Genomic DNA, 70135 nt, shown 5'->3' on the forward strand with positions numbered 1-70135 from the left:
AAATCAATTATGGTGATTGACTCGTACTTGTATTGATTAGCGCGTTATGGGCTACAGGAGTTGATCTACAGTAGAAACATCCCAAAAGCGCGAGTTTTCTCGTAGAAATAGGATCATTTCAAGCGTAATAGGCTGTAGGCCAGTAGGCTTACCGCAGCGGCAGCGAAAGTACTCCGGCACAAGCTCATCGTACTGGTCACGGCACGGTGAGTAGAAGTACGCCACAATCTGGGCGTTGGAGAGAGTTGACCGGGGACGAGGCGTAGCTAGCATGAGGTGTAGAGCTTGTAGGAGAAGTAGAAAATTGGAAAGTGAGGAGGCAGTGTGTCAGATAGATGTTTGAATATATGATTGGTTCGGGGAGGCTAACCGAAGGTAAGCTTTTCCGCATACTAAGCTAAGTAAGAAGTGTACCTTCTCGTAAATTATGCATGAAAATAGTACCTTGGTGGCATAAATTATGATCTACTACTTTTCACGACTCATAAATAATGTGATAATATTTATGACCATTACTGTAAGTGCCATTTATTTTTCGGCGGCCCTGCTGGATAGCACAGACTGTCGATGAGGTCACTCGTAAATAATTAGCAGGAAGTTGTTTTGCTTTATATTATGCTCCTATTTATTGTTTGCAATTTGTATCGCCATTAGGCAAGCTCGTCAATATTATCATGTTTTTGTCAATGTGGCGCTGTCGCTACTACGGAAGCAGTCAGACTACTTCTTCATACAGTTTTTAGCACCAAAAAATACTAGCACCAATCTCCAGGGACAGCACACCAATCGAATTGCTTTGACTTGTGAGTTTGAATGAAAGCTAAAATGAGCTATCCAAATAACAGTATAACTTACTACAGGCTCGCCGAGAGGCTGATTTTTCGCGGTTTACGCATCTCATCCTGGATTCTTGCAAATTTAGCACTGCTATTTGAACCACAGTATTATTTTAATGCACTTGAAAAAATGCATAGCTCGGGTTCTAACACAAGTGTGAAGTCATATAATAATATGCAATCGCACCTACTACCATGCCACGCCGGGGGCTTAGGTACTACGGAGACATAGCCATATTACAAGGATAGTGAGAAGTCTATATTTGGCAAAGTTTGTCCAATTTCAATAGCCTAAAGAGCCATTCTATACAGCCTAAGGTCTGTACTAGGTGCCTTGCTTTTTTATCCCCTACTTTTCAAAACTAAATAGGACCGTAGAAAATCTCTGGAGGGGGGGGGGGGCTTTTCACGGTGGAGAACACAGCGATAGTGACTCGGACTTTTTATCTGGAAACAGTGAGGCAATTTAAGAAAACTGACCGTTAAACTCATGTGTACATTTGCCGAGTTTATCGATTACATGCTCTATAGAGATTGATGGGTGCCCAAACCCACAGTATGTGAAACCAAAATCACTCCTCACGCGCTTTATGATGTACCATAAAGATTGTCTAAAATGATACACGTATGCTGACTCCTGTCAGATGTCCGACCAATTTTGTCTTTGAATCATTTTCCTGTTGCGTTGAGAAATTCCATACTTGTCTGGTCCGAAAAAGAATTAACAGTTATTTAAATCGGCGATAACTTCGGTCGTACAGCTCCAATGGAAGCGTGTTTGAGTTAGTTTGAAAGCTCTACTTACGTAGCATCAGCACGGTTTTTTCTGAACAAATTTCCCGCCAATTTTGCCAATATCTGACCATTTGAACTATCACTTTATGGAGGGGTGGAGTTTGTTTTCGCTTTGACGTCAAAAATAATCAGAATTAAACTTTAAACTATACTAGAAAAAGAGTAAATGAAGCTTAATTTAGTTGTATATTACTAAAAGCAATTCAATCCATTTTCGTGTCAATTACTCTCAATCCGCGTGTATATAATTCCTCGTACGAGCTCATTTTAACCAGTCGTACCCATCTCAGAGTGGACATTGACCAATCAAACATGCGAGGTTTTTCTTAAAAAAACCTCATTGTTAATTCTTTTCTGGACCGGAGAAGTATATCCTAGCGGTAGTGTAAACAAAAGTGAAATGTCCCGTTATTAGATGTTTACTTATTTTATTTAAATTATAGCATTTATTATAGACCAATGTAAATTTCGTGTAAAGCAAAAAATAATTACGTCCCATAGATCACTGCGAATAACGGCTGCAACGGAGAGAGCACAATGGTTTTGTGTGACTTAGTGCAGCTAATTAATTACCACGAGCCAAAAGAAAAGGCTAATATGATGAACAAAGAAAATGAACATGATCGCATCGAGTATTAGATATCAAATAGTGTTTTATCTACACCTTCTGCTACAATTGCTAGCTCAGCATTGTTACACTAATAAAGAGCGACTGCGAAACGAATACCATATATGCCGCTGAGGCTGCCACAACATTCAAAGCTCACCGATCTTCGGTCGATCGCTGGAAAAAGCGACGCACTGTGCTAGAGGAGGCAAAGACTCGAAAACCGAATTTGTGCTACGCTGACACAGCGTCGCAGAAAAAGAAAACATCCGTTTTCCAGTACTTGAGAAAAGGGGCAATTATTTCTTAGCGTATATCGGACCTATTGCTAATTTAGTTTCAGATTATATAATTTGGGAAAAGGAGATGCAGCGCACCAACAGTCGTTGCGTGACAATCAAATGCATGATCGCAAAGGTAATTCCACCGTTTGCTCGTGCAAGGCGCTTTGGAGCACTTCGGCAATGGGTAGCACGTCTTTTTAAGCGTGACAGCCTCACAATTCGCCGCATCACCCACCGCTTGACTAACCGGAGAGATGATCTCCAGGTAAAAAGTGGGAAAGTTGACTGTCAAATAAGGGGGAAGACGCAGATGTAGCTAAAGCGACCTTCGCAAATGGCTTCCGCTGAACGGTTTTCTTGTGCGCTTCGGCGACGGGAATTAGATACAATCCGTACATTCTTTTCACCGGTAACACAGGTGGAAAGGTATGGGTAGAAGTGAGCGCGAAGACGTTCGGCTCATGCCGTCTAACGCAGTATGGTGACATGGACGATGAGGTAATTGAGTTTATTTATAATAATTTTCTGGGTGTTATTATTTTAATTTTGTTTTTGTTTAAAGGTATGGGTACCACGAGTATATGGATCCCAAGTGCTAATGTTGGACAGCCTTAAGGTCCATAAAATGCAAGAAATTCTGGAGGACTTGGAGAAGCAATGCCACTCACCGGTACTATAGATTCCACCTGGTATGACTAGTCTGCGCCAGCCCATGGACGTCAGTGTAATGCGCTCATTCAAGTTAATTAGCGAGTACGTACTGCTTTGTGATTGTTTTTAGCGCGCTACTAGTGCTAAGACATTATATGCATCGTAGAGAGCGTTATGTCGACTTCTTTGTAGCTCGGCCATTTCCCAAACTTCCACAAGAACGTCTCAGCATACTGTCACTAATTTTTGAGAAGGGCATGGGACCTCGTCGAGCCTGAGACCATCGTTAACAGATTCCGACGTTCGACCCTGTTTTCCTATGGTCTGCAGGATGCGCAAGAAAACTTTAGTAGTTTTACCTTGGATCCCCCTGGCGGATCAGTTACTTCAACCAAAACATAAAATTCGAACAACAAATAAAACAAACTAACAAACAACTTTTGTTACAAGTCGAAAAATTAGCTTTAAAAAAGAGAGGAGGATGGTCAACAATATTAAAATGACGTGTCGCATTCTACGCATTTGCCCCACTCCAGCCGTAGCTTACGGTTTGCTATGGTTTGACTTCGGCATTCGCATAAGCACTTCTCTTATCAGTAATAAATTGTGTTAAAAAGCTGTAAACAGCAAAAGGGGTATTGCCGGCCTTGAAACCAATTAATATTAGTACGTGAACGAATTTTTGTGGGGTCCTAACGATCCACAGATGACGTCAACATCGAGAAGCGACGTGTATCTGATTAGGCAAAAGTGCGCTAAGATGCACGGTAAGACCCACTATTTCTATTTTTGCTGTAACGTCGGCTGCTTTAGCACTATAAAGGGTCGCACCAACGCTTACTTCACTTTAAGTTTCGACCAAATCGTCAATTGGCCGTATGTCAAGATGACGAGGTGTCGTATGTGCTAAGAATAGCGCGAGAGCTGACACAACTCGACTCTTCGTGAACAAAACACAGCTCGTTTGAAGATGTTGTTCTAATTTTAGTGTTCTTCCGCCAAAATACACATATCGACGAAAGATATGGCCTATACAAGGCCCATTCCAGATCATCTACCTTAAACGTCGTAAAGGCTTTAACATATTTCGCTCATAGTTGTCCGCGCTTACATTCGATTTTTGTAAAGCTAGCGCATCTATATCACTAGGTCATATCTTCCGTCGATATATGTACGAGGAAATACGATAAACACCGTCTGTTTAGAGATACTGCATTTATTCCAATAGCACCCGTGCATAGAACGGTCCATCTATGCCGCACCCAACGCCTCGCTGGCTGTTTTCAATTGGTTAATTTATACCAATAGTTGCTAAACCAGATTATCGACCTCATTCGACGATGCGTGCGCATTTCATCGCTGCGTTGGTGCAGCGTGTCGATCGGATGAACTATGGTCCTCGCAAGTGCGACCTGCAGAAGATAAAGTCCCGCATTCCTTTCACAAACGACAGATACGTGCTGGGCGCCTTCACATGGGCGCGCGTGATGGAATTGAAGGCGCCAGCACTGGTGTTCGTTGGTTCGTGTTATTCGGTGTCAGGGGTTCGTGGGTATTCACGTATTCCGGACGACCCTAGCACCTTTTCAACATCCTGGTAACGACCCGATTCTTGCAACTTGTGGAGGAAGGTGCGAGGGAAATGCTTAAAGAATGCCGATACTGCCCGTCGGACCAGCACAACGAGCAGCTACCGACCTATTACTACAAGGTCGTTTTTCCACCCAACGAAGACTACGTTTGCAGGTATGAATATTGGCTTTAATCGGGAAACCGCGAGTCTCCCATATCCGTACCTGCCTCCGTGCGCGACGACTGCCTTAAAGATTTGGGTGAGTTTCCCCCAGCTTCGAAGACGATTACTTCATTCAACTAGGGGAACAAGGAGGATTCTTTGAATTAGATGCTGAGTAACGTGAAAATTCAGTGCTTATTCAACGACTCGGCGATGTGGTTCCAAAAACCTGTTGTTTCACTCGGTACGTCTCGTCTTTTAAGCAGACACAGCCAAATGGGGTGGAATTTTTGGCGACTTCGTGGTTTGAGTGGACCGCGTGGTGTCGTTTTCAATATGTAACCTAGCTGGATTCAGGAAACAATAAGGAATATGTTGGAGCGTGAGGCCTCTGCTTGGAGCGTACTGTACGATGAAGGACCGTGATAATTGGGCAAACGTTGAGTGTGAAAGAAGCGAATTTTCAAAAACAACTGAAGTTACCAGCAAAATTGGATAAATATCGTACTGGCGCTACTGCGAAGAAAGGAAAGAAGTGAAAGGAGAAGCTAGCTACCGAGCGGGGTGCGAAACACCAGAAGTGATTGTGGTGCATTTTGCTCCTGATCTGAATACTTATTACTGAAGATATTGTTTTCGCGGTGGGGCAAACGGAGCTGGTCGTGGTCTGGTTGTGTCATAGGCTCTCCCCATAGAGAAGCTCCGTTTTCGCTTATTGTAAGCTTTCAAAATGAAATTTCAACACAAAACTTAGTTTGTGTTTTTAAGCCCCGTGGTAATTAATTAGTTGCACTAAGTCACACAAAACCATTGCGCTCTCTTCGTGGCAGCCGCTATTCGCAGTGATCTATGGGACGTAATTATTTTTTGCTTTACACTAAATTTGCATTGGTCTATAATAAATGCTATAATTTAAATAAAATAATAAGTAAACATCTAATCACGGGACATTCCACTTTTGTTTACACTACCACTAGTTTGGGCTGGCAAAGGTGTAGGCAAACGCATAAATCCCTCGCTCTACCTTCTTCACGCTCTTGACCCCACAATACAATATAATGCCCTCCTGGCTTCAATCACATTTTCTTTAATAGCTCCTCCAACTTCGCTGCAGTGAGTCATTTCAGCGCAGTACCCTCCTATGAGCTCTCCTCCAATTGTTTTCACCGCTTGGCTCCTTGCTGCAAGCGAGGTCTCCTCAGGCTGACGCTTGAAAATACAGGCTGTATTTTCAGACTGGTCATATACTTGTCAATATTTCGTAAATGATCGATGTCCTTCCAGCGTCGGGCAGCGCCGTAGCGTTTGTGTGGCTTTCTCATCGAGCCTTCGTAAGCTTGCCAGACATTCTGCTTGTCGTATTATCGCCCACATTATCTCAAGGGTAATTATTGTCTATGAGGTTGGTGCTAGAAAGCCCCACTTGGTCAAAAAATCACTTCGACGATGGCATTTCCCCTTCTTAACGAAGTAGGACGGGGTCGTACTTGTCGTTGAAGCTGGGCGTCGGCTTTCACCGATGTTTAATAAGGAATAGCACGAGAGCTGACACAGCTCGACTCTTCGTGAACACCACACAGCTCGTTTGAAGATGTTGTTCTAATTTTAGTGTTCTTCCGCCAAAATACACATATCGACGAAAGATATGGCCTATACAAGGCCTATTCCAGATCATCTACCTTAAACGTCGTAAAGGCCTTAACGTATTTTGCTCATAGTTATCCGTGATTACATTCGATTTTTTGTAAAGTTAGCGCATCTATATCACTAGGTCATACCTTCCGCCGATATATGTACGAGGAAATACGATAAACACCGTCTGTTTAGAGATACTGCATTTATTCCAATAGCACCCGTGCATAGAACGGTCCATCTATGCCGCACCCAACGCCTCGCTGACTGTTTTAAATTGGTTAATTTATACCAATAGTTGCTAAACCAGATTATCGACCTCATTCGACGATGCGTGCGCATTTCATCGCTGCGTTGGTGCAGCGTGTCGATCGGATGAACTATGGTCCTCGCAAGTGCGACCTGCAGAAGATAAAGTCCCGCATTCCTTTCACAAACGACAGATACGTTCTGGGCGCCTTCACATGGGCGCGCGTGATGGAATTGAAGGCGCCAGCACTGGTGTTCGTTGGTTCGTGTTATTCGGTGGCAGGGGTTCGTGGGTATTCACGTATTCCGGACGACCCTAGCACCTTTTCAACATCCTGGTAACGACCCGATTCTTGCAACTTGTGGAGGAAGGTGCGAGGGAAATGCTTAAAGAATGCCGATACTGCCCGTCGGACCAGCACAACGAGCAGCTACCGACCTATTACTACAAGGTCGTTTTTCCACCCAACGAAGACTACGTTTGCAGGTATGAATATTGGCTTTAATCGGGAAACCGCGAGTCTCCCATATCCGTACCTGCCTCCGTGCGCGACGACTGCCTTAAAGATTTGGGTGAGTTTCCCCCCGCTTCAAAGACGATTACTTCATTCAACTAGGGGAACAAGGAGGATTCTTTGAATTAGATGCTGAGTAACGTGAAAATTCAGTGCTTATTCAACGACTCGGCGATGTGGTTCCAAAAACCTGTTGTTTCACTCGGTACGTCTCGTCTTTTAAGCAGACACAGCCAAATGGGTGGATTTTCGGTGACTTCGTGGTTTGAGTGGACCGCGTGGTGTCGTTTTCAATATGTAACCTAGCTGGATTCAGGAAACAATAAGGAATATGTTGGAGCGTGAGGCCTCTGCTTGGAGCGTACTGTACGATGAAGGACCGTGATAATTGGGCAAACGTTGAGTGTGAAAGAAGCGAATTTTCAAAAACAACTGAAGTTACCAGCAAAATTGGATAAATATCGTACTGGCGCTACTGCGAAGAAAGGAAAGAAGTGAAAGGAGAAGCTAGCTACCGAGCGGGGTGCGAAACACCAGAAGTGATTGTGGTGCATTTTGCTCCTGATCTGAATACTTATTACTGAAGATATTGTTTTCGCGGTGGGGCAAACGGAGCTGGTCGTGGTCTGGTTGTGTCATAGGCTCTCCCCATAGAGAAGCTCCGTTTTCGCTTATTGTAAGCTTTCAAAATGAAATTTCAACACAAAACTTAGTTTGTGTTTTTAAGCCCCGTGGTAATTAATTAGTTGCACTAAGTCACACAAAACCATTGCGCTCTCTTCGTGGCAGCCGCTATTCGCAGTGATCTATGGGACGTAATTATTTTTTGCTTTACACTAAATTTGCATTGGTCTATAATAAATGCTATAATTTAAATAAAATAATAAGTAAACATCTAATCACGGGACATTCCACTTTTGTTTACACTACCACTAGTTTGGGCTGGCAAAGGTGTAGGCAAACGCATAAATCCCTCGCTCTACCTTCTTCACGCTCTTGACCCCACAATACAATATAATGCCCTCCTGGCTTCAATCACATTTTCTTTAATAGCTCCTCCAACTTCGCTGCAGTGAGTCATTTCAGCGCAGTACCCTCCTATGAGCTCTCCTCCAATTGTTTTCACCGCTTGGCTCCTTGCTGCAAGCGAGGTCTCCTCAGGCTGACGCTTGAAAATACAGGCTGTATTTTCAGACTGGTCATATACTTGTCAATATTTCGTAAATGATCGATGTCCTTCCAGCGTCGGGCAGCGCCGTAGCGTTTGTGTGGCTTTTTCATCGAGCCTTCGTAAGCTTGCCAGACATTCTGCTTGTCGTATTATCGCCCACATTATCTCAAGGGTAATTACTGTCTATGAGGTTGGTGCTAGAAAGCCCCACTTGGTCAAAAAATCACTTCGACGATGGCATTTCCCCTTCTTAACGAAGTAGGACGGGGTCGTACTTGTCGTTGAAGCTGGGCGTCGGCTTTCACCGATGTTTAATAAAGAATAGCACGAGAGCTGACACAACTCGACTCTTCGTGAACACCACACAGCTCGTTTGAAGATGTTGTTCTAATTTTAGTGTTCTTCCGCCAAAATACACATATCGACGAAAGATATGGCCTATACAAGGCCTATTCCAGATCATCTACCTTAAACGTCGTAAAGGCCTTAACGTATTTTGCTCATAGTTATCCGTGATTACATTCGATTTTTTGTAAAGTTAGCGCATCTATATCACTAGGTCATACCTTCCGCCGATATATGTACGAGGAAATACGATAAACACCGTCTGTTTAGAGATACTGCATTTATTCCAATAGCACCCGTGCATAGAACGGTCCATCTATGCCGCACCCAACGCCTCGCTGGCTGTTTTCAATTGGTTAATTTATACCAATAGTTGCTAAACCAGATTATCGACCTCATTCGACGATGCGTGCGCATTTCATCGCTGCGTTGGTGCAGCGTGTCGATCGGATGAACTATGGTCCTCGCAAGTGCGACCTGCAGAAGATAAAGTCCCGCATTCCTTTCACAAACGACAGATACGTGCTGGGCGCCTTCACATGGGCGCGCGTGATGGAATTGAAGGCGCCAGCACTGGTGTTCGTTGGTTCGTGTTATTCGGTGGCAGGGGTTCGTGGGTATTCACGTATTCCGGACGACCCTAGCACCTTTTCAACATCCTGGTAACGACCCGATTCTTGCAACTTGTGGAGGAAGGTGCGAGGGAAATGCTTAAAGAATGCCGATACTGCCCGTCGGACCAGCACAACGAGCAGCTACCGACCTACTACTACAAGGTCATTTTTCCACCCAACGAAGCCTACGTTTGCACGTATGAATATTGGCTTTAATCGGGAAACCGCGAGTCTCCCATATCCGTACCTGCCTCCGTGCGCGACGACTGCCTTAAAGATTTGGGTGAGTTTCCCCCCGCTTCAAAGACGATTACTTCATTCAACTAGGGGAACAAGGAGGATTCTTTGAATTAGATGCTGAGTAACGTGAAAATTCAGTGCTTATTCAACGACTCGGCGATGTGGTTCCAAAAACCTGTTGTTTCACTCGGTACGTCTCGTCTTTTAAGCAGACACAGCCAAATGGGTGGAATTTTTGGCGACTTCGTGGTTTGAGTGGACCGCGTGGTGTCGTTTTCAATATGTAACCTAGCTGGATTCAGGAAACAATAAGGAATATGTTGGAGCGTGAGGCCTCTGCTTGGAGCGTACTGTACGATGAAGGACCGTGATAATTGGGCAAACGTTGAGTGTGAAAGAAGCGAATTTTCAAAAACAACTGAAGTTACCAGCAAAATTGGATAAATATCGTACTGGCGCTACTGCGAAGAAAGGAAAGAAGTGAAAGGAGAAGCTAGCTACCGAGCGGGGTGCGAAACACCAGAAGTGATTGTGGTGCATTTTGCTCCTGATCTGAATACTTATTACTGAAGATATTGTTTTCGCGGTGGGGCAAACGGAGCTGGTCGTGGTCTGGTTGTGTCATAGGCTCTACCCATAGGAGAGCTTCGGTTTTGCTTATTGTAAGTTCTCAAAATGAAACTTCAACACAAAACTTAGTTTGGGATGCTGTGCTCCGTGACGGTTAATTAGCTGCACTAAGCCACATATAACCTGCGAGGTATTGCCTTCCGTGGCAAATACCAAGAATACTCGTTCAAATATCCATTGAGTGCACTCTCCGTCGTGCTTTGCATGAATTTGACGTGGCGTTTGATGTGGATCTCCCACAGGCCTTCCTTAGTGTTCGTGTTAGTATCAGTCATTGGATTCACGTCTGGTCTGTGTGGCTCACATACTTGTGCGTGCAGTTCAAGTCTCGAAAAGAAGGTAGGCAAACATTCAGATGCGCACGCGGCGCCTAGTCCTCCTTTCGATGACGTATGTAGCGTACACGTCCGAGTGGATTGTTGTCCTTTGCAAAAAACAAAAAACAATGATACAGTGATATATGTGTCATAACGTGCGGAACATAGGATCGTACTCGAGCTTGATGAACGTGCGAATAACAGGAAATAGCTTTGTCTGGGTTCTATCCGCGTCAACAATTCGGCCAAACCACTATTTAGTAGGTGCACTCCATCAAAGAGCCAATAATCCGGGAATATTCGCTCACATTGTGTTTGCTCTTCTTTTTAGGCTTGTTTCATCAATTTCGACAATATTGTCTCACACCGCCACTCTACGCATACATAAACCATATACATTAAGAGCGAACAGATTTGAACAGAACATGAGCAGTACCTGAAATTGATCGCTGAGCAGCTGATTCAAGCAGAGACAACGAATGTAGCCGTATCAGTCCTCCACTGTAGTCTCCGGCACGTCCGCTATCTCCGCCGCGTTGACGTCCGACGCTTGCGTCCAGCGTGCATACAGTAGCCGAGCGGCTTGGGCAAGCGACAGCTTCATCCCAGAAAACCAGGTATTAGCTAAAAACTCAGACGTACCTTCCTACCATCATCATGACGTTTCTTGCGGCAGCACCGCCAGTGTTTCGTCTTTTCGGTTGCTCTTATACGCATGAGCGGTTGACAGCTTGGGCAACTCACAGAGTCCTCATGAATCCGTGCTTGTTACACCCACACTACCGCTGCCACCCTCGTCGCTCGTCGTCTCAACGATTGCGGTGAGAACGTTGTGGAGGGCGTAGTGGTGGCCGGTTGCGCTAGGCATGGTAGGGAGGCTGACAGAGTCTGGTGTGGCACAAATACTTTGCAAAGTGAGTGAGTGAGTGTGCAAGCGGGACGAAAATCTGGTAGGGAGGGAACGGGGGCAGTTCCGCGCTCACATTCAAAAATTTAGTAATTTGTTTTTGCACAATCCGTGCAAATGTTGTCGAAAACGAGGGCATAACATTGTTATTTGCAAATTCGGGTTATGGGCAAATCTTGTGTGACGCAACACTGGTCAAAACACGAACCAAAAAAATATTGTGAGAAATTACAATAAGAAAAAACAGAGCGGGATCCGTGTCATAATCACAATAACGAGTGGCTGATAGGTATCGGTCGGTGCCAGCTGGATTTCTGAAGTGCTGATAGTATATTTTTGGTGTTTTGCTAGCCAAGACTAATGCAAGCAGTACCCACTGATTCGTATCTAGTTTCCATTCTGCTCGAGGTAAAGATAACGTGAGAGAGAGCCTGCAAAACTTTTTTTATATATGCTACTTCGAAGTATAGCTAAATGCAAGGGAAAATGCAAGGGAAAATGCTAGAGGTGACTCGATTCGAATAGTACTTCAAAACGTGACTCAATACGGTACATTAGCATAATGAAGCTCGTTCGTCACTTAATTTAAACCCATACAAACCAAGGTGTTCGCTGTGAAAAATCCTAACTTAAGTCATTCTTTAAAAAATATTTTTAATAAAATTGTACTTCGAAGTAATTTTTACAACTACCACCTAAAATGCCTTGAAAAGAAGGTCCACAAAGTCCTTAAGTTTGGCCTTAGGTTCGCATGCTGGTATGTCATTTCTAAAAACTTAAATGACTTTTATGGCTACATCGTCTTCTTGGTTCTCTTCGGATGCTCTACGTCTTCTAGAGGCCCGCAACCGACGTGAAGTGACCGCCTTTAGTGAATTGATTGCGTCTCACCAGCAGCTTTTATTCCGCTCGTCGCTAGGCGCGAGCTCCTCGTCTCTAAGTGCGTCTCAGCGTCTCACAAACCCTCAGGAACAAGATGATGCCACTGCACAGAGATATTTGGCGGCTATTCAGAAGCTGGAACACGAACTGGCGGACAGAAACGCGCAGCTAGCGAACTACGCAGGTCAGCAGCTAGCACTGGTGAGCGAGAGCAAGACGCTACTCCAAGAGCGCGAGCAATGGGAGCAACAGCTTCTTCTGCTTACCAAACGTCTGGACGAGGAGACGGTATTAAGTCACGAGAAAGATAAGGCGTTAAAGGAGCTTGAAGATGCTTTAGTATTATCCAGAGAGGAGCTAGCGAGACAGAGAGCGCTACTGGAAGGCAGTGAAGCGGAGGGGAGCCGACTCAGGAAGAGAAACGCTGAATTAGAGAGGCAAGTGCAGGAGAAGAACGCGCTGTTGCATGAATGGATTCAATCGAACAGTGGAGAGAAGAGTGGCGAGCCATCTCCTGCTCTTGTGGCAATGGCTACACAGGAGGCAGCAGAAAGTTTGACTCATTTATTATTAAATGAGGAGGAAGGACTCAGTGGAGAAGGTGTAGCCAAACTCGTGACTCATGTAACGCACTCGATCCGCGCACACGCCACTGAAGTAAATTCGGTGTGTTTTAACACGTCGGGCAAGATTTTGTTTAGTGGCAGTAGTGACGGCACAGTGAGGGCGTGGGAAGCCGAGGCCGCGTCCTTGTCGCCTCCCAGAGCTCTCGGAGAGTACAGAGGAGTGGGTACAGCTCATCCGTTGCTGTGTGTGCGAGCATCAGAGGACGGAGCGCTTATCTTGGGTACAGGATGTGACCGCAAGTGCTTTGTATGGAGAGTAGGCACTGGGCGCGTCATGCAGACTCTTACAGGACACAAAGGCAAAGTGTTGGCAGCTGAATTCTCGCCTGTTACGCCACATGAAGTGATCACAGGCTCGTCAGACCGCAGTCTCCGTGTGTGGGATGTCTTGCGCGGTGTGCGTCTTCAAACTGTGAGTTGTGTATCGAGCTGCAATGACATCGCGGCACCTTCTGGAGCAGACTCGGGCTTCGTACAGTTCGCGAGTGCGCATCAAGACGGTGCAGTGCGCTTCTGGGATACCAGAACTAGACGCTGTGTACAGGAACTACGTGGCCTTCACACCGAGCAGACGACTTCTGTGAGTTTTGGAGGTAGTGAGTTACTTACAAACTCACGGGATCATACTCTTAAAGTTATCGATCCTCGAACGTATGGAGTTCTTCGCGAATTGCACCATAAAGACTTTCAATGTGGCTTTGACTGGGGCCAAGCGTCTCTCAGTCCCGACGGGAGATACGCTCTTGCAGGCGGGGCGTCGGGTGTTCTCTTTATCTGGAGTGCACGTACTGGGAAGCTCGAGAGGCAGCTGAAGCCTGGACCTACAGGCCACCACGGGGCTGTAGCGTGCTGTGTGTGGCGCCCTGACGGCCAGGGCGTCGCGTCATGTGACAAGAACGGCGTGGTGGTGCTCTGGGAGTAAAAAACAACAAGAGTCCCGCTTTGTATTGAGCATTTTATTGACAACTCTCTAGTCCTTGAGGTCGAAGGATGTGCCACAACCGCAACCAGCGACTGCGTTGGGGTTGTTGACTACCGCGAAGGCGCTGCGGATCAGTTCCTGTTCGTAGTCCACGGTGCTGCCTCGGATAAGCTCGAGAGATTCTTTGTCCACGACCACTTTGCCCCCGTGTTGCTCGAAGACGACGTCTTCCTCTGCGTCGGGCGTCGCGTCCTTTTCGAACTCGATCACGTACTGGAAACCAGAGCAGCCGCCGCCTTCCACTGCCACGCGTAGCATCAAATTCTTCGCCTTCTGTCGCTCGGCCGCTTCAAGTAATTTCTAAATAAAAATAAATATACGTAATCAAATAAGAAAAATGTTGTGGTGATGGGGTTTTGAAGAATTGGGGCGTACCTGAGCTGCGATCGGCGTGATGATAAGATCTGGGAGGCCTGTGTCGCGTGTCACTTGGACGTTGGAGATCCACCGAGGCTGCGGAGTCTGGAGAACGCGCTGCAGAGGCCGCGAAAGCACTGACCGCATGTTCATCATCATTGTCGGCTTTGAGAATGAAGGTTACGGTGCTGCGTAACCCATCAAAAGTAGTTTAAACAAGGTTTATTTGAGTTTAAATTGTGTGTACAGAATGTCAAAATGGGACAAGATGGCAACCGTTAAAGAAAGCGTCGTTCAGTGTACTTGTCCACTTCTTGATCACGATGCATGTCGTGCCATTACAAGTGAAGCAGCAGCAAGAAAGAGAAGGAACGCACGTCGTTGCGGTAAGGCCACAGGTTGATGACAGGCGCGTTCAAAGTCGAGATGATGTCGAGCACTTGTACGAACTCAACCATTTCCATAATTCGAGTTGAACAAGACGGTGGTGTCTCAGCTTCTACCTGTGTATGATTATGCACAGATTTTCTAAATTCGTTTCTAGTTCGACTCTTTCGAGTGAGTTTGCTGTTCTTCGGTTGTCTACTCTTCGTGCCCGTCAAGTCGTTCTCTCTCGACGTGTTGATTTTGCTGGCTTGTCAGTACGAATTCTGGTTTATCACTGCACTAAACACTGTCAACTGGGCTGGGTCGGGCATGATCTTTGGAGACATCCGAGCGATCTCGTGTGACGAGTTCACAGAGCGTTGTGCTTATTGACGCCAACTACCGCACGTTTCCGACTGCAGTCAAGTCCATTGCCATCAGTGGGCCCTTCTTGATACTCCTGGTTGTCTGCTGCTCGTACAACCTCGTGGCAGATGCGAGTTATCCAGTTACGAGATAGGTAAACTGACCCTCCCATCGCGTCAAGCTGTCGTGTTCACGGCGTCTACTTTGTCCGTCTTCGTTGTCAAGAAAGCTTACACGAAAAACCATCGCATGCGTACCCGTCGTCACGATCGAGAAAGCGATCCCGACACTGCTCAAGGCTTACACACCGTGCGTTGGTTTGCACGCTCGACTGAGACTAAGACATTGTGGTTTCGAGAAAAGGTTTGGACACACTCACTTTGGTGCGTCGACGATCAGAACCCTCATGGTGTTGGCTCCAAGATCCAGACCAGTCGATGCTGTGTCAAACATCCAGAATTGAAGCTTGCTCCTCACGATCCGCTCATTGTAGACGCGAGGAACGTGGTGTTACCTGGCAACCTCTTAAAGTGGGTAGAGAATCCTTGTGCTCAATCAGCACTTTACATTGCCGGTGTCGTGGGGCTCAGTGCAACAGCGATCGTGTGGATAATGATCCCGTGTCACCAATAGAAAGCTCCAGGGAGGACCTCAAATTGGCCATTTCTATTGTTGCCGGTGTGTGTTCACTGGCATTTTTATTTGTTGCTGTATCGCTCGCTCAAAGGGACTTAATACGCTTAGTAGTCTGGAATTTCGATGTACTATTCTCAACTTCCAGGGAACTGCACTAGCGCTGTGTCTTGTGGATTTATTGAGTTGGAGCACATCGGCCACTCTCGCTGTTATCTCTTGGTGGCTTTGGTTTCATTGCCTACTAGTCTTCGACGCATTAACGCTAAGTCTTACACGTAAGCTGAAACATTTCGGTCTACCTGTAATTATTGTGATACTCTCTGTTGCTGCTGGTTGTGCGCTGGAGTTGATAAAGGAAAATGATAACGGATTCTTTTCTTCTTGTGTGTCAATCTGAGTAGAGCTCATTTTGACATACACACCTCTAGTCTAGCGATACAACGGACGTTCACGATAGTAGGCTGGTTCCTCGTCTGTAAGTGGAACTTGTGACTGGAAGCCCGGACCAATTGCTGTTCATTTATTGACAAGTCGAATTCTTCAGTCTATTCCCGACATTCTCCGACCCACCACCTTCACTGTAGATCGAATGACCAAAAAAAATGGTGGGATCGACGCGTGATGCACACACTAGATAAAAATGACGACCTATAGAGCCCTAACTAGGAAACTACAGTTCTTCGGATAGACTTCTCATCCTCAACGATCATTCACCTCAGCGAAACAGTCGACATTTTTTTAGGAGTTGCCCATTCCTGTCGCTAAAATAGCTAAGCTTAAGCCCAGTCTGACATCATCCCCCCCCGTGTGCGTGAATGCAGTCTGTGTCGTCGAGTTAATTCTTTGGGATGACTGTAGTCCGCATAGTCCCGATACCGCGACGACACACGACGCCGGACGAGAAGCTCCTTCGGCCAAGGATACAACTGGAGACTCGAGAGCACGCAGCTTATCTATACAAATTCGAGGCTACCCGACCACTCCCCGTTGTTGATCTCAGAGACACTCTATCATATCAATGGCTGGGACCACAGCGAAATCTAAAATTTCTACGTTGGATGAAGACGAATTTTGACTATATGCACTTCGGCCAAGTACTGGGAATCTTACTGGTAATAGGCGTGGTGGCTACGCCACGTGAAGTCGGAAAAATTCTAGGACCAGTTTCTGCGGCGCTATCGATGACGTCCTTAGTCAGCTCTATGGCGACTGCAAGCCTCCATGTATTGAGGCTTCTCTCTCGACATTACGAGTTCTGGTTCTTCACGGGTGCTAACTTCGTGGCTTGGACAACGCTCGCTTTCTTCTTAGGAGATTTGTTACGAGTCATGTGTTTAGTTCCACTCTGGCTCAACTCTCAACTTGCCATCTCGATGGATTCCAACTTCCGCACGTTCGTGATAGCTATACGCACAAACATTTTATTGTTGACGGTTCTTATAGTCATCGCTGTTCTCGTCTTCCTACAAGTCGTAGATGTCGACGAAGCTCGATTTGACACCACGGTCCCTTTAACTGGAGCTCTGGACGATGTCACGTTGCCGTTACTGGGACTGTTTGAGAACGCTTTAGCTACGTTGATCCCGTTCATCATGCGAGTGTTATACACGAAACGGAAACTCTTTGCAGCTCACAGTGCCGGCTCTAAGCTCATCCGGTGTCAGCTGTATCGGACGCAACTCGTGCTGCGTCCTGTACGGTACTCCCGAACTGCCAGTCTTGGCATCGAAACCAGCAGTAGAGGTCACGTTCTGCACAAGCAGCTCGGAATCTCGTCCCCAGTCATGTCCATCGCAAGTGCCAACGACACAGCTCAGCATCATCAACAGATCACACTTGTGGCATTGCGACTTAGCGCCATTGATACACGGAACACTGTGCTAAAATCGTGGCCAAGGAAGCCTCCTGGACGCTTCTCCGTCTTCAAACTCATCGCGATCTACGCTACTGGATCGTACGGTCTAGCTCTCACTGTTGCAACGCTAATTCTACCTCCAGGCGGAGAGCAATCAATGAAGGAATACGCCGTCCCTGTCGTCGGATTCATGCTCAGCTTGGCATTCTGTACCGTGTTCGCATGCGCAAGTCAGCGCGATATGCTGCGTGCCTTGTTATTCCACAACTTTGGTTTTCTATTCGCAATGATGCACTGCTCTATGGCGTGTCTGTGTGCCTCGGATATGATGAGTTGGGATTATCGCTGTTGGGCTGTGGCGAGTGCTTTCCTGTGGTTCGTGTGGGTCCAGCTGCTGGATGCTGTGACTCCTCCTATACGACGACAACTCTTTTTCTCGAAGCTACAAGTGGTGCCAGTGTTGTGGTTGTTGTGGGCTCTGATGTTCGCAGTGGCATATGCCAGTATCTTTATCCCCGCAGAGAGCAGTGGATTGCATGGAAGGAATCTATTGCACTTCCACGTAGGCCACAAAGACACGGTGATCAACACCAAGATCATCCTTATTAATCGTGTATTCATCATGTTCTTCTGGATGCAACGTCATGCGTGGAATGCCTTCAAAGGAGCGTTCATACGCTGCAGACTGTTGATGCACCCGCCAATTATTTCAGAAGATACGGATGAAGACGCTCTAGATCCGGACGAAGAAGAGCTGAGTATTATGCGTGGATCTTTGGAATATTTCTGTCCATTCGACACTTTCCCCGGACTAAGACGCAGGACCCGAAGTCTACGGATGCAATCCAGTAGTGTGAGTAGTATTCGAAGGAACTCGTTGACTGGACGACATCGTATTCGACGTCTCAGTTCTGCTACTTTGTTGACTGGCGTGACGGTGTCTACAGATGAACAACGGCGGAAAACCAGACGAGGTGCGTTCGGACAGCGGTCAAGCGCCTCAAGTGTTCACCATGCAGTCATTCCTGTACGAGAGAAGAGGGTGTGGGCGGAGTCTGTCCCTGGTGTGATCAGCGACGAATAATAATAGTAAAAAGTAATGGTAGTATTCCATGGACGTCGGTACTACTTGTGGATTGCTACTTTTTCTTGTGAATCCGGGCGATGAAAAGTCCGCTTGTGTTTTGTGACGGCGTGAAGCGTAAAGTACCCGGAAGTTTTCCTTCCTACGTAAGATAAGTCAATTTCCTGTAAGTAATATATTCAGAAGGTCATTCCTTACCTTGCAAGGAACGTCGTGGTCGACAGTAGTCTGATCCAGTGTAGCTAGCGGTTGATCTTCAAGAAACTTCGATACAATGTCTTCGTTCTGCTTTACAGATAGCGAGCACGTGCTGTAGATCATCGTGCCTCCTGGTCGTAGCAAGCTGAAGCCATTCCGGATCAGTCCATGCTGTAATTTAAGAATCCGTTCGATCTCACTTGAATTTAAGTGGTCTCGCACGTATTCTTCCCACTTTGCACCGGTTATCAGTCGCTGAAGATGACGAATTGACCCGTCGTGGGTGCACTCGGCATCTACCAGCACTTTGTCGTACAGTGCCGAGTCCACAACCAGCAGCTTCTGGCGCTTAGCGTCTCGAGCTCTAGCGCTTTTGTTCTTGCGTTTGCGCATACGATCTTTAGGAGCTCTAGACGCGATCTCCTGGGTGTCTAGTAGCAGTCCCATGCCGTCTATATGCACGCACTCTGTCTTGGGACCGATGTTAAACGTTCTGCCGTCTGCATGGAACAGTCGACATCTCCACTTGTTGTCCTCGTTTTGAGACTCGAAGAGCTTGTATTTGTGCACCAATTGTCTGCAGGCCCCCAGTCTTGATCGAGAGAAATCGACTCCTGTGACGCTTCCACGGAGCTGCAGGAGGTCAGCGATCATAGTCAGCTTGGCGCCAGGAGCACAACACAAGTCCAAGACGTGCTCTCCTGGATTGATATTTAGCAGAGTTACAGCGTAGCCCGACGAGATGTCGATACCGTAGATTTGTCCTTCTTTGTAGAGATCGACTCTAGCTAATGGCGCTGAAACAGGAAGCGAGTAGAAGCCTGGAAGCCACGAAACAGCTTTGGGGTGGACGTCTGATGACTCTTCAGATACGTTTTCTGCTGCTTCTCGCAATAAATTGGCGGCGATTGCCTGCAGACGAGGATCTTCAGTGTCCTTTTCGCTGATGCTGTTGAGTTGCTTGAGTCTAAAGGGATAGATGGCGTCGAAATTACATTAGTGTCATCTAAACAAGGAATGATACACAACTTTAGATCCCTGTAGCTACGTACCGGAAGAAGCGAAGCGACTCTCCATTGGCTGATGGGTTGAGAAGGTCGCGCGGATTTACGTGATGATCCGACAGGAAGCGCAAGAAGCCCGACGACTCCCATACACCCTGGTCATCCCACGCTGTGGTCGAGTCCTCCACCATTGTGATTTGTTTTGACCATTTACTCAAACGATATAGTCACTCAATCGAGGGACACACATTTATCGTGAACCACAGACTTACAACAGCAAGTGCCAAGATGATGTCGGCTCTGTTGCGTTATGCTGCCCGCCGCCCGGCCACGCAGGCGTTCCGCCCGGCTGCCCAACAGCAGCGCTCGCTGTGGATCTCGGTGCCCGAGGGCCAGGACGCGAGTCGCGTGGTCGGCCGCATGCAGACGATTCTGGCCGAGGACGGCACGCTCAAGACGCTGTCGCTCAAGCGGTTCCACGAGAAAAAGTGGCAGAAGCGCAAACGCAAAAACGAGGAGCAAAATATCCGCCGCGCTAACCGCCGCGTCGGCTCCATGATCGACTTCATCCTGCGCCGCAAGAAATCGTACGTGTCTCGCTCTACATGTGTCAATAGACCCTAACAGTACTAACCTGCTCTTAAACTGTGTGGCTTCGCAGGGGCCACTAAGCAACTCGACACCTAGAAACGAGAAACTCTTGGTGAATATAGCAAAGATGATTGATAACTGTTTCTGACGGTTGTGAAGCAAGTGCAACTGGTTGCTTCGTTAAGGTGGAAGAGCATTATAAAGTCGCGGCCGAGGTGGCGAAGGTCGATGTCTGCAGTCGCCTGATCTAGGTGAGCCACGTCTTGATGTCGGCAATCTGCTTCTGCACGGCGCTTTTGCTGGTGCCGCCCGTGACGTTCTTGCGCTCGACGCTGACGTCAAAGTTCCAGACTTCCAGCACGTCCTCCTCGAACTTGGCGTGCAGCGTGGACAACTCCTCGAACGTGAGTGCGCTCAGAGCCTTGCTCTTGTCCTCGGCCAGACGCACGGCCGCGCCGGCCACGTGGTGGGTCTCACGGAAAGGCACGCCCTTGCGCACCAAGTACTCGGCCAGGTCCGTGGCCAGCATCTCGGTGACCAGGAAGCTGCGCATCTTGTCGCCATGCGGAGTCATAGTGGCCAGCACGCCAGTGGCGATCTGGAGGCAGTCCTGGATGGTGTCCACGACGTCGAACAGCGCCGTCTTGTCCTCCTGCAGATCCTTGTTGTACGAGCGCGGCAGGCCCTTGAGCGTCACCAGGAAGCCGTTGAGACGGCCAATGACAGTGCCGCTCTTGCCACGCAGCAGCTCAAGTGCGTCCGGGTTCTTCTTCTGCGGCATGAGCGAGCTGCCGGTGCTGTAGGCGTCGGCCATGGTCACGAACTTGAGCGTGTTGTAGATAATGAGGTCCTCCGACAGCTGCGACAGGTGCACCATGAACATGGAGGCCCAGAAAAGGAACTCGGCGATGAAGTCGCGGTCGCACACGCCGTCCAGGCTGTTGGGCGTCACGTTAGCAAAGCCCAGAGACTTGGCCAGAGCCTCACGGTCGAGGCCGAACGAGTTACCGGCCAGTGCGCCGTTGCCCAGCGGCATGTAGTCCACGCGCTTGGTGAGGTCGGCCAGACGGTCGGCATCACGCAGCAGTGCGGCCCCGTGGCTCAGTACCCAGTGCGAGAAGCGCAGCGGCTGGGCCGGCTGCAGGTGCGTGAAGCCAGGCATGAGCAGGTCGATGTTGTTCTCGGCCAACTGGTTGGCCGTGCCGATAAGCTCTTTCAGGCCGTCCTGGATGCCCACGATGGTGCGCTTCAGGTACAGACGCACATCCGTGGCCACTTGGTCATTGCGGCTGCGGCCAGTGTGCAGCTTGCCGCCCACTGCGCCAATGAGCTCTGTAAGACGACGCTCGTTGGCCGTGTGGATATCCTCGTCACCATCCTTGGGCTGGAAGGTGCCGGCCGCCCACTCCTCACCGACCTTGTCCAGGCCATCCACGATCTCGTCCGCTTCGGCCGTCGTGAGCACACCGCTCTTCTCCAGAGCGCGAGCGTAGGCCTGGCTGCCGTCCAAGTCCACGCGCCACATGCGCTTGTCCACGGACAGCGACTCGTTGAACTTGTTCATGACAGGGTCCACGTTGCCGCGGAAACGGCCGCCCCATAGCTTCTTGGCCTCCTTCGGTGCTTCGGTCATGGCAGTAGATCGGGTGGGTGTGGTGTCACTTCAGGTCCTATCAGGATCTAATGCACTCCAGCGGCACGATCCGTCCACGCTAAACATTAAGATTAGAGCTTACTGGTGGAAATGCTCTCAAGATGTGTTTCTAAATAAAACTGCTTCATCCTAATCCATTTCTAAAGAATAAAGCGATCCCAATTAGAGATGGCGGACGAAGTTGTCGACGTGCCTGAGGCGAGTCTGCGCAACCTGGTGGCGCAGAAGTCGCTGCAGTGGATCTTTGTAGGCGGCAAGGGCGGCGTGGGTAAGACCACCACGTCCTGCTGCCTGTCTATTCAGTTGGCGGCGCAACGAGAGAAGGTTCTCATCGTGTCCACGGACCCTGCGCACAACCTCAGGTGGGTCTTCCTTGCGCTCTCCCTCTTCCTATATACGATAATAACCGGCTCCTCCACATTCGTAGTGATGCATTCGGCCAGAAGTTCACGCGCGAGCCGACACCAGTCAACGGCTTCTCCAATCTTGCAGTTATGGAGATCGACCCCAACGTCGACGTACGTGGTCGCTCTGCGCTCATCCTACCTGCGCTCTGTATACTAATCGCCCAACCTTCTGGAATTGTCTTCAGCTTGAAGAAATGAACGGCGATGGCGTGCAGGACAACTCTGGTATGGCTTCGTTCATGAAGGACTTGACCAATTCCATCCCCGGTATCGATGAAGCGATGAGTTTCGCTGAGCTCATGAAGCAGGTGCAGAACATGGATTACTCTGTCATTGTATTCGACACGGCCCCCACAGGCCACACGCTGCGTCTGCTGAGTTTCCCCACGGCGCTAGACAAGGCGTTTGACAAGATTCTGTCGCTTAAGAACCAGTTCTCGGGGATGTTCTCGCAAGTGTCGGCACTCTTGGGCGGCGCGCTGCCCTCGCAGGAAATGCTGCTGGGCAAACTGGAACAGACGCGTGAGGTCATTCAGAAGGTGAACGCGCAGTTCAAGGACCCAGAACGCACCACGTTCGTGTGCGTGTGCATCCCTGAGTTCCTGTCGCTGTATGAGACCGAGCGACTCGTACAGGAGCTCACCAAGTACGAGATCGACGTGCACAACGTCGTAGTGAACCAGGTACTGTACCCAGAGGAGGGATCAACGTGCAAGAGCTGCAACGCTCGCCAGAAGATGCAGCAGAAGTACATTGACCAGATCTACGACCTGTACGAGGACTTCCATGTGGTGGAGATGCCGCTGCTGACCGAGGAGGTGCGTGGCGTGCCGGCGCTCAAGACTTTCTCCGAAAACCTGCTGGCACCGTATGAGCATGTCTACACTAGCATTTAGCCGAGAGCTGTGAAGTTCAACACGTCTAGAGCTGCCTCTTAGTCACTGTCACTATAATCTGCCACTAAGCTTGCTACAGGCTTGACAGGAGTCTTGGGCTTGGCTCTCTTCTTTTTAGCCACTACCGTTGCTTTCTTCTTGATGGTCACAGCCAGTTTAAGTGGCGTCTCTACTGTGTCTTTTCCTTTGGAGGAGGCAAGTCCAGTTGACGTCTTTTGTTCTTCAGTGGCGTCACTTACTGGTCTTTTGAGCATATTCTGCTTCTGCTGTCTCTCCTCGAACACTCGATGTGCCTCCTGTCTGTCCTCCTCTAGCTGTTTCGCCTGCTCCTCTTTGCTGAGCTTACCCACGTCTGCGTGTTGTTGCAATAGTTTGTCAGTGTCCACCTTGGCGTGGCGCTGGTTGATGGCTTTGATCTCATCCAGCGCGTCCAGAATGTCCATCTCGCGTTTAGAGTCAAGTGTGCGGTTCTCTAGTGCCTTCATGGCGTCTCCTTTCTCCTCCTCGACGCGCTGGGCGACGGCTGCCGCCTCCTCGTCCTCGTTCTCGCGCCAGGGCTCAAAATTGCGCTGACAACCGTGTTCGGCGACGTAATCGCCACGTTTGGGGTCCGTCTTGAAGGTGATTTCAGACGAGCACGTGATGCACTTGATGTAGAAGCGATAGATGCGGATACCGTGGTAATTCTCCTCCAGTACTTCTTCTTTGCGCGAGTTAAACTTCTTGCCGCGGTACATGTACTCGCCACAAGTGGCGCACTGGATAGAGAAGGGTAGCATCATGCGCACCTCCACCTGCTCATTCTTAGGCTTCTTGCGACGTGGGATCAGCGACGGATCGAAGTCCGGCGGGAAGTATTTGTTCAGCACCTTGCGCTCGCCCATGATGAAAGTTGTGGAGTTGAATAAAATGATGCAGAAGATGGCTTGATGTACCCATATTGGATTACGAAAGTAATCATCTTCCAGAAAGTATCGAGATGGCCCCTTGAACCTAGCTACGAGCATTATTATTCTAGGATAAGTTACTTGAATATTTTTTGAGACATTCACCAAGCAATTTGGTTTTACCAAGCAAAACCCTAAAAGCCAACCTCAGAATGTTCTCGTTCTGTGTGAGGTTTTGTTATGAGCGCTCCTTGCCAAATTGGAGCAAGCAGAGAGGCGTCGTGGTCGAATTCGCAGTCGTACGCGCTGTGACCGTACGCGGGAGCCTCGGGGCCGCGAGCGCTCACGCTCACGGAGTCGGGAACTGCAGTGGAGACATCACTCGTTGTCCCCACCGTCAGCGAGGCTTCGTATTCCTTCACAACATCCGCGGAATATTCCATCAAGCGGCAACGCGGCTCCGACGTAATCTCCGCTGACGAATAACCCAGCTAGTAACCCAGTAGTGTCTCTCTAGAACGCGAGGCTAGAAAACACTCGTCGATGGGTCTGTCGCGCGAGGCGTACGCATGTCGTGATCAACGGAACGCTCGACAAGCCAGCATCGACCTCCCAATGCATCGAGCAGTGGAGTGGTCCATCGCGTTAAAAGGGCAGACCACGGGCGTAAAGGGTCGCTCCGGGTGGACCGCCTGGAGGGGCGAAGGTTTCGTCGGTTTTGCAGCTTGACGAGTCGGCTCGGAGCGACGAGCGATGGAGCAGTGTCGCTTGATGCGCGTAGAGGCGAACAATGCGACGAACGACGCGCTGGAGGCTCAAGAGATGTATCGAGACGATCGCGATAATGTGAGTGTCTCGCGGAACGAACTCGTCGTGAGCTAAGGGATCTTGTAGAGAGATTGAGGCGTCTGGAAGCCGCAGCGCTCGGCGCTCCACAGCCGAAGGAGACGGAGCGCGCGCAGCGGGGCCTTAAACCGAGTCGTCGACAGCGGGGTCAGTTGGGAAGGCCGGACTACGTGCCCTCGGGTGGATGTCAGGGATGTTCGCCGAGTGAGATCGATTGAAACATCCGGCGTTCTACGCCGGATGGAGGTGCACAGTCATAGGTATGTCCAGCGTACAGTCATCTACATGAGCTTACTTTATTCAAAAAGGGCCTTTAAATCTTGGTGCCAGCTTGTTGGTCCCCAAGTTTGTTACTACCGATGTCTGAATTCCAGTGGTCAACAATAAAACCCGGTTACCTTGTCGGGAGGTAGTCGAATTAGAACGCCTGTACGGCCCTGGGCGAGGCAGACCGAAAACAAAGTCCATGCTGACAGATCGCCATGCCTCTGTGGCGATAGGCAGAGGGCGCAATTGAGATTGTGGCGAAGGCGAAGGTTTGACACGTTGGAAAGTCACGCACTAGCGACCCTATTAACACACCCATTTGTATATCCGGGGCCAGTAGAAATCTTGTGCAAGCGCAGCGAATGCCTTCTCGTGATCGAGATGACCACCGGCGGAAATATTGTGATACTCGTGTACCAAGCGAGCACGAAGATCCGGAACGACGACACGCGGCGGGTTGAAAGCGTCCATAGAGTACGTAAGCAGCGCGCCGTCAAGATCCATCCGCTTGGTACGATCGCGTGTCGGTCACGTAAGTTTCTTCAGGGCTTCTGCACTCGGTGCTCGGAGGTACGCCATGATGTTCACGTAAAACGGATCTCCATTGTACGAGCCAATGATTTGGTCGCGGAGGGACGTAAATGGGCTCGAGATCGTCGCGCTAATCTTCATCTCGACACAAGAAGCACAATCTTTATCGTCTTCGTCTTCAGGAATCGCCTGATGACCAATCTCTCGTCTTGGATCGTAGTCAGGACGGCGGGGCAACGCATCAGCAAGGATGTAAATTTCAATTATATTCTTTCCGGGCTAGTAGTGGATGACAAAGTTGTATCTGGCGAAGAACGACAGCCAGCGGGCCATCCGCTGCGATAGATGCGGGCTCTTCATAGCTGTCCTTAGCGGCGCATGGTCCGTGTAGACGGCGACGTTTTCTCTCCGAGTAAATACACTATGAGCTTAATCAGAGCGTACAGCATCGCAAGATGTTCCTTTTCATGAATGGCATAATTCTTCTTCTCGGCCGGCTTCATCTGACGTGACTGGTAGCACACGACGCGTTCGCGGCCCTCGTCATCGAGCTGCACGACGGCGCAGGCGATAGCAAAGTCGCTCGCATCACACACAATGTGAAAGATCTTTGTATCGTCCGATACCATCAGGATCGGCGCCACCACCAAGCTCTTCTTGACATAATCAAAAGCCGCTTGGTGCTCCGGGCGCCATGATCAGGCCACGTCCTTCTTCAGCAGCGAGGCCAGCGGCTGTATCAGCTCGGCGTAATTTTTGTACACTGGTGAGAGTAACTCGCCAGACCCAGCAATTAACGCAGCTCCGTGGGGTTCTTGGGAGTGGTGGTCCAAGAACAAAACAACAAGATATTTTTCCGGGTCAGTACCGACGCCGTCCATGCTTACGTATTTCCCGAGGACTTGGATCTCTGGTGCGCAGAGGACGTACTTCGTCAGGTTCCCATACAACTTTTCCTCGCGCATGACCTGAAACACTTGCTTTAAGTGCCGGAGATGGACTTCGACACCGCTGAAAAACCTTTAGAGCGTCTGTGGACGAAGTAGTCATCGACGTTGCTCGGGGCAAAGTCTCGTAGGGGTCGCAAGACGTGAGAAGCCATCCGTTTGAACGTAGCGAGTCAATCGAGTATTAGGAGACGGCTTACGCAGAAACGCCACGTCCTTCACTTCGTGGAGTGCCTTTCAGCGCTTGCCGAATTTTCCATCAACAATGCCGTACACGAGTCAACAGGATTGACGCCGTTCTTCGTGAACAACGCGCGCCATCCGCGCGTCCCCCACTCTTCTTGTACTCGGCGCATCTTCGGTCGCCATACACTCTACTTTTGGGTGAGGGGGGAATGGCTGAAGCGCCAAGTGACCCGGCGCTGGTGTGACGTCACGTTGAGCGCCACTCACAAGAAGTCCCCGACTGAGCGAGCCAACAGCGTGGCTAAACGCTGCCGCACTGTCAGCATGAGTGTTTCGATTTTATTAAGCTGTCTAGGAAACCAGCTCATTAGCTGATGTCTTACTGTTCAGTAGGACACCTGACGACCTAGTCTGTTTGCTGGATGCTCTTTCATGGATGCCGGGCAGCTTAATTTTGAAACCGGAAGTCGAACTTTATACTTCGTACACCCTTCACTCTATTTAGTCTGACCCAAACTAATTATGCTAAAAAGGCCAGGGCACAATTTTTCGGGATTTTAATTGCCCGCTTTGTGAAAACTACCGATTAAATTTCAATAAAAAGCGTGTACTAGAGGGAGCGGGATCTATATAAAAACCGGTCATTTTGATGGTATTGGTGAAATGTGATAAAATTCCCCACATTTGTGACGTCACTAAAGCGCGAATGCATGACTAATTTCGCTAATTAGAGTGAAGGGTAGTACATGTCCGCGCTGATTTGGCCTTTGATATTTGTCTTCGTTCTGAAAAAAAATTTAGTGAAATTGTGACGGGCCATCGCCACACAGTGTCACCGCAGTAACGGTTGGCGTGGTCTCACGACCACGCCGTTAGCTTTAAATGTCAGAGCTCTATTTGCTTGCTTCCTCCTACAGTGCATGCTAAGTAACGGGTTGGCTTAGCCCCGTTACACCCGGTACCACTTCGTAATCCGTCCAACGCCCACGACGAATGACACGTCGATGAACGACGCGTCCTAGATGTCCAACACGTCTCTGGAACATGCCAGCTTCACCCACCTGTCTTCAATCGAATGAGAGGCGTTGCACCGCCTCACTGCTGCGACCGGTGAGGCTGTCATCCAAACGTTGCTCAGTGCTGGCACAGTAGCCCAACAACGCCTGGCCGCCCAGGAGCTCATGGCGCGTGCGTATAGACTTTCACGTCGTCCACGAGCAAGACTGGCATCGTCAAACTCGATGTCTCCCCATATCCTTGTTGGGCATGACACGGACGAGCCACCGTGTCTTCGTGAAGTTGAGGTCACACGAACCCCCGCGCGAAGCCGCATTGATCACAAAGCTGTCTGGCCTCTCGTGGAAACACTACCTCCACGACCTGAAGCGCGGCGAGATCGAACAAGTGTGTTTGCTTGTGGCTACTGACGCCGCGTCCATCGCGGATGGCCACGTCGATCCTGACGCCTCGGCGTCTGATTCTCGGACGCGGCCCAAGGGAGCTGAATCGAAAACAGCCCGAGAAGCCCGCCATGCTACTCAATCGTTGCCGGCCCTCGAATCATCCGACAATCCTGTTGCTCCTCTCGTCCGCGAATTCGTCGACGTTTTTCCCGACAGAATCCCGGCTGTCCTTCCGCCGGATCGTGATGTCCGACACGAGATTGATCTCGTGCCTGCCGCCAGATTTTCTGCGTTACCAGGCAATGGCCGCTTCCCCGCGACCAAGTCGATGCAATAGGCGCCTTCTCAAAGTCGCCGACAAGCCGACCACATTCGCGAAAGCTTGTCGCCTCACTCCAGTCCTACCTTCTGCGTCAAGAAAGCGACTGGGGGATGGCGGATCGTCCACGCGTTCAACAAGCTTAACAAAGCTACCATTCCGGCGCAAACGCCGATCCCTCGTTAGGATATGGTACAGTACTTGATTCGATGTCGGGCAGTACCACATACAGTGCGATTGATCTGATGGACGGCTTCTATCAGATCTTAACGCGCGAAGACGACGTGCCGATGACCGCTGTCAGCACGCCCAGTGGAATGTTGTGGGAGTGGCTCGTCATGCCGCAAGGAATCAAGAGCTCCCTAGCCACCTTCAGCCGCATGTTATCCAACTTGTTACGCCCGTAACGCGACTTCGCGCCTAGCTACTTTGATGGCATCTTCATTCACAGTCATGCCGAAGCCGGAATGACGGATACCGAAGGACCTCCGTACGGTGCTCGAAGTGATGCGTGAGAACAAGTTGTTTGCCCACTTGTAGAAATGCATCTTCTGTGCTCCCGAGATCCCAGGCCTCGGGAGCTACGTCAGCAAGGACGGTGTCCGCGCTGATCCCGAAAAAGTGGTGGCTATCTGTGCTTGCCATCAGCCCTCTGTGCTTGGCCATCCTTTCAGGATCCAAAACAGCTTCGGCAGTGGCTCGGCCTCGCGACGTACCTCCATCACTACTTGAAGAGCTTTGCAACAACAGTTCGCCCACTGTCACAGCTAATCAAGGCTGACGCCACGTGGATGTGGCGTTCAGAGAACCAGGTGGACTTTGTCGCGGTGAAGACAAGCTTACCCACCGCGCCCGTCCTGATGTTACCCGACCACTCCAAGCAATTCCACGTCGTGTGCAACGCCAGCGGCTTCGCAATCGGCTGCGCGTTGATGCAATTAGATGAAGAGGGACGCGAGCGAGTGGTGAGCTACCAGTCATGCCAATTAAATCCGTCAGAGCGCAATTAACCTGTGCACGACAAAGAGCTCCTGGCCATGCGCTACGCACTGGTCAAGCTCCGAATCTCCCTCTTGGGAGAGCAGACCTTCGTCGTCTACACCGACCACGCGTCGTTGCGAGCCGCAACGAAGGACCGGCATTTGTCCTAGCGCATGGAGCGCTGGCTCTCTCTCTTCTCCGAATACAGCTTCGTCGCTCACTACAAGCCAGGTAAGACCAACATCCTCGCCGACTCGCTCTCGCGTCGGCCATACTACGCGCAATTCGGTCGCTACGCGGTTGGTGATGAGGACGAGGACGAAGGCGCCGTTTGCACGGCTGAAAATATCGCTGCGACTTTCGTCGCAGCGACCAGTTCACTACGTGACTCGATCTCGACCGCGTATGCTTCGGACGCGACATGCTCCGAATTGATCACGTTCATGGTGCGGCGTACTCTCTCTCCACGCAACCGTGCTCGAGTGGGTCGATTCAGCTTACACGACAAGTTGCTGACTTATAGCGTCGACCAAGAGGACTCACCGCGCATCGTCGTCCCTCTGGACGATGATCTACGCGCCCAATTGATTGATGAATTTTATGATTCCCCCAGCGGAGGTCATCTCGGACGCGTAAAGGCCTTCGCGTCGCTTTCTCGCGATTACTATTGGCCGCACATGTACAAGTGGGTGCGGAAGTGGGTCCGCTCATGCGAGGCGTTCCAACGCGTGAGACCTTGACCGTCAAAGCAGGCCCCGCTTCGACCTCTCCCTGTAGCTATGGAGCCATGGTCCTCCGTTAGCATAGAAGTCGTCTTCGGTCTTCCCCGCGACACTCAAGCTCGCAGTGGTATCGCCGTCTTCGTTGATCGCTTCAGCAAGACGGTCCATCTTGCTCCCACTGCTGCCTCAGTCATCGCGCAACAGTACGCTTCGATATGTCTCGACCTCGTATATCGCCATCACGGCTTGCCGACGTCGATCGACTCCGATCGAGATTCCCATTTTACTTCAGCTTTTTGGTAGGAGATCTTCCTGCTTGTTGGGACGCGGTTGAAGATGTCCACCGCGTCACACCCGGAAACGGATGGCCAGACCGAGCGAGCGAACAGAGGTCGAAGACGTTTTGCGGATCTTCGCCACGTCATACACGTCCTGAAGTTCGTTTCTGCCTATGATCGAGCTCGCGATCAATAACGCGGTTTCGGGTCTCACTCTATTCTACGTAAACGACGGGCGTCATCCCCGCGTTCCCGCGCATGGACCGCCCCATTTCAGACGAGTCCAACGACACCGCCGTCACCACAGCTTCAATTTCCGCTGAAGACAGACGTGAGCCTGCTCACGACGCCGCCCCAGCGATCTTGACTGCTGTGACTACCCGGCGCGGAACTGCAGCTACTGTACCCGGGATATTGACACGGGGGGGGGTTCCATCATCTATCGCGGCTTGGACGTATAGGACGCTAATTAACCCGCGTCAGCGTCGCCGCGCGGTCGAATACCATGCCACGCCCGGCTCGGCTGCATCATCCGATCTACCGCCCGCGAGCTTCGAGCCAAGCCCGGAGCCACGGCCGCGTGACGTTGCGGCCGCCCATGACTTCGTCCAACGGCGGGAGTATGTGATTCGCTACGTACGTGATGCAATCGTCACGGCTGTGGACCGTCAGAAGGAGAACGCTGATCAGCGTGGCCGATAGAAATTTGAGAAGTTCGCTGTGGGAGATCGTGCATTGCTATCTACCTCCGGCATTGCACCCACTTCTGTGACAAACTTGGGCGCCAACAAGTTGGCGCCGCGATGTATTGGACCCTTCAAGGTCTTGAAGGCACGAGGCGACGCGTAAACACTTCAAAATTCCTACAGCACTACGCCTCCACCCTACCCTCTATGTCGGCAGACTTCGACGCCACCTCCCGTCGACTATCCCCAGCGACGCCCCGCGTCCGGTCTCCGATGACCATCCCGCGGCGAGTCCGGACGACGCGCGCGGTGGCGCAGCTCCTATTTCTCTCGCTCCAGATACTACACGCGCTGCATCAGCCGGTCGAGGCGCTGCGCGATCGCTGCGTCTTTCAAGCGCCCGTGATCCACCCTTCCAGCGTGACGGTTCCGCTCCTTTTGTCGATAGCGCGGGTCACGTTCTCACATCGGTGATCAAATCCCGGAGCACAAAGATCCTCGTGCTGTGGCCACATCTACGCAAACAGGGCGCCATCCATCCGCTCCATCGTTACCTCGTTCGCTGGCTCGGCCGCATGCCGGATAGCTGGGAGCCTCGCGTCACCCTTCTTACCGACGTTCCGGACTGCGTGGAGGCGTACGAGGCAGCCCTCGTACAGACGGCAGATCGTCACGGGGGTGAGACCGTCCGTCGCGCCTAGCCTCGTCGATGGCCCTCAGATAGCGCCCAATCACGCCTTGGTAATCGCTACAGCGTCAGCGATACGGCGGCATTCCGCTTCGTCGGGCCGCGAGACGCCGCGCTCGCGACAGCACTGACACCATCTTCCCAGTGTGCTGTACAACACTGGTGCCCTCGATCACCGGCCAGCCTGCAGACTTGACCGTCCGGCGCCCCAACGGACAGCAGGGTGTGTGCTTCTTCGCGCGCGACCACCATACGCTCAAACGCGTCACCGCCTTCCTTGTTCCAGCGGTGCACATACGATGTCCAGGCTCTGTCCAGGGACTGGAGAGTCACAGTGGCCGTCGCCGTGACGGGTTTACCTCGCGTCGCTCGGAGCCTTTCGAAGAGCGCCTTCATCTCGGGTCACTGAGCGCGTTCACGGAGGCGCTGCAGTCGTGCAGCGCCCACCTTTCCAGCGACTCCGCATAGGTGGTCGAGTCGTCTTCCTGCTCACTCATGCCGTACGAGTTACTGCGACGCCCAAAACGCAGAATGCTGCGTGCTTTGTGAGTGATGGTATGACGGGTCATCGTCACACATTGTCACCGCGGTGGTCAATCAGCTTATAGAGTACATTTACAGGCTGGCGTGATCTCACGACCACGCCGTAACTTTCAATATCATAGTTCAATTTGCTTGCTTCCTCATACAGTGAATGCTGCGTAGCGGATTGGCGTAGCCCCGTTACAGAAATACTATTATTACTGTTAGTATTGCAAAATTTTAAATTTTAGAAATATAATACGAAGTACTACTGTAGTACTACGTAATATTTAACGTTGCTGTTAGGACAGACAAGCAATAAATGGATGGCCCAAAGTGCAACCGAGAGAGACGACTACTGCTTCATGGACATTGAGAAAGGGTTTACTTTTGCAGCATGTTCAGCCACGGCAAGTGAGTCCAAGCGAAAGCAACGAGAATCGCTATTGGGTCAACTTGCTGAGAGTATAGGTGGCGTAGACGAGTGACCAGCTGGAGATAATACGACCATGTGTGTAATTTTACGAAGCTTGCGCTAGCTTATTATCACTGCTGCGGATGCCAGCCCTGGTACCTTTGTCTTCAATGATGAGCGGCTTCTCGCATTGGGCTTCTTAGCAACATTCACGCAACACATATCACAGAACGTACGCTAAATATTTTGTATCAGTCTGAGGACTATCGACTCAAGTAACAGTTGCGCAATTAAACGTAGTGCACCGCCAATGTAATAAAATTGGTGAGGCTGTCCAGCCAATTTTTTTTACGGGGGCTATATGAAATTAGCGAATCAAATTTTACCATGGTTCAAGTTCAGAACATGCATCTTCCAGATACTATTGAGCTGACTCCTTGAACCTATCTACAAGCATTGTTGCTCCAGGATCCGGTGGTGCACATACTCGAATATTTGGTTTCTTAATCGGCTACATGTACTTGGGAGTCCCAAGTTGGGACTGGGATCGCGATTCGTGGCAAAAAACTTGAACGACTTCACTACATTGTATTATAGATGAGGTCGTTCAGGTTTCAAATGGGTCAATAAGTACAAGTACTGTGGTCGCATCCAATACATGTACGAGTCGGGTAGAACACGGCAACGTTGGACACTGATATGTCAATACTGTCACTTTCTTTTCTTACTGAAAAGTTAAAACTTCGATGCTGCGTTGCAAAGCGAGATGCATCCACAACCTCGCTGACATACAGTGTAGCCTTGGGCTGTGATAGTATCACTGATACTGCTCACTATCCGATACTTTAATAAAGCTACATGTACATGCACAGTAGCGCTGCGTAAGCTGAAAGCGCAATCGAGACGTTTACTGTACCATAACCAGATCTCGATCACGTAGGTGGCCTTTCGAAATCACGCAGGATCTCGCAATCACGCAAAGGCGACCTGCATCTCCGGAACGTTTATCTTTCGCAGTCTGCCCGCATGCCAGCTGTATTATAGCGAGACAGCAAAAGCTGGCCGGGAGGATCAGCGCAACACAGGGGTTAAGCCAGTAAGTTTTCTTACATGTAGAAAATAATGTCGCGGAAGCTCGACGCCAAGCAGAGCAGCGGGTTGTGTCCATGCAACAAGCATCCCCGGGATGCCCGCTCGATGATCCCGAGGGTGTAGCTTCAGACGCAGGTAGAAACGTATGATGGTTCGTCGCAGCAGCAAGTTATTAATAGGCTCGTCACTACGGTACAGTACATGTCCAAGATTGAGCTTCTACACGTCACATCCTATCGACAGTTCGCTGTGTGCATCTGCTCTCGAATTTGGCGATCCATTCTGAAAGCGGGGTTGGCGGACATCGTATGCATTGCGTACTATGCATCCCAGCCGCTGTGCCGTCGATCGCACTGTTGAGTGATGCAAAATACGGTATGATCCGCCGCGTTTCTCTTAGTGCAAAAGGTTTTCCCCTCCCGTCATTGCCCCTCCCCTCCGGTGTTCATTCTGTTGGTCCAGCTTGCAAGACTTGCTTTAAGTAGGCACTAGGCTATGTTAGTCCCGGCGTTGCATCTGTTCCAGGAGAGATGACCTGTCGAAACCACTCACACCGACACAAAAGGTGCTTCCACCACCACACACCTCAGTGACTGCTAGAAACGATAATGCATTTGATCAGGTTCTGTTTAACCTGCTATTTACGTTTCAGAGTGTTAATGTAGGCTGCACTTGCAATATTGCTTCATTACTGTAAATAGCGATGCGACTATTTATTTAATACTACGTAGTTTTAAAGTGATTTGTTTTCTTCCAATCAGAGAGCTTAAATTGCATCCCGGTTGTCTAGCCTCCCTTGGCCCCAGCTTTTCTACCATTTTCGAACTGGTGACCACCAGCACAACCCTCTCCTCGCGACCCCCCAACCGATGGCTCTTACTCGCGCCTCCGTCGCCGCTGGGCGCATGCAGGCCGCCTCGCGGTGTCCGTTCATGCATGCGCTTCCCACGGCCCGCGCCGCTCTGCTGCCTAACATCTCGCAGCTGGCCAAAATGTGCCCGCACATGTCTTCGGTCATGGGCGCGGCGGCTGCTGGCGGCTCCAAGGGCTCGCAGGCCCACGCGACGTCCACCACGTCGGATGCCACTCTTAAGCGCATCTCTGAACTCAAGAAGAAGGCACTGCAGCAGAAGGCCACGCAGCTTGGTGGCCCCAAGCCGTACTCGTCGGCTATCGCACGATTCCCCACAGCCCCTACCCGTCAGACACGTGTCGGCGGCATGTCAGCCTCGCAGTACGAGAATGGCTTCGCACAGACTATCGACACTATCAAACGTGAGGGACGGTACCGTCTATTCGCCGACCTGGAGCGCAAGCGCGGCAAGTTCCCACGGGCCACACACCACGAAGACTCCGGTAACACCAAGGAGGTTGTGGCCTGGTGCTCAAATGACTATTTGAGTATGGGCCAGCATCCTAAGGTGATCTCAGCCATGGAAGAGTATCTAATGAAGTCCGGGGCTGGCTCGGGCGGTACTCGTAACATCTCGGGTACCAACCACAACCACGTTCTACTGGAAAAAGACCTGGCCGACCTGCACCAACAGGAGTCTGCACTTCTCTTTACCTCCTGCTACGTGGCCAACGACAGTGTGATCAGTACACTCACCAAAATCTTCCCAGACATTGTCATGTTTTCCGACAGTCTGAACCACGCCTCCATGATCCAGGGCATCCGTCACAGTGGCGCGAAGAAGTTCATCTACAAGCACAACGATATGAAGGATCTAGAGGAGAAGCTCAAACTCGCCGACCCTAACGCCCCCAAACTTATTCTCTTTGAGAGTGTCAACTCTATGGAGGGAACTGTGGCGCCTCTCCACGAGATCTGCGACCTGGCTGACAAGTACGGGGCCATGACCTTTAACGACGAGGTGCACGCCGTGGGCCTGTACGGCCACCGCGGCGCTGGCGTCGCTGAGCGCGACCACTGCCTCGACCGCATAACCATGGTTACGGGTACCCTCGCGAAGGGTTACGGTATCATGGGAGGTTACGTTGCGGGCAATGCCGCATTGGTGGACGCCATGCGCTCCTGCGCCTCGGGCTTCATCTTTAGCTCGTCGATGCCTCCCATGCTCGCTGCCGGGGCTCGTGCCTCGGTTAACCACTTGAAGGAGAGTCAGGTGGAGCGCGCGACGATGCACGCTCGCTCCCAGGAGCTCAAGAACAAGCTGGTGGACGCAGGTTTCCCTCTCTTACCGAGTGTGAGCCACATCATCCCGGTAATGGTTGGAGACGCTGTGAAGGTGAAGGAGGCCTCGCGTATCCTCATGGAGAAGCACCGTATCTATGTGCAGCCTATTAACTTCCCCACGGTGCCTCGTGGCGAGGAGCGTCTCCGTCTGACGCCCCTACCGACCCACTCGGATGCTATGGTGGAGGACCTCATGACTGCTCTGGAGGATGTATGGACTACCCTCGACCTACCACGTCACTTTGTGCCGAAGGGCGAGTACCTGCCCAAGGTGGAGTGGGCCAACTCGCCTCTGGAGATCGCGGGGGAGTTCGTGGTCGAGTCGGCCCAGGAGGCTGCCTGCGCTGCCTAAGTGCACCGTGCGGTAAGCCTCACACTCCCAATGGTGTAAGAAGCCGATGGCCGCTGCCGCGTATCAAAACTCACACAAAAGTCTATGCGTAACCACACTAGGATGACAAAAGGAAGAGCTTAAGTCTCGGTTTTAATGTATCCGCCCCTGCATCTCTAATATAGAGAGCGGTAATGGGAAGTTCCATCCTGTAACTTTGTCTTTTTAAAACTGCATCGATCTTATCAGTCGTCAGCTCGATTGAGACTTTTATATAGCCAAGATCAAGAGTGGCGACACAAATGAGTCTTAATTCCATCGAGAGACGTCTCTTTCTTCAAAAACACACTCAATGTATGTCAAAGCTCGGTGTGTGTGAAATATATCTTGGAAGCCACTGTCAATGATCGCAGTCGCGGTGGCTCTGACGTGTACCATTACGGACTCTAGCTCTGTAGTGCTGTAATTTGTGGTGTTATTGTGCATCAATAGGTAAGATACTTCGAAGTTTTTTTTTAAGACAGGAGCGATCATGTCTTCCTCACAAACTCTTGTCGGTAGGAGCTGAGTAGTTTTGGATTGCCAGGCTAGCTTCCACTTTGCCTGGATCAAGGAGCATGAACGTACAGATTGATACAATTCTCTAGATTTTGTTATTATTTGTTGCTTTTCTGTACCCCGAAACTATGAACGCCCATCGAACGTGGAAATACGTGACGCTGGACGCCACGGGGACGTTGTTGCGGCCAGCGGAGCCTCCCGGCGTGACCTATTTGCGTTTCTGGGAGGCGACCTCGGGTCAATCGTTCTCCTCGTCACGCCGCGCCGCGTTGGGTGCCGCGCTCACGTCGAATTTCCCGTCCGAATTCAGTCTCCAGTCACGTCGCCGACCTAATTTCGGGTCGGACGGCACAACTGCGTCTGCTTTCCCGTGGTGGCGCGAACTCATACTCAACGTGATGACGCGCTCTGACGTTGCCGTCAACGCCGAGCTCAGCGAACGTTTTACGCGGGATCTGTACGCGCATTTCGCCCGTCCTGAAGCTTGGACGGTATACGACGACGTGCGGCCGACACTCGAGAAGCTACGGACGTTGAACGTGCCTATGGGCGTCATATCGAACTTCGACGAGAGACTGGAGCCGCTGCTGGCCGACCTGGAGCTTAGAAGCTTCTTCGACGTGGTCACGACGTCCTTCAGCCAGCCACACATGAAGCCACACACATCCATTTTCCTCTCAACATTTAAACAGATGCAAAGAGAGGAAGGAGACGTAGAACCCAGCAGGTTTTTGCATGTAGGAGACCACTTGTCTAAAGACTACAAGGCGGCGAAAGACGTGGGTGCGCACGCTCGCTTAGTATGGAGAAACAAGCAGACAGCGCCACCTCCAAACGTGCAGGTGATTAAGACTTTGCTCGAGATTTGACTGTAAATTTTAAAGTGAAAGCTAACATTAAAAGTGAAATTGAAGGAATTTCAAGCCGAATTCCGATCTTAAGCAATATTTTAAAATTCAAGGAATTTTTCAAGGATTTTAAATATTGCTTTAAGATCGGAAGACGTTTTTTAAAGTGAGAAAGTCGTTTGAAACCACCGACGCCTTGACGTGTCGAGTTGCCATCTCGGAATACACGTCGGAAGACTCAAAGGAGACTTTGGAGACGATGGAGACGTCGGAGCTCCATGCTGCGAATGAAGACGTCGTTCAGGTGGTGACAGAGCTGCGACGAGATTTTGACGGAATGTGTGTGTCAATTGCGAGTGAACTTGCGGTCTGTGATGACCCAACGCGGTGGCTCGATCTGTTGACAGCTGTCGTAGTCGAAGACCGTGCGCCGGAGCTGACAGAACGACTGGAAATGGATTTCTTGCCTCAGATTGTGCAGATTCTACTGGGAAAATCGCTCGAGTCGGGGGTGGAGAGAGTCCACAAGTTTCTGCAATGGACTCTCGAAAATGTCAAAAAGGGTCTGAAGCAGGGAGATGTTTCTCGACTGTCGTGTCTCGCTCGGATTCTGGATGGACACCGCAGATTTTACTTGTACCACGGCACTAGCAACGATACGAGTGAGACAGAAACCCGGGAAATCTCTGACCAAACACGGAGATTTATTGTCCGACGGAGTTCGGAATACACGTCTCGGTATTTCCTGCACAACCTCGAATATTGGGGGCAATTGGACGGATTCTCCGTACTCCTCGATGTTCTACAAACAGATACATCGTTTGAAGTGCTGCAGTGTGTTCTACGCACTCTGTACGACGTAAAAGATCACTTGAACTCGGAGTTTTTGGGCGTATATTTTCCGAAATTGACGAATTCCGTATGCACTTTCATGCAACATTTACCGTCTGCCGATTTCTACGCGCTATCTCGTGATTCGTTATTAGAGGTCGTGCAGGTCATGGAGCTGCTACTAGTCAAGATCGAACATGGCGCGAAGCAACCGACAGCAATGACAGAACACGTATCTTTACGTGAAATCTGCGAACAGCGAGTACAGATTCTTCGCCTTGAAATATCTATGCGATTTTTCCAGAGCACGTCCTTGGAGAAACGCATCTACGGATTAACCGAGATCGTGGTGATCATCACGCGGCTATACAACGATCAGATACAGGAACAGACCGACCCCACGGCCGCCTCGCTGTTGGCTACCTTGGATTATCTGGTCAACTGGATGCACGACAAGCGGCTCATGCAGGAATTACTGGGCGAGAAGATGCACGTCGAGCTGATTAAAAGATCCACGTCGCTTTTCCAGTTTGTATCGGAGCTGGAAGTCCTGCCGACTGAGTGGATTGACTTGGTATGGAGCTGCTACCACGCAGAAGCTGACGACGCGCAGGAATCTCGTCCGGTGCAGAGACGCCACGAAGCTTTTCGCTCGACAATTCACGATTTGCTACTGGAAATGGCAACGTTCATGGAAAATCCGTCGCTTCTCCACTTGGTTCGCCGGATTGAATCTGTGAAAGCCAAGTTAGACTCGAACCAACTGGGACTCCTAGCCGCGATCGCTGCTCGCAGATTTCTCGCATTTGAAGATGCTAGAACGTCGCTACGACAGCGGATTTTAATGCACTTGTGGTCGACGGTGCTTCCCTATGTGAGATCGGAGGATTTTCAAGACGAGATTTTGCTTCGTATGCATGAGATACTCCGGCTAGAAGCGACAAGTGAGGACGAGACTGAAGTCAAGTGCAAGTGTGCGATGCTAGACGAGTTCCTTGGATTGTGTATGGATAATATCCGTCGACGCGAAAATCTAGGGATTTCTCTGAAGCTGTTCACTCAATTATCTGCTCTGGCTGTCGAAGTAGGCATTATCGTGGCGGAAAGTAGTGACGCGTACGTTGGCGTCTTGTTGAGCGAGACTGTGGACTACAAGGAAAGAATTCGACAGAATCTAAACATGGTGGATTTTCTGCACCTAATGGATGATGCACGAGAGAAACTTTCGATTTTGACAAATCACGTAGGTGAGGTCAAAAATCGACTTTTGGCGCTCCGAGCGGCGTGGATTTTAGACGCAGCTGACGACAACGAATCCTCGTTCACTGAAGAACAGCTGAATAAAGTGTGGGAGCTCATGATCGCTGACGCGTTTCTATCGGACGAAGCCGCTCTTTGCTTCCAGTGGATCGAACTTTGTCTGAACACGCCAGTTGAGAAAAATCCGATCATAAAGAACGCGGATTCCCGCGCTCTGATGCCTCTCAGTATCGCGGAATATCTGCTCACAACCAAGTTTGCCACATTATCTAACGACCACATCACATTATCCACTTTATGCTGTTTCCACAGTATTTTCCGTCGAATTAACAATCTGAAAGGAGGGTTGCAGATTTTCACCGCTTCAGGTGAAATGTCGTCTCCTACGACTAGTGACAAAGAGGAATCCGTGGAGCTGATGACGGGGCAACCGCTTGTTGGCCTGGACGAGCTATGGCAACTCGCTGTTCGAGCGACAGACGCTGCAGTCGCAGAGGAGATTATCGCGTTACTGGCGAGTTTCCACTTGGCTTTTACACCCGAAATCCGACAAACGGAGCTGCCATTCCAGTGTAAAATGCGGTTTATCGAGAAGTGCATGGGGTTTATCGCGACAGCTAAGAAAGGAGCCGAGCTGGTGTCAGATGCAGACAATGATAAAAAATCCAAGGACGTGGCGATTGTCAATCGCTGTGTGGATCTATTGCGCTATTTCTTAGAAGCGTGTAAGGTTGAAGACGACGCTGCTTCGAAAGATGAAGAAGATTTGCTTCGGAAACTGGAAAGTGAAGCTGCGAGGGAAGAGAACCAGAAAGCGCCGAAGATTTTCCCGCTGGAACATCTGGAGGAGCGGCTGCCATATCTGGAAATGTATCCGTCTCCCATGAAAGATTCCCAATCTGAAGCAGCTAAAATCGGGTATCCAACAGGCCGCAGACCCAGTTGGACGTTCCGTCAGCAGCATGCGTTGTTGGATGTTATCGTTGACGCAAACGAAGAAGCAGAAGTGGAAGAATCTGCGTCGACGGAAGCAGATAATCTGCCACCGAAGATAGATATTTTACTGAAGACAGAGAGTCCAGCCAAACCGAGTCTGCGCTCTTCGTGTGCACGAGCAGATTTGAGCTATCCACAAGCTTCTTCTCCGCAGCGCGGACCAAACTTGCGACCTGAAGACGTTGATCTAGCGATAACGGATTTTACCAACAAAACTCCATCGGATTCGACGACAAAATCCACGACGATCAAGACGACATACGGCGCTGTGAGCCAGATTCTAGCGAACCAAGGCTCGTACTTTAACGTTTTACTGCAACTTGTCGACTGGAACGAGACGACGTCGCAGAGGACGTGGGATTTACTGTGTCGCTTACCCACAAACAACGAATTACTCCGCAGAATGATCCACTTGCGTCGTGCAGAGAACGAGGAAGCGGATTGGTCGGATTTGTTGGATAGTTCAAATATCCATCGACTGCTGTACGCTCTCCGATTAGTGGAAGCGTTGTTGATACCAATTGAAGCCACGAACAAAGACGAACTCAATTCAGGACGACGACAGTGGAGAGAGCGCTTTGTCCGGTTGGGAGGAACGAAACATCTGTACGAGACGTTGTTGCAATGGCCGGAAGAACAGATTTTTGATCGAGACTCGGTTTCGTCTCAGTACGCTCAGAATATCCGCGCCACTTGCCTCGCCGCTGTCATGCGTGTGCTCAACTACTTTTTCTACTGGAATCGACAAACTATCGAGCGAGGTCACGCGTCTCCGTTTGATGTACGACTGCAGTTCTCGACTTTCCCAGAGTTCGTAAAATCCATTGAACTCTCGTCAATGCTGCGAGTTGTAGTACAGCTAACGGCGAGATTTTCTTCGCAAAAATCCGAGAGTAAGGCCCCGTTTTCTGACGAAGCAGCCGAGGCGGTGTGCTGTGGAGTGCAGCTGTGCTGCTCAATTATTCGCTTCGAACCGCATCTAACGAGCCAGGTATTTAATCCGAACATCGAGGACGGAAAATCCAGTGAAATGTCTGCATGGCTAAAGTCGCTGCTGGTGGATTGTCCCTCTAAATCGACGAGAGGACAGGCACTCCTTACACTATCCGAGATGGCTACGGCATTCGGCTTCATGGATTCTTCCTCCACTCGAAGTATCTTCGAGCTGCTTGTGGGCTCGGCGTGTTATCTGGTCTCGGATGAATGTTTTAGTGAGAAAATCTACAACTTCTCCGTCCTGGAGGAGTTATTTACGTTCTGTAGAGTACTTCTCGGATACTGTAGGCGCGTTCAAGAGCAAAAATCCGAGGATTGCTGCGATGCTGTAGCTGAGACATTGGTACGAAAACAGATTCCTGCTCGTCTTGTGGAGAATCTATGGAATATCGTGAACGAACGACAAGCTGCGACGGCGAGAAGTATCCGAAGCCAAGACGAGGGGATTCTGGGTGGATTTTTACAACTCTTAGCGTTGCTCGCTAGTATCTCAGTCAAGACACGGGCAGCAATTCTCGCATGCCGTATGAAGAGTTCGAGTGGAGGCGGTGAACATTTTATCCAGTTCATTCTTAAAAATCTGCTTTTTGGAGACAAAAAATCCGGAATCGACCGTCCTCTTTGCAGAGCCAGTTCAACGCGTGAAGTCGCTCAAAGATTGCTGCTAAACGTGGCATTCCCTGGCACAGAAGAGCATTGTGAGACTCATGACGATACGTTGATCTTGTTGGATTCTCTGCGAGAGTCTCAAGCGCGGGTGCTGGAGACGATAAATCTCGCCGGTCGACAGTGGAATTACGCCCCCGCAGACTCGTTTCTGGACGTGAACACACCGCACGTTGGGCTGGTGAATCCTGGTTGTATTTGCTACATGAACTCGCTGGTTCAGCAGCTTTTCATGATGCCGAAATTCAGCGAAGGACTCCTCGCTTTGGATTTTCCACAGATAATATCCGATCAAAAATCTCCGTGGCAAGAGGAAGTTGAACAGCTTCAGAGATTATTTGTCTCCCTTGCATACACAAATCGTCGCTCGTGTGACCCCGTCGCCTTCGCTCGCTCGCACAAAGACATGGACGGGAACGCGACGGATGTCCACATTCAGATGGATGCTGACGAGTTTTTCAGTCTGCTTTTGGACCGTCTGGAGATGTTTATCCGTCCAAAATCCATGGATTCTTCCGAAGCCAAGACAGAAGATTTCATGGCGCACTGCTTCGGAGGCGTGTTAGTCAACCAGATTTTAACTCAGCAAGGGAATCTGTCGGAGCGCGAGGAAAAGTTCTTCGCGTTGAGCGTGGAAGTGTCCAAAAAACGTCATTTGTCCGAGTCTCTGGAACTTTATGTGCAGGGCGAGACGCTGGAGGGAGAGAACGCCTACTTCTGCGAGCGCGAGCAGCGGAAAGTGTCGGCCACCAAGCGAGTTTGCATCAAGAAGCTCCCTCAAACTCTGGTGTGCCACCTGAAACGCTTCGAGTTTGACTACGATACGATGGAGAAGATGAAGATCAACGACTATCTCGAGTTTCCCATGGAGATCGACATGTTCCCGTACACCAGCGACGCCGGAGCAGATAGTGGTGATGGAAAATCCATCATGTACGATCTGGTAGGCGTGGTGGTGCACTCGGGGACGTCCGATACTGGTCACTACTACTCGTTTATCAAGGACAGAGAGGCGACGGAAAATCCGCGATGGCTCGAATTTAATGACGAGATTATCCGTGAGTTCGACGTCGAGACAATGGGCGAAGAATGCTTTGGAGGCGAAGAAGTGGCTCAGAAATGGAACGCTATCCAAGGAACGTACTCGCCTCTTGTGCATATGAAGAGGAGAAGCGCGTACATGTTAATCTACGAGAGACGATCCGAAGAGATTTTATCTGTGGATTCTGAAAAATCCACAGTGTCGAGTCAAGTGCAGATTCTTGCAGATCAGATTATGCAGGTAAACGCACGATACGAAGGCGTAGTGAACGCGTTCGCCCCCAACTATGAACAGTTTATAAGCGACTTGGTGGACAGTGCGACTCGTTCGGAATGTAGTCCGGAAGTAGCGAGAAAAGCCTGTCAAATCGGATACCAGTTTGTGTTCGGCATCGGCTCACTACGTTGTCGCACGACGGATTCTTCGTCGGCGTCGAGCTCAAGCGTGTTTAGTCGCAAGATCAGCGCGCGTGTCGTGTTATACTTGGCTGGGTATGGGAAGAGTCCAAGCAGCGACGACGACGACGAGCGTGTGAACTTGAGCAAGTGGATTTTGACGGAAACTGTAGCCCCTCCCAACAATTCGCTGTCCAACTCGGCAGCTCTGGAACGTCAACGTACGTGGCTATTTGACACATTATTTCTCACATTTGAGGGCCAAGAACTGGCAGATTGTTGCTTCCAGATCCTCTTGGCTGCTGTGAGAGTTCTTACGTGCGAAATGACAAAAGCTCCGGAAGCCGACGAATCTCTTGTGGATTTTCTTCAAGAATCCATGAATCTACTCTACTCCCGAGAACCGCATCTCGACGTGAGCGACCCAGTCTCTGGTTGCGTCTTGACACTGTCGATGGATGCGAGAATGACGGCAACGAAGCAACTGGGCGCGTTTTTCGACAAATGTATCGGCGAATCCAGTGAAAATCCAACACTGATTTGTCGATTGTTCCTAGAAAAACTCCAGTTTTTCAACCACTTTCTGCTGTCCCTACAGACGCCTGTTACACCTTCCGATGTCATCGCTAGCTCCTCTGTATCGTCCCGAGGAATCGCGCCTTTGGCGATCGAAACGAGGTCTGCGACTCCTGTCCGCGAGCACGATCTTCGCGTTGCCATATTTTATCTGGAGATGAAGCTGCTTCGCAAAATGCTAGAAGCGTATGAATCTGAGTCTTTATCGATGGATACTACACCACTTTTCAACCACGCAGCGCTGAAGAACACGGTTTTATTCGGGTTAGAAGACATTATCCAACCTCTATTGACCCGCGTTATGTTCGAAAGTGAAAATCCAAAGTGTGACCGACTGGTGTCTCTACTCGTTGGCGTCTTGGAAGAAGTGAAAGATACCCACGCGGATAAAGTGCTGGCTGTATTTGCGCGACTACTAGACGAGGAGGAAGAGAGATCGAAATCCTTCGAAGAAGATAAGTGGACTCTTCATCGACATGTCTTCTCTCCGACGAGGGGAATTTTAGAGAGTGTCACGTATTATCGAGATCACGGTTCGCGTGAGTACACGCATTTACTATTGGAGTTTGTGGTTCGCCGTGCCAGCACGTCCTCGACGCTTCGAGAGTTGTTCAAGCGCGACGCGAAGATCAGCAACAGTGTGAGCTGGATCCCTCAATGGCTAGTCGATCGTCTGGATTCGGACGGTAACATCCGAGAAAAAATCCGTGAAAACGAAGATACCCAGAAACTTTTCGCGGATATTGAGATAGCTTTTGGAGTGACAATTCCAGTATATTGCCAAGATACTCACGAAGCGGAGGCACTCCCTCCTATTGCAGCCGAAGACGTCCTCTTGGAGGCACTGGAGCTCAAGGAAAACCAGTGCGATAAACACAGGGATCGTGGCTCGATAAGACGGGCCACTATTGGGGGTATTCGACAGCTAAAAACGGGTAAAAGCGACGAGATCAGACCGGAACACGACGACTCGGAGGCGGATTCGTGGCAACTGCAACGGCCACGTGAAGATCTGTCGACGCTGCTCCGGATCAATCTGGATACGACGCAGCACAACGCTCGAGAGGCCTAGAAACATAAGACAACAAAGCTGTATTCTTAACACGGTTCTTGCCTGAGCTTATCCTGTTTTATCCTGTATATTCGTCGCTTTGACTACTTCGCGAACTTCTGGCTCCTCCGCTTTGTGGCCGTTTGTTTGGATTATCGCGACTAGCTGAACTGGTACGGATTTTACATCTGGTGCTGACGTTAGCCGACGCACAGCGCTTGAGCTTTGCAGCTCTAGAATCCAGCTTCGAGCTGGATATTAAGCTGCTTCTGGATGTTGCCGAGCGACGTAGCGATGGATGTCGGGACTGTGCGGGGAAACATCTGGCCGTCTCGCTATTATCTGCACAGGCAGAAAAATACAAAAGACGACTACGCGGTGACTTGGCAGCGAGTTCATCTCCCTCCCGGTTATTATCCACGTCTTCACCTCCCAGACTTGATACCGAGAGGCAGGTAGACACAGGAGATCGTGGAGTTTCGTCTAAAATCGATGAAAACCCGTCCACAATCCAGGGTCCAACAGGGGAGAGCGCGTTGGATTCCACGTCTCGGTCACTGTCAACATCCACCAAGTAGAGAAATCCGTCGCCACTGTCGTCACATTCACGTCCTTTCTGCGAGCTTGTAGACGTGGGTTTTGGCCGATCACGTGGATTCTGGGCCGGTTTCTCCCTGACACGGAAAGTTGAGCTGGAGTTGGGTCTAGATCTAGAACGTAAGGTGCTAAAATCCAGCGAGGAAATCTGGTTACCGGTGGCTCTACTATTAATACCCCCAGATTTGACTGTAGCATCGTAGATAACAGCCGGAACAGCTATCTGAAGTGCGTTTTCCGCCATTAATCGATGCAGTTGAGAGCTCGAAAGAGGACGCTGCAAAGCTCGACCGTGAGTTGATTCACTAATTGTCGCAGGTGTTTTCGACGAGACGACGGCTTCCATCTTCTCTATCGGATTTTTCAAGTGTTTGCGTCGACGATTCTGTTGACATGTAGATTTTTCAACGATTTCTAAATTTTGTTTCAGAAAAACTTGGTCGCGTAGCTCGCGAATTATCTGTTCCAGCTCTTCATCCGTGCGATGTAGAGGCGACGTATCCAGCTCCATTATTGCCGTTTGAGTGATAGTCCGATACGGATTGTCCAGCTCATCATTGCGCTGGTTTACGGTGCTCTTGTGGCGGTCTTCTCCCGTAATTGGACCGTACACGCTCTTTCCAGCGCACACGATTAATGGCGTCGACTCTGGCTCCGATTCCAGAGAAGGAGGCGAGATTTCTTCCACTGCAAAGCACAAGGACTTGAGTCTTTGTTTGGAGTGCGCATTGCTCCCGAGAATGCGTCGTCCTTGTCGTTTCTTCACACGAACTCGGGGGTGGGGATTCGATGGCGGATTTCCAAACGCAGAAGCTGTCAACGGCGCTAAGGGCTCTTGGTAGTAATAGTAGCTGGCATTTTCGTCGCGTGAAGCTAAAGTGTACGCTGAAGCTCCAACGCCGTTGCCAGAACTTCGCCACCGCATGAGCTTGATAAAATGTTGGTAGAAAAAAAAACTTACTTGAAAAAAACTATTTATAAAAACTACCTAATAAAAAAAAGAACAATATGATAACTTAAATCAGTAGAAGTAGGAGTCCACATTACGCTCATAATCTTGCAGCATCTCCAAGATATCGTCAGCCACAGGGGGTTGACGTGGCGGTCGATAAGCGAATGGGTCTCCTCCAAGTGGTAGAAATGGTGGAGGCATGAGGACGTGCAGTGGATGCGCTGGAACTCTTCCACTCCACCAGTGTCTCTGAGGGTGGAACAGATGCTCATAATGCAGACGCTGGTACTCCTGTCTGTGTCGTTCCCATGTCTCCAGCAGCTTCTGCTGAGTCCAATTGGACATGTACACAGCTTTCGGGGACTCAGATCGCAACGGCGGGAAGTCTACACGAAGGCACTTCATTGATGAGGACAGAAGTTTAGCTAAAGGTGGCAGAAGGCACAGTTCGTACCACGTCCAAGGAGCTGCTGCCACATTTCCAAAGAGTCTTGAAGTTGATGCAGATACTACAGTCACACAATCACAATACAGTTAAGTGGTACGTTGAAGTGCTGTACTTCAAACTTGTCGTACCTTGCTCGTCTGAGTGACGCGACAGACTTCAGGAGCACTCAGAAACACGCCAATTCGTACGAGAAGTGCCTCTGGAAGGCGACTGAGTTCTGCATCGGAAGCGACTGCGTTGGTGTCACCCGAGAACTCTGGGAACAAGTTGCGCTCCAGTCTGTTGGCAAAAAATAAAAAAACTTTAATTTTTTTATCAGATTTTTCAATAAATTGTGACGCACCTCCAGCGAAGTATTTCCAAATTACATTGCCACGTATCCATGATCAACACACATGCACGTCCTTGGTCGCTATCGTCTCGATGTCGTGGTTTCACAAACTCGGAAATTCTACATAAAAAATGTGAATAATAACCACATTTTTTTTTATCTGAGACCGTCAGATGGGCCTACTTGAGACGGAGTTGGACACTCTTGGAGCTCGATACGAAGTGCACGAACAATTTGCTGCCCACTAGCAGCCCACGCACGTGGACGTCTGCGTCTTCTTCGGCTGCTTCGGACAGTTGGTAGCGCAGTGTTGGGAGGAGATTCACATCCCCCACGAAGCTTTCGAGGAGACGGTTCGTATCCGTCTCGACGTCACGCGCAGCCCACCCGTGCTCCTTCAGTAGTGTGTGCGTCATCCAGAGCAGTGCTCCAGCCGCAGAGAAGGCACTCATGTTGTAATACAGGACGTGTTGATTATTCGAGACGGGAATATATTAGCCAATTACAAGCGTCAAATTCTTGATTCAAAGAGAATTGTTTTTTCTTAAAAGTGCTACTATAAAAAAGAGGAGGGAGCTCAAGGTACCAATATTTAGAAAAAGGGTAATATGGTGTACCCAAATTCTTTTTGCGTGTTTTTCATTGTTAGAATTTGTTTCCCGTAATGGAACTCTTTTTGCACGTCCTATCGGCATGGCGGTGTTGATTACTATTAATAGAAGTTCTCTATTGGCGAGGCTCCCCCGCAGCCATCACTAAATCCTACTGGTACGCCAAAGGCTTTGGCGGCCAAAGCAGGTTTTCGACCTTTGTTCTAGCTGCATTGATTCACTTGTAAACTGCACTGGTATGTAAGCGTCTGCACCTGAAGCAAGAAACACAGAGCACTCGAAGTTGGTGGGAAAGGCAGCTTGTGCTGCTGTTTGTATTTTGTGAAGTGAGCTCTAGCATTTTCTCTCTCTTTCTTCGTCTAGCTCAATTTCCATCATTATGGTTTTCTCACTACTTTCCTCACCTTTTCCAACTGTCTCAGTGACACACCCTCTTCAACAAAACCTTGTTTAGTCGGTTCGGCACCAACCGTGAGGACCAGTACATCACAACAGCCCCACCTACTGGTTGTCATCGCTGTGCCGACCACCCGTGGACTCGAAGGTCTCCTTCGAAATCAAACCCATAGCGCTGCGGTGCTGTTCAAGGTTCGCCCTTGGTAGTGGCTTTGTAAAAGCATCAGCCACATTTTCAACGCCGGGTACTCGCTTCACATCGATTTGCTTCAACTCTATACGCTCACGCACAAAGTGATGACGAACATCAATGTGCTTCGTTCGACTGTGAAACTCAGGGTTTTTTGCGAGCTTCTTCGCGCTTTCATTGTCCACGAACACATCAGAGGGTTTCACTTGCTTCACTTTCAACTCTCTCAACATCTGGCGCAGATGCACAACTTCCTGCACTAGCAGACTTAGTGCCATATATTCAGCCTCCGTCGTGTGCAATGCCACAGTCCTCTCCGTCTGACTACACCACGAAATCGTACTACCACAAAACTGCGTCAAATATCCTGCAACTGACTTGCGATCATCAACACGATTCGCAAAGTCAGCATCGGCAAAGGCCTGAAGGTGGTGCGTCAACTTTTGCCTTTCCTGCACGCCACCAAGACACAATCCCCACTCAGCTGTCTCTTTCAGGTACCGCAGTCCACGTTTCGCTGCACGCCAGTGTAAAATACCTGGGTTCTCCAAGAACTGACTGCACTCACGAACCATAAATGCAAAATCTGGCCGGGTGCCCAGCATTAGATACATCAAACTTCCAATGACCGCTCGATATGGCTTAGTCTTCATCAGCTCTCGTTCGTCATTAGTTGTAGGACACATTGACTTTGACAACTTTAAACTCACATCACTGGGAACTCTGCATCCATTACACTTGGCCATGTCAAAACGCTGCAATACTTTCTCGGCATACTTCTTTTGATTGATGAACATCGTTCTTTCTTGCCTGTTGCGTGTAATCTCCCAGCCAAGAATGTAATGAATCGGCCCCAAGTCTTTCATCACGAAGCGTCTGAAAAGCATCTGCTTCATGACGTTCATCATGGCCTTTGTCGGCGCAAACAGTATCAGGTCGTCAACGTAGATAGAGATGAACACCAGCCACCCGTCGACAGCCTTCACTGCCACGCATGCCTCACACTGCATTAGTGTGTAGCCCTCGCTCTCTAGGAAATCCTTCAGCAATCTGAACCATACGCGAGGAGCCTGCTTCAAGCCGTAGAGGCTTTTCAACAGAACACACACAAAATCCTCTTTTCCTTTCACTTCATAGCCTTCGGGCTGCTCCATGTAAACCGTCACGTCGATGCCTCCGTTGAGGAAGGCAGTGGTGACGTCCATCTGGTCTACCTCGTAGTCCCAAATGGATGCTAGCGTGAGCAAGATGCGCAAAGTTTCCAATCGCACCACAGGCGAGTAAACTTCAAAGAAATCAATACCATAAATCTGCATGAAGCCCTTGATGACGAGCCTTGCCTTGAACCTGTCAATGTCTCCGTTTGCATGATACTTCACTCGAAACACCCAACGGTTGTTCAGGACCTTCATGTCCTTGGTTCTTCGCACCAGCTTCCAGGTGCCGTTCTTCAGCAAGGCCTCGTACTCGGCATCCATTGCATCTTTCCACTGCTTGGCTTCATCACTTTGCATGGCTTCCTTATAGCTAGTCGGCTCAAACATAGCACTAGCAGTAAGACAAACAAAGTCTTGCCACACATCCATTGCCCTCTCTTTCGCAATCTCTAACTGCATTTGGGCCCGAGCCTTCTTCCACTCTATTCCTGTGGCCACTGTCAGTCCACGAGTGTCATCAGCATTGGTTGACTCTTTATAGGCCAGATGCACACTGTCACTAAGCCATCGCGGAGGTTTGGATACTCGTCCACTCCGTGTTACTGGATAGGACTTGCTTTCTCCATCTTCCAGTGGCTCTTGCTCCAGTGAACTTTGCTGTGTATGCGCTGCTATGCGCTCCACATCATCATCCACGTGAGACTTTGGCACTTTGGCCGTGGCATCCTCCTCTTGTCCCTCAGGACCACGCTCCACTAGAGCTGCAGCCGGTGCCGGGCACCGCTTACTGCGATGAAACCTTACACGCTTTTGCGGTTTATCTGTCATCATCTCATGGATGCGACCACGCTTTCTGCTGCTCAAAGCAACATCACTCTTATTTTCATCACACAACTCAGCCCCACCAGTCTGAGACTTTTCTGTCTTTTCGTCGGTGGCCTCGCCATCTCGACGTTTGTTCTCACAACGCTTTTTGGCTTCATCCTCTTCATGCATTTCATCTAGAATGGGCTCCAGATCCCGCACAGTGCTGTCGTTCAGACCAAAATATTCCCCCGTGGACGCAGCATGTGTGACGGAATCTGCTGTGCCTGCTATCACCCTGCCTGGCTTCTCTTCATAGAAGACCGCGGTGTGACTGTAAAACGCCTTGCGAGTTTTACTATCCAGGAAACGGTATCCACGTTTCTCTCTGGAATAACCCACAAAGATTGCCTCTCGTGCTTTGGCATCCAACTTTCGTCGCTCCACTTTGTCAATGTATGTGAGAGCTGCACATCCAAACGGCCTCAACTTCGAATAGGAAGGTGTCTCACGATACCAGACAGTGTACGGGATCTCCATGCCTCGCACGGAATTTGGCATTATATTCAGACAGTATGCTGCTGTCATAACAGCTTCCGCCCACATCGGCTGCGGTAGGTTGAAATGAGACAGCAAGCATCTCATCCGCTCGGTTAGAGTCCGAATCATCCTCTCAGCAACTCCATTTTGTTCCGGCGTGTGCTTAATACTAGTCGTGCACTCCAGTCCGTACCGAGCGCAATTTTGCTGCAGCTTGTCAAATTCTTTCGCATTGTCACTTCTCAAGCTTTTCATCCGAACATGCAGCTGGGTCTTAACGCGTTCGTAATATGCATCAAACTCATCATAAATATCCGAGCGACGTTCGAGTAAGACTACAGTAGCAAACCGACTTGCATCATCGACAATGACTGCAAAGTACTTCTTACCACCGTAAGACGGCTCTGCATAAGGACCCCACACATCAAGGTGAGTCATCTCGCCCACTAACCATTCTCGATGCTGGACCGCTATTGACTTGAAGGATTTTCGAGTAATTTTCCCTTTTACACAAGTTTCACACTCAAAATGCTCAGGGGTACGAAGATCCACATTGCTCAGTGGCCATGCATCATGTCGAAACAATGCGTTGAACACACTACGCCCTGGATGGCCTAGTCTAGTGTGCCACAATCTCACCTCATCAGTCTTCTTTGGCAGAGCCACCATGGCCACGTTACTGGGACTTTCCAGATCCAGCCGATACAAGTTTGTTTCGTCTACATGCGCCACTGTATTTCCATCTTGCAGCATCACATCAGCTCCTTCTGGTTCGTCAAAATGCACTTTCACACGTTCCGTAATTGGTACATCTTTATTTACTTGCCGTCGCACCGAGTATAGACTGCACTGCAACTCGGGCACATATCTTACTCCACGCAACGTCAATCTTTGCTTTCCACTGCTTGTGCTCAGCAGTTTCACAACTGTACCAATTCCCTCAACACTTAAGGAGTGATTACCTCCAACACGCACCCGTGCACTGAACGGCGTGAAATCCACAAAGTCTGTCAACTGATTGGTCATGTGACTTGTAGCACCAGAGTCCAAATACCATCGATCGTGAGCGAGGTCTGCAATCGGCCTTTTCAAGTTCATCACATGAAGAATTACGTAGGCCTCATCATCCGATTCATTATAGGTCCCTTTTCTTGATGTATTGCTGCGCTTTGACGACGGGGCATTGCTCTTCGTTTCATTTGGCGGTCGTTTACCAAGATGAGGGCATCCGTACACTCGATGTCCCTTCTCCTTGCAGTGAAAACACTCTGGACCACCACCTTGCCCGTACGACCCTCGTCCGCCAGCACCTCGGCCTCTGCCGTAACCTTCTCCGCGGCCTCGACCACAACCTTCTCCACGGCCTCGTCCGCGTCCACTAAAGCGTCCGCGACCTCGACCACGACCGCGCTCAGCCCCACGACCGCGTCCAGCCCCACGACCGCGACCTCGGCCACCATCAGCAAACAGCGCATTCTCTTCATCAATGTTGTCGGCTGCCACCTTGCGGTCTTGGCGGCGGTCGTACGCAGCCTCAAGGGCATGCTCCAACTGCTCATAGTTCGGGGGTTCGTTTGGGTCAGTCGGCACGTGAGAAGCCAAGAACGTCTCCACCACATTGTCGTAGTCACTGGGAAGCGAGCCAATGAGCAGAGCCGGCTTCTCGTAGTCGTCTAGTGGCTTCCCAAGCAGCCCGATCCTGTCCATCAGGCGTCGGATCTCGCCGAGATGGTCCGACATATTGCCCTTGGCGTCCAACTGCAGCTTCCTCAACTTTGTCATTTCCGCAGCATACTTAAAGTAAGTCTTTCCGATGTACCGTTTTTTCAAATGTTCCATCACTTTGTACGGGGTTGCCTCGTACTTGACCGTCTTCATTATCTTGTCAGTCATACCATCGTACAGGATCTCCTTTGCTCTCCTACTCTCCTTCATGTACTTAGCATGATCATCCGTCTCCTCTCCTTTCGCCTCGTCATCAGTGAAACTCGGTTCCGTGGGCTCTTTTTCGCAGTAGCTCCACAGTCCTTTGCGCTGAAGCTTCAAAGTCATTCGCTCCAGCCACACTTCGAAGTCCTGGCCATCAAAAGGTGGGTGTGCCTTCTTCTTGTCATCCGATCCGCCCTTCTTGTTGTTGTTTGTGGTGCTCATCGTTCTTGTTACAGGTGACTTGTTGGGCTCATAACCACTTGTAAACTGCACTGGTATGTAAGCGTCTGCACCTGAAGCAAGAAACACAGAGCACTCGAAGTTGGTGGGAAAGGCAGCTTGTGCTGCTGTTTGTATTTTGTGAAGTGAGCTCTAGCATTTTCTCTCTCTTTCTTCGTCTAGCTCAATTTCCATCATTATGGTTTTCTCACTACTTTCCTCACCTTTTCCAACTGTCTCAGTGACACACCCTCTTCAACAAAACCTTGTTTAGTCGGTTCGGCACCAACCGTGAGGACCAGTACATCACAACAGATTCCATTCATATGTTTAATGAGTTGGGGGGCGACTATTCTATAAAATGCAATACGCATCGAGTCGACGCTGCGGCAACGTTGTATGCCAGACCTTATCGCCGAATAATTGCCACATCTCGTCCTCCGTAGGCAATAGAGTGGTTTATTGCTCTTTCTTCTGAGATTTTGTGTATCTTACCAGCCTATGCGGGGTGCAGCACTTGATATGCTGCTGTTGATGAGCACTTTGCGCCGTTGAAGCGTGAGGTACGCGGATGAACGGAATAATACAATTCACTAGTGCTTCTGCCGATGCTGTCTGACAAGCAGGGCTCCCGATTATGGCATTGTTATTTAACGGGAGCCCTCCTTAACCCCCGTTACGAGAGCAAATCTTGAATGCACAGACTATTTTTAACATGCTTGATATCAAGGATGTTAAAAAAAAGTCTTAACATAAAATTTGTACAGGAAAAAAAGATCGGTGTCTGTATATTTGTACAAGATCCTGCAATCGTACGTATTATGAACCCACATGCTTTATATCGAGCATGGTGAGTAAATTCCGTAAAGCCCATACGCGACATCATGCATGTGCAAATGGCTCTTTTATTGGGAATGAATCGTTTTTGACGGAGTCACGTGCAGAACGGCTACGAAAGCAAATTTGTGCATTGCATCTGTTTGCTAAAAGCAAGTCATTTGGGCTATTACCTACGCAGTTTCACTGTTTCCTACTCTCGGTGCTCTCTCTCTACCGCGTCGTCACCCCCAGTTTCCGCTGTCTCGTTCTGATCACTATCAGAATTTTCACCACCATCACTTCCCTCATTGCCGAGGCCTGCGGCCTCCTCCTCGTCCCCACCGCCCCCCTCCTCTTCACGACCCTCTTGTCCTTCTGCCCGCTTTTTTGGGGGGCCCTCAGCTGGATACCGCGGCCGTGGCGCGGCTGTGGGCGCTCGCTTCCATTGCGCCAAAGCTGGTGCCAAATGGAGAAGCAAGTCTGGTTGTTATTGGTGTAATGTGCTTGGCGCACCTTGTCACACAAGTAGACACTGCATTATACGTGTTAGATAGCAGTAGTAAAAAACATAGAGCATAGCAACGTACCGTTTTGAGCCTTTACTGCAGCCAGAACAGTAGAATCGCGTCACCTGCCACTGTGTACTGCTTGTTTTCCGTATAGTACAGACCTTGCACTGCCCTTGACGTCGCTTTCGAACTCCATTCACCTCCACCCATTCGTCGTCCATCTTTAGCTGGTGGGTGGACGGTGGAGCGTCGCCATGCAGTGGTGTAACTAGTCTAGGTGAGTACATCTTTGGACACATACAGTAATAGTTAGCAATGAGAACAACAAGCAGAATAAGCACCTTACTTATCGTGTTTGCAAATTCGGCTGACCCCACTTGTAGTAGCTGGGCTTGCAGCTGAGCGATGAAACCGGTTAGTTTGAATGGTCCCCATAGAATAGATGTTCCTCTCAAGAAGTTGTAGCGAGCTTTGTATCTATTATATTAGATAAAGCAGACCATTCTACGATGCGCCAATTGTCAATGATGCCCTTCCAGCGTTCGGCCTCCTTTTAACTTCGTGGAGGTCGCTGTCCCCCGCGACGGTTTGTTGTAGATGCTGCGCCAACTGCAGGTGTAGAACTCGGTGAATCGCCAGTTGGAGGTGCATCTAGTGACAGTTCATCACTCGTCTCCGTGTCGCTCTCGCTTGGGATCTCAGCATCCACAACATCTTCAAGGTTGTCCATGTCCTCGTGCCATTCTGCTGACCCAGTGTCTGAATCATAGTAATCCGAATCCAATGCGCCACCATCATAGATGTCATCATCGTGACGGGAATCTTGACGGGAATAGAGAGGAGGCGGGGTTGTGGGAACCGCAGTTGTGTGAATAACAGTAGCCATATCCAGTGACCTTGCAGAACCAACAGTCATATACAGCATGCTGTCAGAAATAAATCTCCCACATGCTTGATATCCATCATGTGACACCGTACCTGGCAGCCAAAGATCGAGGTGGCGTTAGCGATGAAGTCTGTCGCGCAGAGGAAGCACCTTCCGATGTCGACATGGGTCCACGATTTGCCTGCGTTGTGTTTGTTGCACATGGCGGAGATGGCGACGTGTCTCTATAGTCCAAATCGCCACCAACAGACGCATCGCTACAAACAATTACGAACATGAAGTGTGAGAAACACATCGTACGCAAAACGCATAATCTCCTCACCTGTCGTCTTCGTCATCAGCAGCGACGTGTGGACTTGTTGTCCGCGCAGATTTGTCAGCTCTTGAGCTCTTCGATGCTGCGCGCTTACGCTTACCTTTTGCTTTGGTCGTGCCAGTCGCCTTTGCCGGTCTTTTCTTCTTCGCCGCCTTCTTCGGTGTTGTTATCTCTGCCGCTGTCGCCATGTCAAACTCAGCGTCGTCATTTACTTGGTCTTTTCCCGTTTCCACGTAATCTTCATCTCCGCTGTCACTCCCATCCTCATCAGCAGAAGCAGCATCGGCAGCAAGCTCTTCTGCATACAATGCTGCGACAGGCGCCTTCCCTTTCAATCGCGGCGCTCTTGCCAGCAAATTGTAGTACCCCACTAGTGCGCCCTTCTTCTGGTACGTAGCTGGAGCAGGAGGCTTGCGTGAAGCCTTTGTCATCCTAGGCCGTCTTCCTGTCGTTGCTGACGTAGGAGCTGAAACAAGCGGTTCACCCGCAACGTCGTCGCCAAAGTCAGCATCGCGGTTACGCGTACCGTCGACATACGCACGGTGCTCTTCAAGCAGCCGGGCGCGTTCTGCGCCTTCCTTCCCGTCGAGACGACGCAGGAACGCCTCCGCTTCAGCGCGCGTGACGCGGCGGGGAGGCATCTTGGTCCCGCGTTTCGTTTTGGAGATTGAATGGATGGCTCAGAGTCTTCTCGTTTGAAGCACCGTCTTTACGACAGCGTATCTCCACGGAACTTTCTCTTTACAGTTAGGACCCCAAGCCCTGTACACCGGGGACTAAACGGACTAAACGCCCATTCTATGACGATCCCCACATGCTTGATTATCAAGCATGTGGAAAAAAACACATGCTTCCTTATCAAGCCTTAGTGACGGAAGGGTTAACCATAAATAATGGCATTGGGCAGCTAGTGCCATCACATACATTATGTCATGTACTGCGAACAATCAATAAATAAGAGCATAATGTAAAGCAAACCAACACCATGTTAATCATTAGCGAGTGGCCTCGTTGACAGTCTGAGCTGACCAATACTAACCATTTTGGCGTAAGAACAGCAACATTTCTAATGTAATAGGCTGCAAGCTGTGGCGCTCTTGCCCGTACGTCGTCCTGGCGACGCGAACGAACCTCTCAACAAGGTTAGAAGAAGGTGAAATGCAGCTAAGTAGGTCGTACCGCAGCTGAACTGCTGCTAAACGGTGACGTTTTTGTAGACTCGCCACGAATGAGCCTTCATCTCCACTGTCTTCCGCTTCTGCTGCAGTGCGTGCAGGTTCTTCTTCATCTTCCAGGCAGCGGAAGGGCTGCAGCACTGCCTTCTCGGCCTTCGTTTGTCTTTGGCTCCCTCCCAGGACACGCACACACGCCGACTCGAAGTCTGGGCTGTGCACAATGTCCGCGCGTGGTCCTGTGTCACACAAATAAATTTTGTTAATAAATCAGCGTGTTAGTACAAAAAAAAATAATAACGTACCAAGAAACCTTGCGTACTGTGGTTTAGGGCAATTAAACCGTCGAACCACACACGCACGTCCAGCAATGCTACACTTGTAGCTTGAAGTGCCTTGGACACGGACTCAACCTTTTTTTAGGTCTTTTAGCAGCAAAAGAAGACGCTTGCTACAGGATGGGGCGGGGAGGACGTCCACAATGTCGCTGTCCGTGGAGTCGAGGTGCTCCAGAAGCTTGAAATACTGGTGAACCATGTTGAACGCTGAGCTCCATCGTGTATTCTGTCGAATCATAGGACGGAGGAAGTTTTTCGATGTGCAATATATACAGCCAAACAGAATAAAACCCATAAAGTTAGCAGCATATTTTACAAATAAAAATAAATACCAAAAACAGTAAGTACCTGAGTTTAGCCGACTGCTTGAGTGTACGTAGGCGCACCATCAGAACTTGAACACCGAATAGGTCGTCTTTATACTGCTCCATACCAACTTGAACTGCCCTGTTCAGGCGATGGCTAGCACAACCAACGAGCGGCACGCCAATGAGCGTCGCTAGTAGCCGGTTAACGGCGCAGCTGTCCCCTACAAGAAACAAACAGGCATACAGCTGCTTACCAAAGTCGCGGGGCAGCATGCCAGCTAGGAACTCGTAGTGTCCGCGCGCAGAGAGATCTTCGTCCGGCTCGCTCAGCAGTGGTGCCAAGCACAGGAGCGGGGTCTTTACGACGCCGTCCACCTCGTAGCAAGCAAAGACGGCGACAAAATGCTCCGACGCGTGGCTCCAGACGTCCAGAATGAGGTCAAATCGCTGAGACATCTCGGACGCGATGTGACGCTCCACAATCCGAGTGAGACTTTCCATTGCTCGCGGAAGTGTCTCGACACAAATCGTGTTCAAATTAGAGTATCTGGGTAGCACAAAATTTAGCTATCCTAATATAATCTACATATTTAAATATGGCTAAACGATGATTACCTTCTAGCAGCGGCATTCTCACAGAAGTGGAGTGGGAGACCGTTCTTGACAATCCAGTCGAGCCATCCAAATATGTGGAGGGCTGACCGACGGACGTAGTTTAGCAGCGAGCCTGTCTCGGCGGTAGTTGCAGCTAGCACAACAGCCTCGAAGTCCGGGTGTTCCCGACGGACGTGCTGCATTAGGTTGGAGTAGCCATTCCGGCGAGTCTGCTTCCGAATCGTGCCACAACGACAGCGGAAGTACTCCGAGACGATCTCGTCCTCGGCGGGACGGCACGGTCGGAAGTAGAACCCAGTAACCTGGGCTGGCGTGAAGGTGGCGTGGCGGAGGAGCGTGGCAAGGACCATAGTAGCTTAGCGAGGGGCTTTGTTCGAGTTGCTCAAATTAAAAAGTGAGGACGTCAGCAAGCTGTGTCGTATAGCTGGCTTAGAGAAGTGCTGGTAGCAGAGAGTTTAAGTAGTGAAAAGTCATGGTTGGTTTCAGAGGTACATAATGATAATGATTGTGTTTTTCATAAACTATGTCGGATGATTCTTTAAGCAAATAAATTATTACAAACATCCAGGTAATCGAAGAAATAAAAATATTTATGATTTCATAAGAAATAATTGAAAAGACCATGCCATAATCGGGAGCTGCTGACAAGCACCTTTCAGCCTTACCATTATCCACTGAACAAACACCATTGACAAAAAAACGAAACCTACAACGGAAAAGTCAAGATTGCCTACAGAGTTCTAGGTCTACCCGAGCGAAGCGCTTTGTAAATGCTGGCTTGTCCCGCAGGGGATTTGAAGGCGTTTGCCGAGAGCTAACTTTATAGACGCACTATTTTGAACTTCTAAAAGAGTTCATGGCTACTTCTGGTTTAGCGAAACAAGTACTTTCGTCAACACTATACGATTACCTTTTCATGTCAATTTGTTGGTCTCACTCGCATCGGAGATCACATTCAAGAACGCCTACGCTTGCTCTAGACTGGGCATTTGTCGCCTCATTTAGGGTGATCGATGTATTAAACTGCTTTATGCCACCGAGCAAGACTAAGTCGTAATATGGCTACGGGATACTGTATACAATACATCTCAGTTGCCCTCTTATTAATAGCCCGGTTAGCGACATTTTTTGCTGTGAGGGTGTCACTTTTTGAGTACACCACATTACCCTTTTTCTAAATCTGGGTACCTCGAGCTCTTCCCAAATTTCAGGTTTCCTGCGTGCCGTAATAACAGGGTGGATAACTGTATCGCGTATTATGAGAGCTTTTTACAGTCTATTAATAGTTGGTGCTATTTCTGATGTAGTAGGGTTTGTCTATGAACTCAGTCTCGCAGTATGGGAACAGAGTCTCATCGTCCGAGGGCGTGAAGAGCTCCTTACCGGCGTAGATCATGACATAGCAGCCAGCAGCGGCGCATACAGCGATCACAATAATCGACGCTCCCTTGTCGAGGAACGACATTTTGCGCCAGAACACACGTAGGTAGATGATCAACGGCATCAGCAGACAGCTCGTCGTATGCGCTGTAGCACCCGTAAAGTCCACCAAGTCTAGGAACCGCTTACGTGCCAACACAGCGCACACCACCAGGATGACGATGATACAGATACGAAGAGTGATGTAGCGCAGTGCGTTACGGGCGCCACGGTACGGCTCGTGTAGCCGCTGCTCCGTGATCTCGTCACCCACCACCCGAAGCTGACTCATCCGACCCTCCGTCTTGTCGACTAGACTGGACGTCGACACCTGATGGTCTGACATGTTGGGCGTGGAACTACGCACGTACGATCCTTGTAGCTCTAAGTCGTGTTCTACATTCACACGCTCCTCTGCGTCGTTGTACCGCACGACCTTGGGGCCCACGTGCATACCCAGAACTAGACGTTCGGCCATGTAGAACGGAGGCATCATCAACGTCGAGAAGGCGATGGTGATGTGTATCTGCATGAAGAGATACGCCATCACTACGGCACCGCGGTCGGCAGTGAAGCCCAGAGGGGCCAGACCCAGCGGCTCCGACGTGCTCACGATGGAGTACAGGATGTTGCCGGAGAGTTGGCAGCCACCGGCCGTGTAGCCGGCCAATGCGATCGCAATAAAGAAAGCAGAGGTGAACAAGATAGTGATCACCACGACACGAGGCATACGTTGTGGCTGTGCATGTTCCCGGTGGAGATCCGGTACCACAATAGCGGCACCGTAGGCCAGTGCTAAGTTGCCGAAACACATGAGCACCTGGTGAACTGACACGTCCGGCGACGGGATCGAGCTGTGACCGCGCATGTTCCACTGCAGCACAGTTACGGCAATTACGTCGGCAATCCCGTGCCCAAACTGGCCGCGAAGGCCATACCGGCACTCTCCTTTAGTGTCGGGATCAGACACACCGGAATGACCATAAGAGCCATGAAGACGATCCAGAACGTCTGACTGAACGAATCGGGGAACATGACGTCCAGTAAGGTGCTGCTCAGAACCAGGAAGGCACATGGTGACAGGAGACACACACCCATCTGCGAAAGCACCGTGAAGAAGCGACCCCATTTGCCCAGAGCCCATTTCACCCAGATCTCCGTTACGGACGGAGTCCGTACGTCTTCACAGACGCAGGGGACACTATTAATAGCAACACGCGGGACAGTTTGAGTGTGGCATACGTGTTGGCGAAGATCATGAAGGCCAACGCGATAGGCGCGTATACCGGGCCGGCACGCGCGTAGTTGGCGGGCATCGTAAGCGACCCCATGCCACAAACCGAACACAAGAGGTTGAACGAGGCCTTGGCGTCGTCCATTGTGAAGAAGACCGACTTGCGCTGTGCAGAGGTAGCAGATGGACTTGACACCACCATAAGTGATCGACTGCAGTTGCTGCTGTTTGTTGCTGGTGTCGGCTTGAGGAGAGAAAAATGCAAAGTGAGACAGCTTATACCGGTGCTGATGGTGTCGAAATTGTTGCATGTCCGCGTTGCCAGCCAATCCGCCCGTGCTCTACACCAATGAATACCGGTACCAGCAATCTTGCTCCGTGTGCCACCGAGGAAAGGGCTCGATTCGGATCAAGGGTACAGTACTGGTGAAAAATAGAGATGCTTTGCAAGGCCTCGTCTATCAATTGTAGACGGATACGCGACGAGGCAAGGTAAACTTAAGTTTTGAGATGACTTATCATCTTGTCGACGGAATTTGCACGAAGTAGTTCAAGCACCCTAAGGATTTTGCATAAATAGTACCGTTAAGGGCGCTTGAGGATATGAGCGCCCTTAAAGTATTCATGATATTTTCTGAATTGTAAATCTTACACGTGAAATTTTAAATTCGCCGAAAATTACCAGTGTGTACACTACAATCTCAACTAAGCTCGAAGAGTGCGATGAATCCTGGCCGTTTAATTTTGGGGCTCATTCGAGAAATCAGTGCCACGCGTCGAAAGCTGTCACTCACGGGAAGAATTCTACCTGTTTTCCTGCTAGACGATCACTAACGGACGCGACAGTTGACTGGAGATCGCAACTTAAATGTCTGAAGGTACGTATCACAGCTTCTTTGCTATATTTGTGGTCATTACAAAAAAAATCCCCAACGTTAATGCTTCTGTTGTTTAGATGACATAGACGCCCTTTTCGAGCTGAGCTCTTCTTCTTCCGACGACCGTAATGTTGACATCACACTTGATAGCGATTCGAGTGATACGTTGCAGGAACTTTTGGACGAAATGGGCTCGTGCTGTATTGCGAAAAATTATCGTATATGACTATAGTTTAACTGTTTTTTGATACTTCGGACAGATACAAGCCGGGCCTCCAAGAGGAAAAGTCGTCTGCACCAACTAACAACACCTACCAAACGACGACGGCACGCTGAAAGTTACGGCTCTGGCGAGGACAGTGTCGTGGAGACTATTTGTTTGGCGTCAGCAGATAATGAATAGGGCAAAGACACAAACATAGTAGCCCAAGATCCTAATGTCGACCGAACGCCAAGGGTCAGACGCACCAAGTCGTATCCCGAACGTTTGGCAATGGAAACGTCCCGTGTGAGCTTTGTAAACAAAGTTCCGCCGATGCGACAGCTCGAGTTTTCGACATGGACCGAGTTCGGTGATGTTATGGAGAAATATTGCAGCGAACACTTCCTACTATTTAGGGCCCGAGACTCACAGACGGTGAAAAAACACAGTACGTAAGTAAGATTTATAATATATTTTAATACTTTTAAATTATATCAGACTGACTAACAATAATGCTTGTTTTTATGTTGTACAATATAGATTGGTCAAGCTGCAGATAATAAACAAGATGCAGCACAGCTACAAGGTGTTTCGTTGTACCCATGGTTGTCCTCAGAAGTCTCGAGGTAAAGGCTTGAGAAGTACGCCAACTAGATACACTGGGTGTAGAGCTAGAGTCACAGCCACTGTGATGAATACTGCAGACGAAGACCATGATCCAAAGTGGAGAATCGTCCTGCGGAACTGGGTAAGTAATTATTTGACAATGTCGCTGATAGTACGAAATACTAACAGTATTATAATTAGACCTGGACACACAATCATCGAACAAATGCATCAATTTACTCCAGCTATTTTGGAGCAGGGTCTGTAGCTGAAAATAGCATGGTAGCGGATCAAGTTGGCGTTCTTGCGGATGCCAACACGGGGTCACATCACATTCAAGAGTTTCTTTCCGGTGCTTTGGAACGCCACGTGACATCCCAGCAAGCACGCAATATTGTCAGAAAGGTGTTGCAAAGTACATCTGCTGACAAAAAAAACTTTCGGATATGCTGGATACCTTGGCATGCTCTGATGACAACAAGGTTCTCGTTCTTCAAGATCAGAACAACGTGACGAGTGGCGTTGTGATACAAACTGCCGTACAGAAGTTAGCGTTTGAACAGTGGGGAGAGACTCTTTGTATGGATTGGACTTATGGTACAAACAACTTGGGATTTCATCTTGGTAAGTTTTTTTCATTTATTTTTGGGGCGCCCTTATCTCTATAGTTGAGCGCCCTTATCTCTGGTGCAGCACCTTTAATTATTTTTGTGATTAATTTCACACAGGGAGTCTTCTTGTTACCAGTGCAACGGGGCGGGGTGTGCCGGTTTTGGACTTTATTGCGCTTGATGAAAAAGAATCTACTATGGAGGCGATTCTTCAGTTTTTCAAGAGGAAGAACGAAGGTTGGGCACAAATAGAGACTTTTGTCATTGACAAGGACTTTAAGGAGTGGAGAGTGTTGGAGAGGTGCTTTCCCGATGCAACCGTACTCTTGTGTCAATTTCACACTATGGCGAACTGGAAGAAGGTCGTCAAGCGGGCAAAGTATGATCTTACGGGCATTCAGCAAGATGGAGGCGAGTTTTCTATTAAGCAGATGATGTACAGCACTACAACAGCGGCTTATAATAGATCACGAGATGGATGCGAAAAGTTTGCAAGGGCGAGTGTCCGGATATTTGCAGCAAGCCCTGTCCAGAGATTTTCCAGTATTTCCAGGAAAGTTGGGAGTGGTGTAGTGATATGTGGGCCAACCATGCGCGCGGAAAATACTTCAAGTGAACATTGTGAATCACTTCTTGTCGTCTATCCGAAGAACTTCCACACAGTCCCGTCCTGTTCAAACCATTCCTCTTTTTTTGCAGCGCGTTGCGGGCCATCTTTCGAACGATACGCTGGCGAAAGTTTCGTCTCAATGGGACCTGTTCATGGTGAACAAATCTGAGGCCACCTGTACGCAAATAGGACCTACTCAAGCGGAATGGAAAGTGTATTTAGCTGGACAAGAAACCATAGTAGACGATACTTTATGGTCGTGCAGTTGCCTTTTTTACAAGAGTCGGCGACTGCCTTGCCAGCATATCATGACGGTTGCCAGCAAAGGACATGGATTCATCTCGCTACCTGCGCTAGCAGTGCCCGCACGATGGAGTATGAAAACAACTGAAGAGCTTTACGACACACTGGAAAAGGGTTTGAAGTCTGTTCGCCAAGTGATTAATATGGTGAAGGCTCGACCGATGAACTTAAGGGCGCCCAAAGCCCATCCTGCACCCTTAAAAAGCAGCTTCACCTCCAAAGCGCGAGTCAGAAAGCGTTGTGTGGAGTATGTTCGTCTTCGACGCCAAGAGGAAGGTAATATGGTAGTGCTTTCAGGTGCTGAGAAGTATGCAAGGGCCCAAGCTCTATTCGGATCAGTAATTGAGAAGCATGTGGGTTATCTACCTTTGAATTCTACGAGCAGATGAACAATTGGAAGTCTTTCACCGAAAAACAACTTGGTGATTGTGCTGAGAACACATCCTCAACTGGTGCGGATTCTCCTTTTACTGGAGCTGACAGCGATTCTGACAGTATATTTGATCCGCTTGACATCGCAGATGTGATGGCCGAAATGCAGGTCGATCAGGAATTGGGAATGGAGGGTGAGTCATTGGCGGTGTTGGCACGAGAACGAAAATTTGCGAATGACGAGCCTTCCTATCCTCCGTCGGAGAGTCCGAGCTTGAAGCCACCCAATTATCCGAAACACCAAAAGAAGACAAACAAAATGTATGGCGAGATACACACGAAAAGTCTATTTCGAACAGCAATGCTTTGGAATGTAGCAAAGGCCGCCGCTGTGAGGACCAGTTATACGAAAACCAAAGTGATACGACTCAACCACTGAATTCCCGCCGTGTTGAAGTGATGAAACTTCCAGATCCGAAGCCTCGTACTCGAAAGAAGACAAGACAGGGGTGGATTGCCAAGCAACCCAAGTTGGCTGTTGTTCTGCTTTCATCGAAGGTTACTGTATCGCTGACCCAGATCATCCAGTGGGCTAAATATTACCCGAATGTGGAGAAGGTGTCAAACGTGCTCGACCAGTATCCTGTTCGCATGGATGACAAGTTTCTACAAGCCCGTCCTGTTACGTGCAAAGTTGCTGATGAAACCAGTGGTGACATCACAAATGACCATGCATTTGTCATACCTGCCTCTATCTTGAAGAAAGCGTCTGCTGCAATAATCTTAAAACGCGAGGAGCTGCAAGCGGCAAATCAGGAAGCTCCGTGGGGTATGCTGGTCTCATTTGGCTCAGAAAATCTCGTTCTACACAGGTGGGTATTTTTTAATATTGATGGGTTAAGGGCGCCCGTCATGTGTTAAAGGCGCCCTACATGTGTTAAGGGTACTTTTAGAGAAATAAGGTTGCACCAATTTACACAAACACTACTAACCCCTGTTTGTATGGAACTTACAGCACTTTCTTAAACAGAATTGAGAATTTTTACGTACTCAAGGCAAAGGCCAGGGGATTTATCGAGGATGTCAAGTGGCTGAACCAAGATTGGCGCCTTGTTCAAGCCCATCCAGTCGAACCTTTTTCCTTGGAGGTTAAAACAAGTGGAATACTACATTCAGAATCTGCAAAGGTTCACCAAGCTTCGGCTGAAGACGTGCTTCAGAGATATTCAAACTGTTTGCTGATGACGATTTTGAAGAGCAAGTCGGGGTCCGCTTTCGTTAATTTTATGGATGTAGCTGCCATAATTCCTGGCAACGCAATGCTGAACGACGCAGTAATCGGGATGGGGATACAGATGATCACTGACACGGTTAAAGGAGCTGTTGGTTTGTCTTCGTTGCTGATATGGCCAAACCAGCCAAAACAGTGGCTATCGGAGACACCATTCGTGATTTTGCCATTGAATCTGGATAGTATTCACTGGGGTGTTATCATCGTGGAGGTGGCGTTTCCAATAACATTACGCGTACATTTTTACGAGCCTTTGCACCAACGATGTTATCGAAGAGATATGAAAAATGCCTGGAAAAACACATTGATGCCATATTGGAAAAAATGGCACACAGGAAATGGGGCCAAGGAGCAATTTCCCAAAGAATTTTTAAAAAAGTGGATTGACGAGCCTACTCAGCCCGATGGCACAAGCTGTGGACTTCTGATGTTGGGAATGGTTTACGCTTTCTTGCGCAACACCCATAGGTTTGAGCGTCATCGTATCACGGAGGCCTACGTAAGAGTGATGCGGTTGAGATTGACGTGGCTGCTGCTGTGTACAACAAATCCTGCCCTACGGAATGAAGAGGAGTTTAAAAAATTCAGAAGACGGTTGAAGAAGTTACTAAGCTCACACGACGATGATCAGGCGTTTCAATGCTCGAGGTACTGCTTCACGCGAAGAGATTGCTCATTACTATAAGCATAAGAAAGAATAAAAAGTTAAACGTTTTGGTTGAGAAGAGTTTACCAACATAAAATTCAGCATCCACTTCACTGAGCAGGAGGGTAATTCATAAGAACTCTAATAACACGCTCCAGCACCATCCCATCCGACGACGGAAAACCTCCCGGAGTTGGAGCCTCTTCTATGCTTGCATACAGCTCATTGATGATCTCTGCCTCGCGAAGCAACATTGCTTCGAGCTCCTCGCGAGCGTACAGCACGTCATTGAGCGCCTCCATCATCTTCTCCATCTTGTCGTGTATCTCTTGCAGAGCCTGTGATCTTGAACGCTGCAATTCACGCGCCAGAACTTGTTGATCCATAGCAATTACCTTTCTCTTTGTTTGCTGTTTTGGAAAAGAGATCAGACGATGTTACTGTAAATTTTGTAGCATCATTTTATTTTCGTAAAACTTCGCCTCTTTCGGCAGATTTTGTGGTATTTTATTATCATTATTAAGGGCGCACTGCAGTGTTAATGTTGCTTCACTGCAATAAAGGTGCTTCAAGGCTGTCGTATTGTCGTAACGCTAGGGTGCTCTAACGCCATTCGAATTTGCAGATGGCTAGAAAGGTAGTACAGAACTTATAAGTAGACAATGGCCTGCAAAGATTATTTTACAGGCAGCGTCGAGAAGCAGCTTCGCATGAGTATTTGTGCACCTGTGCATGCAAGTTTGGCCAATCAGATCATAAAAGGAGCTTGCTCTTCCAATCTGGCATTGACAATAAAAGGATCCAATCCGGTATTGAATATTACAATTGAACGTACCGTGCTCAGCAACATAATACTTGCCCTCTCTAATTTTATTTTAGAAAAATGATTTAGGAGTTTTAATACTGATACTACTGTCGTAGCAATGCCTTGGCCAATACTAAAAACGAGAACCACGTTAAAATTAATACAGACAAAATGTACAGATCAAGCAATTCCGTAGTGCTTAGTGTTTCAGTCAGTATTGGTGCTGCCAAGCTATAGCGGTAGGTAGTATACTCACTTCCCCGCGTCGACGCCGGCTCCGTGGATCACTTGCCGAAGACACGTATCATACATAGGGCACCTAAGGACAGCCACTTGGTAGCTCCAGGCGACAAACATCCCTCCACGGCAAGGTGGACGATCACAGCAGCGCCTTCCTAACCTCCAGTGACCACAAACTACTGCCCCCCCCCACCGCTCTCCGAACCTACAAGCCACTTCAATTTGCCACCTCAGTACGCACCGATGCCCTGTTTCCCCTCGACCAATCCCTGTAAGTCTTTCTTCTTAGTTGGGTGAGGCCGGCCCCGCAGAACCGCAGAACCGCAGAGCCCCATGCGTATTTTGGCTGGTTTACATAACCTCTTCTGGTCATAATTCAACTGAGAGTTGGACGGCCCGTACCGGTCGTCCAGAGGTCTCCTACGAAAATTGCTGCCTACATGCTGACTGCTGTCGTGGCCTCCTGTCCGTCCGTCTTTCTCACTGTCGTCGTCTCCTGTCTGTCCGTCGTTTCATTGTCGTCGCCTCCCCTTTCTGTACTTGCTTTAATCGTACTCATACCGTGTCACTCCTCCTGGAAGATCTTCTTGCAGCGACTCTTCGGTTCGTGCCACCATACGTACTGCACTGCTTGCCATCTTCAACGTCACGCAGAATCAGGTCAATGGTCTTTATATCATTGTCCAACGCGACGTCGACATGGTGTCGCGCAATCCGCCTCCTTGCCATCCCCTCCAAGCTCATCCTTGAGCTTGCCCCCGTCAAGTAACGTCCCGTACCCTGTGACGCTGAGCCAGCCAATTTCCACTGGGTCGTCTTCCTTGGCCCGATATTTGACTTTGTACTCAAGGGCGTACCGCCCTACTCGGTTGTGCCTTCGTCACCTCCCGTACTCAACAATGAAGCCGTACACCTCCGCACGCAGGAGGTCTTGCTGCGGTGTTTGATAGCGAGGCCGTCCTCGTCCTTGCAGCGCGTGTACTGCTGTACCTGTACCCCGACTTTATGTGGCGTTTTGTCGCCAAACCCTTGGCATTGGCCATCGCTAGTACTGTCCCGAGTTGTTCTGACTGGTTCTACGTCACTCGTCCAGAGGTCGTCTTCACCCGTCTGTAGAGAGCCAATCGGTCGAGCGGCTTCAACAACGTCCCGTCCGTACGTCTCGCTGCTACCAAAACACCGACAGTTTTGAACCCTACTATCCACATCTGCACCCCATTTTCGTCGGTTGTGGCTCTCGGCTGATCACGATAAGCATTCCGTTGGGTTGCGTGAGCGTTACGAGCCCCTCGCGATTTCAGCCGCCCTTGTTGTCGTCCGTGGCCCTCGCTATCGAAGCCGTCACTCTGTCTGCTGCCCTGTGTCTGACGCGTTCTTTTCGTGACCGGCCTCGGGGCCACTGGAGCTCGTCTCTTCACTGCTGTTCTCGGGCCCACTGCTAGCACGAGCTCTCGACTTTTTACATCACGCGCAGTCGTTGCTAGTCCTTCACTGAATCCCTCAGTCGAGCTAACCGCTGTGCTCAATCTTTCGTCCTCCGATTCATCCCATGCTTCGTACGCATCACCGCTGGCAGTGGCAAAATCGCCCACGGTAGTATGGTGGTTGGTAGTGGATGCCGCCACATCTCCACTTGTGTCCATTACCTGAGCTGCACCGGCTCACCTACGGTACTTGGCGAACGGGATGCCCAACACTTGCTGCCACGCTCGGCGTGTTATTTCCTGGTTCGCTGGCTACCGCTTCGCCAGTAGACCCAGTACCCGGCTGTTTGACACTAAGATGAAAGACTTACAGAGATCTGTCGAGGGAAAACAGGGCATCGGTGC

General features: G+C 49.7%; 12 protein-coding genes across 12 annotated transcripts; 7 read left to right on the forward strand and 5 right to left on the reverse strand.

Annotated features, from left to right (window-relative positions):
• Positions 1-12317: 12317 nt before the first annotated feature.
• Positions 12318-13848, forward strand: PITG_17781 (uncharacterized protein; the record flags this gene model as incomplete). Its single annotated transcript, XM_002896582.1, has 2 exons — positions 12318-13792; positions 13839-13848. 2 exons carry the CDS (start codon positions 12318-12320, stop codon positions 13846-13848), a joined length of 1485 nt encoding a protein of 494 aa, XP_002896628.1.
• A 158-nt stretch (positions 13849-14006) lies between these two features.
• On the reverse strand, positions 14007-14531 carry PITG_17782 (iron-sulfur cluster assembly protein, putative; the record flags this gene model as incomplete). Its single annotated transcript, XM_002896583.1, has 2 exons — positions 14007-14318; positions 14394-14531. The coding sequence occupies 2 exons, from the start codon at positions 14529-14531 to the stop codon at positions 14007-14009; spliced, it is 450 nt and encodes a 149-aa protein (XP_002896629.1).
• A 2060-nt stretch (positions 14532-16591) lies between these two features.
• PITG_17783 (uncharacterized protein) lies at positions 16592-18479 on the forward strand (the record flags this gene model as incomplete). Its single annotated transcript, XM_002896584.1, has 3 exons — positions 16592-17212; positions 17306-18428; positions 18469-18479. 3 exons carry the CDS (start codon positions 16592-16594, stop codon positions 18477-18479), a joined length of 1755 nt encoding a protein of 584 aa, XP_002896630.1.
• A 288-nt stretch (positions 18480-18767) lies between these two features.
• PITG_17784 (uncharacterized protein) lies at positions 18768-20075 on the reverse strand (the record flags this gene model as incomplete). The annotated part of the gene is made up of 2 exons (XM_002896585.1): positions 18768-19847; positions 19933-20075. 2 exons carry the CDS (start codon positions 20073-20075, stop codon positions 18839-18841), a joined length of 1152 nt encoding a protein of 383 aa, XP_002896631.1.
• A 97-nt stretch (positions 20076-20172) lies between these two features.
• Positions 20173-20508, forward strand: PITG_17785 (uncharacterized protein; the record flags this gene model as incomplete). The annotated part of the gene is made up of 1 exon (XM_002896586.1): positions 20173-20508. One exon carries the CDS (start codon positions 20173-20175, stop codon positions 20506-20508), a length of 336 nt encoding a protein of 111 aa, XP_002896632.1.
• A 214-nt stretch (positions 20509-20722) lies between these two features.
• PITG_17786 (argininosuccinate lyase) lies at positions 20723-22108 on the reverse strand (the record flags this gene model as incomplete). Its single annotated transcript, XM_002896587.1, has 1 exon — positions 20723-22108. The coding sequence occupies one exon, from the start codon at positions 22106-22108 to the stop codon at positions 20723-20725; it is 1386 nt and encodes a 461-aa protein (XP_002896633.1).
• Positions 22109-22297: 189 nt separating this feature from the next.
• Positions 22298-23432, forward strand: PITG_17787 (Arsenite-Antimonite (ArsAB) Efflux Family; the record flags this gene model as incomplete). The annotated part of the gene is made up of 3 exons (XM_002896588.1): positions 22298-22491; positions 22557-22647; positions 22722-23432. The coding sequence occupies 3 exons, from the start codon at positions 22298-22300 to the stop codon at positions 23430-23432; spliced, it is 996 nt and encodes a 331-aa protein (XP_002896634.1).
• A 38-nt stretch (positions 23433-23470) lies between these two features.
• On the reverse strand, positions 23471-24316 carry PITG_17788 (coiled-coil domain-containing protein 94; the record flags this gene model as incomplete). The annotated part of the gene is made up of 2 exons (XM_002896589.1): positions 23471-23604; positions 23668-24316. 2 exons carry the CDS (start codon positions 24314-24316, stop codon positions 23471-23473), a joined length of 783 nt encoding a protein of 260 aa, XP_002896635.1.
• Positions 24317-24567: 251 nt separating this feature from the next.
• On the forward strand, positions 24568-25707 carry PITG_17789 (uncharacterized protein; the record flags this gene model as incomplete). The annotated part of the gene is made up of 2 exons (XM_002896590.1): positions 24568-25165; positions 25666-25707. 2 exons carry the CDS (start codon positions 25073-25075, stop codon positions 25705-25707), a joined length of 135 nt encoding a protein of 44 aa, XP_002896636.1.
• Positions 25708-35034: 9327 nt separating this feature from the next.
• PITG_17790 (5-aminolevulinate synthase, putative) lies at positions 35035-36862 on the forward strand (the record flags this gene model as incomplete). Its single annotated transcript, XM_002896591.1, has 1 exon — positions 35035-36862. The coding sequence occupies one exon, from the start codon at positions 35072-35074 to the stop codon at positions 36749-36751; it is 1680 nt and encodes a 559-aa protein (XP_002896637.1).
• A 554-nt stretch (positions 36863-37416) lies between these two features.
• Positions 37417-45665, forward strand: PITG_17791 (ubiquitin-specific protease, putative; the record flags this gene model as incomplete). Its single annotated transcript, XM_002896592.1, has 5 exons — positions 37417-38127; positions 38444-40575; positions 40624-42506; positions 42975-45565; positions 45654-45665. 5 exons carry the CDS (start codon positions 37417-37419, stop codon positions 45663-45665), a joined length of 7329 nt encoding a protein of 2442 aa, XP_002896638.1.
• A 658-nt stretch (positions 45666-46323) lies between these two features.
• Positions 46324-48732, reverse strand: PITG_17792 (F-box protein, putative; the record flags this gene model as incomplete). Its single annotated transcript, XM_002896593.1, has 6 exons — positions 46324-46334; positions 46382-47236; positions 47597-47887; positions 47956-48010; positions 48078-48228; positions 48464-48732. 6 exons carry the CDS (start codon positions 48730-48732, stop codon positions 46324-46326), a joined length of 1632 nt encoding a protein of 543 aa, XP_002896639.1.
• Positions 48733-70135: the final 21403 nt, after the last annotated feature.

This window comes from Phytophthora infestans, genomic scaffold, assembly GCF_000142945.1.
Source record: "Phytophthora infestans T30-4 supercont1.56 genomic scaffold, whole genome shotgun sequence".
Taxonomy (NCBI): Eukaryota; Oomycota; class Peronosporomycetes; order Peronosporales; family Peronosporaceae; genus Phytophthora; species Phytophthora infestans.